Below are 72,089 nucleotides of genomic sequence, written 5' to 3'. Positions count from 1 at the left end.
GTCTGGAACCAGTGGCTCAGTGTGTTAGAACATTGGCCACATGATCGGGAGTTGGTGAGTTCAAGCCCCACTAATTTCTTTACTTTCAAGACCGATTTACAGAAGAACAAAACAAACAAAAAAGCAGTGTGAATCATCAGGAACCAGTGGCTCAGTGTATTAGAACGCTGCCACATCATTGGGAGATGATGAGTTCAAACCCCACTCAAGTCTTTACTTTCACGACCAATTTCAGAAGAATAAAACAAACAAAAAAGCAGTGTGAATTGTCTGGAGCAGTGGCTCAGTGTGTTAGAACGCTGCCACATGATCGGGAGAAGGTGAGTTCAAACCCCACTCAAGTGTTTACTTTCACAATCAAATTTCAGAAGAATGAAACAAACAAAAAAGCAGTGTGTATTGTCTGGAAAAAAATGAAAAAATGGAAAAAAAACGATGGGTTATAGCCCATCGTTTTTTGAATTTTTGAAAAAAAAGATCATCCTTGTTTTTCATCATTTTGGACCATGGGCTATAGCCCATATCGTACGGCATACTATAGCACACCGTTTTTCATCATTTTTGAGGATTTGATTTTTGATTTTGATTTTCAAACGATTTTTGAATTTTTTTATCATTTTTTAAATCCTCGTTTTTCATCATTTTGGACCATGGGCTATAGTCCATATCGTACGGCATTGCCATTGAGCCCCATGTTAAATGTCTCAAATTTGAAAGCACTATATTTCTAAAACTATGAAACATTTCAAAGATTCCTTTTCAGGCAAACATGTCCACCGTAAGATGAACCTAAGTAGGCTAGAATGGGGTTGCTAGGTGTAAGTATGTAGGACTATTAGCATGCCAAATGTTGTGCTATTGCCATAGAATGCATTGGGCGTTTAAGTTAAATAACTCATAAACTACAAAACATAAAAATAAAAAAAAGTTCCAGCATGTGTCTCCACAGTAAGCTGAATAATAAAAAGTGTGAATGGAGTTTCTAGGTGAAAGTGACTTTTGACGTGCCTATAGAGCTGCCATTGAGCCCCATGTTAAATGTCTCAAATTTGAAAGCACTATATTTCTAAAACTATGAAACATTTCAAAGATTCCTTTTCAGGCAAACATGTCCACCGTAAGATGAACCTAAGTAGGCTAGAATGGGGTTGCTAGGTGTAAGTATGTAGGACTAGTAGCATGCCAAAGTTTGTGCTATTGCCATAGAGAATGCATTGGGCGTTTAAGTTAAATAACTCATAAACTACAAAACATAAAAATAAAAAAAAGTTCCAGCATGTGTCTCCACAGTAAGCTGAATAATAAAAAGTGTGAATGGAGTTTCTAGGTGAAAGTGACTTTTGACGTGCCTATAGAGCTGCCATTGAGCCCCATGTTAAATGTCTCAAATTTGAAAGCACTATATTTCTAAAACTATGAAACATTTCAAAGATTCCTTTTCAGGCAAACATGTCCACCGTAAGATGAACCTAAGTAGGCTAGAATGGGGTTGCTAGGTGTAAGTATGTAAGACTATTAGCATGCCAAATTTTGTGCTATTGCCATAGAGAATGCATTGGGCGTTTAAGTTAAATAACTCATAAACTACAAAACATGAAAATAAAAAAAAGTTCCAGCATGTGTCTCCACAGTAAGCTGAATAATAAAAAGTGTGAATGGAGTTTCTAGGTGAAAGTGACTTTTGACGTGCCTATAGAGCTGCCATTGAGCCCCATGTTAAATGTCTCAAATTTGAAAGCACTATATTTCTAAAACTATGAAACATTTCAAAGATTCCTTTTCAGGCAAACATGTCCACCGTAAGATGAACCTAAGTAGGCTAGAATGGGGTTGCTAGGTGTAAGTATGTAGGACTATTAGCATGCCAAATTTTGTGCTATTGCCATAGACATAGAGAATGCATTGGGCGTTTAAGTTAAATAACTCATAAACTACAAAACATAAAAATAAAAAAAAGTTTCAGCATGTGTCTCCACAGTAAGCTGAATAATAAAAAGTGTGAATGGAGTTTCTAGGTGAAAGTGACTTTTGACGTGCCTATAGAGCTGCCATTGAGCCCCATGTTAAATGTCTCAAATTTGAAAGCACTATATTTCTAAAACTATTAAACATTTCAAAGATTCCTTTTCAGGCAAACATGTCCACCGTAAGATGAACCTAAGTAGGCTAGAATGGGGTTGCTAGGTGTAAGTATGTAGGACTAGTAGCATGCCAAAGTTTGTGCTATTGCCATAGAGAATGCATTGGGCGTTTAAGTTAAATAACTCATAAACTACAAAACATAAAAATAAAAAAAAGTTCCAGCATGTGTCTCCACAGTAAGCTGAATAATAAAAAGTGTGAATGGAGTTTCTAGGTGAAAGTGACTTTTGACGTGCCTATAGAGCTGCCATTGAGCCCCATGTTAAATGTCTCAAATTTGAAAGCACTATATTTCTAAAACTATGAAACATTTCAAAGATTCCTTTTCAGGCAAACATGTCCACCGTAAGATGAACCTAAGTAGGCTAGAATGGGGTTGCTAGGTGTAAGTATGTAGGACTAGTAGCATGCCAAAGTTTGTGCTATTGCCATAGAGAATGCATTGTGTTGCGGAGGATGAGAGGAATGTTCTCATCCTCCGCAACACCCATTCTCATACACCGCTATACACCGCAAGGATATGGGCTATAGCCCATATCGTACGGCATACTATACTGTAGCACGCCGTTTTTCATAATTTTTGAGGATTTGAACAAAAAGCCCATTGTTTTTTTTTATTTTTGAAAAAAATAATATCCTCGTTTTTCATCATTTTGGACCATATTTTTAGACGTGTTTTAGACGTCTATTTTTAGACGTTTTCATCCCATTTTTAGACGCTCGTCTATTAGCCCATACTGTACGGCATACTATAGCACGCCGTTTTTCATCATTTTTGAGGATTTGAACAAAAAGAAAAAAAGAAAACGATGGGTTATAGCCCATCGTTTTTAGATTTTTTAGATTTTTTCAAATCCTCAAAAATGATGAAAAACTGCTTGCTATAGTATGCCGTACGGTATGGGCTTTAGCCCATGGTCAAAAATGGGATAAAAAAACGTCTAAAAATAGACGTCTCAAACACGTCTATTTTTAGACGTGTTTTAGACGACTATTTTTAGACGTTTTTATCACATTTTTAGACGCTCGTCTAATAGCCCATACTGTACGGCATACTATAACACGCCGTTTTTCATCATTTTTGAGGATTTGAAAAAAAAATACGATGGGTTATAGCCCATCGTTTTTTGAATTTTTTAACTTTTTTTCAAATCCTAAAAAATGATGAAAAACGGCGTGCTATAGTATGCCGTACGGTATGGGCTATAGCCCATGGTCAAAAATGGGATAAAAAACGTCTAAAAATAGTCGTCTAAAACACGTCTAAAAATAGACGTGTTTGAGACGTCTATTTTTAGACGTTTTATCCCATTTTTAGACGCTCGTCTAATAGCCCATACTGTTCGGCATACTATAGCACGCCGTTTTTCATCATTTTTTATTAGACGCTCGTCTAATAGCCCATACTGTACGGCATACTATAGCACGCCGTTTTTCATCATTTTTTAGGATTTTTAACCTCGTTTTTCATCATTTTGGACCATATCGTACGGCATACTATAGCACGCCGTTTTTCATAATTTTTGCCATTGAGCCCCATTGTAAATTTGAAAGCACTATATTTCTAAAACTATGAAACATTTCAAAGATTCCTTTTCAGGCAAACATGTCCACCGTAAGATGAACCTAAGTAGGCTAGAATGGGGTTGCTAGGTGTAAGTATGTAGGACTAGTAGCATGCCACATGTTGTGCTATTGCCATAGAGAATGCATTGGGCGTTTAAGTTAAATAACTCATAAACTACAAAACATAAAAATAAAAAGAAGTTCCAGCATGTGTCTCCACAGTAAGCTGAATAATAAAAAGTGTGAATGGAGTTTCTAGGTGAAAGTGACTTTTGACGTGCCTATAGAGCTGCCATTGAGCCCCATGTTAAATGTCTCAAATTTGAAAGCACTATATTTCTAAAACTATGAAACATTTCAAAGATTCCTTTTCAGGCAAACATGTCCACCGTAAGATGAACCTAAGTTGGCTAGAATGGGGTTGCTAGGTGTAAGTATGTAGGACTATTAGCATGCCAAATTTTGTGCTATTGCCATAGAGAATGCATTGGGCGTTTAAGTTAAATAACTCATAAACTACAAAACATAAAAATAAAAAAAAGTTCCAGCATGTGTCTCCACAGTAAGCTGAATAATAAAAAGTGTGAATGGAGTTTCTAGGTGAAAGTGACTTTTGACGTGCCTATAGAGCTGCCATTGAGCCCCATGTTAAATGTCTCAAATTTGAAAGCACTATATTTCTAAAACTATGAAACATTTCAAAGATTCCTTTTCAGGCAAACATGTCCACCGTAAGATGAACCTAAGTAGGCTAGAATGGGGTTGCTAGGTGTAAGTATGTAGGACTAGTAGCATGCCAAAGTTTGTGCTATTGCCATAGAGAATGCATTGGGCGTTTAAGTTAAATAACTCATAAACTACAAAACATAAAAATAAAAACAAGTTCCAGCATGTGTCTCCACAGTAAGCTGAATAATAAAAAGTGTGAATGGAGTTTCTAGGTGAAAGTGACTTTTGACGTGCCTATAGAGCTGCCATTGAGCCCCATGTTAAATGTCTCAAATTTGAAAGCACTATATTTCTAAAACTATGAAACATTTCAAAGATTCCTTTTCAGGCAAACATGTCCACCGTAAGATGAACCTAAGTAGGCTAGAATGGGGTTGCTAGGTGTAAGTATGTAGGACTCTCCATCAAACAGGGACAGGTCCCCCAAGATTTTAAACTGGCCAAAGTAACCCCCTTGTACAAAAAAGGGAGTAAATTAGAACCCGGCAACTACCGCCCTATTTCTATTCTAAGCTCCATCTCGAAAGTGATGGAAAAAATAGTCTATGAACAGGTTGAAAAGTATCTTGCCACTAATAAATTGCTGTACGAGTTCCAATCTGGTTTCAGAACATCCCACTCCACTGACACATGCCTCCTCTATTTGAGCGACCACATCAAACACGAGGTGGACGCTGGAAAATACTGCGGCATGGTCATGCTGGACCTCCAAAAGGTTTTTGACACCGTGAACCACTCCATACTGGTTAACAAGCTTAAAGCTATTGGTTTTGATAGCACATCAGTGAGCTGGATGCAATCCTACCTGGAGGGGAGAGAACAGATGGTGGAGGTGAACGGAACACTGTCCCCTCCCCTCCCAGTGAGCTGTGGCGTCCCACAAGGAAGCATACTAGGGCCTTTACTGTTCCTAATATATGTTAACGACATGACTTCAGCTTGTGACTGCAGCTTGTTCCTGTTCGCAGATGACTCAGCACTGCTGGTCTCGGACAGGAACAAACTGCAGGTTGAAAAGACCCTCAGCTCTGAACTCGGTAGAATCTGCACCTGGCTCGCTGATAACAAACTATCCTTACACCTGGGAAAAACTGAATCCATCCTCTTCGGATCAAATAGTAATCTCAGCAAGGCAGATGGCTTCTTGGTTAGAGTGGGTGACAATATTATCACACGAAAAGATCAAATTACCTACCTAGGTTCCATCCTGGAGGCCAATCTTTCCGGTGATAAGATGGCCACCAACGTAATCAAAAAAGTCAATCAAAGAACAAGATTCCTTTACAGGATCTCCTCACTGGTCAGCAAAAACACCTTGAAGACCTTAACAGGAGCCCTCGTACAAGGTTTCTTTGACTATGCATCCACCTCTTGGTACCACAGCACCTCAAAGGCCCTTAAAACAAGGCTCCAGACCTCCCAAAACAAACTGGTCAGGCTCCTACTTGGCCTCACCCCCCGAACCCACCTCACCCCTGCCCACTTTGACTGGCTGGGATGGCTTAGGGTCGACGACAGAGTACAGCATCTTGCAATGGGTCTGGTCCACAAGATTCGATACACCACCAAGATACCCATGTACCTGTCTAAATACTTCCTTAATGTAAACGAAGTCCACACCCACAACACCAGAGGGAGTGCAACAAACCATGTACAACCCAGATTCGGCACAAACAAGGGACTAAATTCTTTTCGCTCCTATGCCACCAAAATGTGGAACGCCCTACCAACAGTCATTAAGACATGTGAATCCCTTGACTCCTTCAAAACCGCTCTCAAAGGGCACCTACGGATGGCTGCAATTCGAAACTGGCCTCTGTAAAATCTGAATCCCCCCCACCCCCCCACCCCATTTTCCCTCACTGTATATTGTATCTTTTCCCTTTTTTGCTTCCCATATGATGAATTTAGCTACATAGAAATGTCTATTTGTATGTCTCTAAATGTTTGTATGTCTTTAAATGTTTTGATGAATTGAACAATGTGGACCCTGTTGTAAACAAGTGTAATGCTTAATTGGGTCGTCCACTCACAGTTGACAGTCTTTGTATTGAGTTTGTGCTTAAAATGTACTGTAAATTCTACAAACTGTTAATAAATATTTCAATCAATCAATCAAAGACTATTAGCATGCCAAATTTTGTGCTATTGCCATAGAGAATGCATTGGGCGTTTAAGTTAAATAACTCATAAACTACAAAACATAAAAATAAAAAAAAGTTCCAGCATGTGTCTCCACAGTAAGCTGAATAATAAAAAGTGTGAATGGAGTTTCTAGGTGAAAGTGACTTTTGACGTGCCTATAGAGCTGCCATTGAGCCCCATGTTAAATGTCTCAAATTTGAAAGCACTATATTTCTAAAACTATGAAACATTTCAAAGATTCCTTTTCAGGCAAACATGTCCACCGTAAGATGAACCTAAGTAGGCTAGAATGGGGTTGCTAGGTGTAAGTATGTAGGACTATTAGCATGCCAAATGTTGTGCTATTGCCATAGAGAATGCATTGGGAGGCCCAGGCCGTAGCGTAACGGTCTGGGCACCGGACTGGTGATCCAGTCGCGGTGTGCCGCGGGTTCGACTCCCGGACCCGACACGGCCTTTACCGCATGTCATCCCCCCATCTCTCTCCCGTTTCCTGTCAGCCTACTTTCTATCCCTTAAAAAACCAATAAAGGCGTAGGCCGCAAAAAATATCTTAAAAAAAAAAAAAAAGAGAATGCATTGGGCGTTTAAGTTAAATAACTCATAAACTACAAAACATAAAAATAATAAAAAGTTCCAGCATGTGTCTCCACAGTAAGCTGAATAATAAAAAGTGTGAATGGAGTTTCTAGGTGAAAGTGACTTTTGACGTGCCTATAGAGCTGCCATTGAGCCCCATGTTAAATGTCTCAAATTTGAAAGCACTATATTTCTAAAACTATGAAACATTTCAAAGATTCCTTTTCAGGCAAACATGTCCACCGTAAGATGAACCTAAGTAGGCTAGAATGGGGTTGCTAGGTGTAAGTATGTAGGACTAGTAGCATGCCAAAGTTTGTGCTATTGCCATAGAGAATGCATTGTGTTGCGGAGGATGAGAGGAATGCTCTCATCCTCCGCAACACCCATTCTCATACACCGCTATACACCGCAAGGATATGGGCTATAGCCCATATCGTACGGCATACTATACTGTAGCACGCCGTTTTTCATCATTTTTGAGGATTTGGAAAAAATTTAAAAATTAAAAAACGATGGGTTATAGCCCATTGTTTTTTTTAATTTTTGAAAAAAATAATATCCTCGTTTTTCATCATTTTGGACCATATTTTTAGACGTGTTTTAGACGTCTATTTTTAGACGTTTTCATCCCATTTTTAGACGCTCGTCTATTAGCCCATACTGTACGGCATACTATAGCACGCCGTTTTTCATCATTTTTGAGGATTTGAACAAAAAGAAAAAAAGAAAACGATGGGTTATAGCCCATCGTTTTTAGATTTTTTTCAAATCCTCAAAAATGATGAAAAACGGCTTGCTATAGTATGCCGTACGGTATGGGCTTTAGCCCTGCATGGTCAAAAATGGGATAAAAAACGTCTAAAAATAGTCGTCTAAAACACGTCTAAAAATAGACGTGTTTGAGACGTCTATTTTTAGACGTTTTATCCCATTTTTAGACGCTCGTCTAATAGCCCATACTGTTCGGCATACTATAGCACGCCGTTTTTCATCATTTTTGATTAGACGCTCGTCTAATAGCCCATACTGTACGGCATACTATAGCATGCCGTTTTTCATCATTTTTGAGGATTTGAAAAAAATGAAGAAAAAAAATACGATGGGTTATAGCCCATCGTTTTTTGAATTTTTTAACTTTTTTTCAAATCCTAAAAAATGATGAAAAACGGCGTGCTATAGTATGCCGTACGGTATGGGCTATAGCCCATGGTCAAAAATGGGATAAAAAACGTCTACAAATAGACGTCTAAAACACGTCTAAAAATAGACGTGTTTTAGACGTCTATTTTTAGACGTTTTATCCCATTTTTAGACGCTCGTCTAATAGCCCATACTGTTCGGCATACTATAGCATGCCGTTTTTCATCATTTTTGAGGATTTGAAAAAAATGAAGAAAAAAAAACCGATGGGTTTTTTGATTTTTTTAGATTTTTTTCAAATCCTCAAAAATGATGAAAAACGGCTTGCTATAGTATGCCGTACAGTATGGGCTATAGCCCATGGTCAAAAATGGGATAAAAAACGTCTAAAAATAGACGTCTAAAACACGTCTATTTTTAGACGTGTTTTAGACGTCTATTTTTAGACGTTTTTATCCCATTTTTAGACGCTCGTCTATTAGCCCATACTGTACGGCATACTATAGCACGTCGTTTTTCATCATTTTTGAGGATTTGAAAAAAATGAAGAAAAGAAATATGATGGGTTATAGCCCATCGTCTAAAAATAGACGTCTAAAACACGTCTAAAAATAGACGTGTTTTAGACGTCTATTTTTAGACGTTTTATCCCATTTTTAGACGCTCGTCTAATAGCCCATACTGTTCGGCATACTATAGCACGCCGTTTTTCATCATTTTTTATTAGACGCTCGTCTAATAGCCCATACTGTACGGCATACTATAGCACGCCGTTTTTCATAATTTTTTTGGATTTTTAACCTCGTTTTTCATCATTTTGGACCATATCGTACGGCATACTATAGCACGCCGTTTTTCATCATTTTTGCCATTGAGCCCCATTGTAAATTTTAAAGCACTATATTTCTAAAACTATGAAACATTTCAAAGATTCCTTTTCAGGCAAACATGTCCACCGTAAGATGAACCTAAGTAGGCTAGAATGGGGTTGCTAGGTGTAAGTATGTAGGACTAGTAGCATGTCAAATGTTGTGCTATTGCCATAGAGAATGCATTGGGCGTTTAAGTTAAATAACTCATAAACTACAAAACATAAAAATAAAAAAAAGTTCCAGCATGTGTCTCCACAGTAAGCTGAATAATAAAAAGTGTGAATGGAGTTTCTAGGTGAAAGTGACTTTTGACGTGCCTATAGAGCTGCCATTGAGCCCCATGTTAAATGTCTCAAATTTGAAAGCACTATATTTCTAAAACTATGAAACATTTCAAAGATTCCTTTTCAGGCAAACATGTCCACCGTAAGATGAACCTAAGGAGGCTAGAATGGGGTTGCTAGGTGTAAGTATGTAGGACTATTAGCATGCCAAATGTTGTGCTATTGCCATAGAGAATGCATTGGGAGGCCCAGGCCGTAGCGTAACGGTCTGGGCACCGGACTGGTGATCCAGTCGCGGTGTGCCGCGGGTTCGACTCCCGGACCCGACACGGCCTTTACCGCATGTCATCCCCCCATCTCTCTCCCGTTTCCTGTCAGCCTACTTTCTATCCCTTAAAAAACCAATAAAGGCGTAGGCCGCAAAAAAATATCTTAAAAAAAAAAAAAAGAGAATGCATTGGGCGTTTAAGTTAAATAACTCATAAACTACAAAACATAAAAATAATAAAAAGTTCCAGCATGTGTCTCCACAGTAAGCTGAATAATAAAAAGTGTGAATGGAGTTTCTAGGTGAAAGTGACTTTTGACGTGCCTATAGAGCTGCCATTGAGCCCCATGTTAAATGTCTCAAATTTGAAAGCACTATATTTCTAAAACTATGAAACATTTCAAAGATTCCTTTTCAGGCAAACATGTCCACCGTAAGATGAACCTAAGTAGGCTAGAATGGGGTTGCTAGGTGTAAGTATGTAGGACTAGTAGCATGCCAAAGTTTGTGCTATTGCCATAGAGAATGCATTGGGCGTTTAAGTTAAATAACTCATAAACTACAAAACATAAAAATAAAAACAAGTTCCAGCATGTGTCTCCACAGTAAGCTGAATAATAAAAAGTGTGAATGGAGTTTCTAGGTGAAAGTGACTTTTGACGTGCCTATAGAGCTGCCATTGAGCCCCATGTTAAATGTCTCAAATTTGAAAGCACTATATTTCTAAAACTATGAAACATTTCAAAGATTCCTTTTCAGGCAAACATGTCCACCGTAAGATGAACCTAAGTAGGCTAGAATGGGGTTGCTAGGTGTAAGTATGTAGGACTATTAGCATGCCAAATTTTGTGCTATTGCCATAGAGAATGCATTGGGCGTTTAAGTTAAATAACTCATAAACTACAAAACATAAAAATAAAAAAAAGTTCCAGCATGTGTCTCCACAGTAAGCTGAATAATAAAAAGTGTGAATGGAGTTTCTAGGTGAAAGTGACTTTTGACGTGCCTATAGAGCTGCCATTGAGCCCCATGTTAAATGTCTCAAATTTGAAAGCACTATATTTCTAAAACTATGAAACATTTCAAAGATTCCTTTTCAGGCAAACATGTCCACCGTAAGATGAACCTAAGTAGGCTAGAATGGGGTTGCTAGGTGTAAGTATGTAGGACTATTAGCATGCCAAATGTTGTGCTATTGCCATAGAGAATGCATTGGGCGTTTAAGTTAAATAACTCATAAACTACAAAACATAAAAATAAAAAAAAGTTCCAGCATGTGTCTCCACAGTAAGCTGAATAATAAAAAGTGTGAATGGAGTTTCTAGGTGAAAGTGACTTTTGACGTGCCTATAGAGCTGCCATTGAGCCCCATGTTAAATGTCTCAAATTTGAAAGCACTATATTTCTAAAACTATGAAACATTTCAAAGATTCCTTTTCAGGCAAACATGTCCACCGTAAGATGAACCTAAGTAGGCTAGAATGGGGTTGCTAGGTGTAAGTATGTAGGACTATTAGCATGCCAAGTTTTGTGCTATTGCCATAGAGAATGCATTGGGCGTTTAAGTTAAATAACTCATAAACTACAAAACATAAAAATAAAAAAAAGTTCCAGCATGTGTCTCCACAGTAAGCTGAATAATAAAAAGTGTGAATGGAGTTTCTAGGTGAAAGTGACTTTTGACGTGCCTATAGAGCTGCCATTGAGCCCCATGTTAAATGTCTCAAATTTGAAAGCACTATATTTCTAAAACTATGAAACATTTCAAAGATTCCTTTTCAGGCAAACATGTCCACCGTAAGATGAACCTAAGTAGGCTAGAATGGGGTTGCTAGGTGTAAGTATGTAGGACTATTAGCATGCCAAATGTTGTGCTATTGCCATAGAGAATGCATTGGGCGTTTAAGTTAAATAACTCATAAACTACAAAACATAAAAATAAAAAAAAGTTTCAGCATGTGTCTCCACAGTAAGCTGAATAATAAAAAGTGTGAATGGAGTTTCTAGGTGAAAGTGACTTTTGACGTGCCTATAGAGCTGCCATTGAGCCCCATGTTAAATGTCTCAAATTTGAAAGCACTATATTTCTAAAACTATGAAACATTTCAAAGATTCCTTTTCAGGCAAACATGTCCACCGTAAGATGAACCTAAGTAGGCTAGAATGGGGTTGCTAGGTGTAAGTATGTAGGACTATTAGCATGCCAAATGTTGTGCTATTGCCATAGAGAATGCATTGGGCGTTTAAGTTAAATAACTCATAAACTACAAAACATAAAAATAAAAAAAAGTTCCAGCATGTGTCTCCACAGTAAGCTGAATAATAAAAAGTGTGAATGGAGTTTCTAGGTGAAAGTGACTTTTGACGTGCCTATAGAGCTGCCATTGAGCCCCATGTTAAATGTCTCAAATTTGAAAGCACTATATTTCTAAAACTATGAAACATTTCAAAGATTCCTTTTCAGGCAAACATGTCCACCGTAAGATGAACCTAAGTAGGCTAGAATGGGGTTGCTAGGTGTAAGTATGTAGGACTATTAGCATGCCAAATGTTGTGCTATTGCCATAGAGAATGCATTGGGCGTTTAAGTTAAATAACTCATAAACTACAAAACATAAAAATAAAAAAAAGTTCCAGCATGTGTCTCCACAGTAAGCTGAATAATAAAAAGTGTGAATGGAGTTTCTAGGTGAAAGTGACTTTTGACGTGCCTATAGAGCTGCCATTGAGCCCCATGTTAAATTTCTCAAATTTGAAAGCACTATATTTCTAAAACTATGAAACATTTCAAAGATTCCTTTTCAGGCAAACATGTCCACCGTAAGATGAACCTAAGTAGGCTAGAATGGGGTTGCTAGGTGTAAGTATGTAGGACTATTAGCATGCCAAATGTTGTGCTATTGCCATAGAGAATGCATTGGGCGTTTAAGTTAAATAACTCATAAACTACAAAACATAAAAATAATAAAAAGTTCCAGCATGTGTCTCCACAGTAAGCTGAATAATAAAAAGTGTGAATGGAGTTTCTAGGTGAAAGTGACTTTTGACGTGCCTATAGAGCTGCCATTGAGCCCCATGTTAAATGTCTCAAATTTGAAAGCACTATATTTCTAAAACTATGAAACATTTCAAAGATTCCTTTTCAGGCAAACATGTCCACCGTAAGATGAACCTAAGTAGGCTAGAATGGGGTTGCTAGGTGTAAGTATGTAGGACTAGTAGCATGCCAAAGTTTGTGCTATTGCCATAGAGAATGCATTGGGCGTTTAAGTTAAATAACTCATAAACTACAAAACATAAAAATAAAAACAAGTTCCAGCATGTGTCTCCACAGTAAGCTGAATAATAAAAAGTGTGAATGGAGTTTCTAGGTGAAAGTGACTTTTGACGTGCCTATAGAGCTGCCATTGAGCCCCATGTTAAATTTCTCAAATTTGAAAGCACTATATTTCTAAAACTATGAAACATTTCAAAGATTCCTTTTTAGGCAAACATGTCCACCGTAAGATGAACCTAAGTAGGCTAGAATGGGGTTGCTAGGTGTAAGTATGTAGGACTATTAGCATGCCAAATGTTGTGCTATTGCCATAGAGAATGCATTGGGCGTTTAAGTTAAATAACTCATAAACTACAAAACATAAAAATAATAAAAAGTTCCAGCATGTGTCTCCACAGTAAGCTGAATAATAAAAAGTGTGAATGGAGTTTCTAGGTGAAAGTGACTTTTGACGTGCCTATAGAGCTGCCATTGAGCCCCATGTTAAATGTCTCAAATTTGAAAGCACTATATTTCTAAAACTATGAAACATTTCAAAGATTCCTTTTCAGGCAAACATGTCCACCGTAAGATGAACCTAAGTAGGCTAGAATGGGGTTGCTAGGTGTAAGTATGTAGGACTAGTAGCATGCCAAAGTTTGTGCTATTGCCATAGAGAATGCATTGGGCGTTTAAGTTAAATAACTCATAAACTACAAAACATAAAAATAAAAAAAAGTTCCAGCATGTGTCTCCACAGTAAGCTGAATAATAAAAAGTGTGAATGGAGTTTCTAGGTGAAAGTGACTTTTGACGTGCCTATAGAGCTGCCATTGAGCCCCATGTTAAATGTCTCAAATTTGAAAGCACTATATTTCTAAAACTATGAAACATTTCAAAGATTCCTTTTCAGGCAAACATGTCCACCGTAAGATGAACCTAAGTAGGCTAGAATGGGGTTGCTAGGTGTAAGTATGTAGGACTATTAGCATGCCAAATTTTGTGCTATTGCCATAGAGAATGCATTGGGCGTTTAAGTTAAATAACTCATAAACTACAAAACATAAAAATAAAAAAAAGTTCCAGCATGTGTCTCCACAGTAAGCTGAATAATAAAAAGTGTGAATGGAGTTTCTAGGTGAAAGTGACTTTTGACGTGCCTATAGAGCTGCCATTGAGCCCCATGTTAAATGTCTCAAATTTGAAAGCACTATATTTCTAAAACTATGAAACATTTCAAAGATTCCTTTTCAGGCAAACATGTCCACCGTAAGATGAACCTAAGTAGGCTAGAATGGGGTTGCTAGGTGTAAGTATGTAGGACTATTAGCATGCCAAATGTTGTGCTATTGCCATAGAGAATGCATTGGGCGTTTAAGTTAAATAACTCATAAACTACAAAACATAAAAATAATAAAAAGTTCCAGCATGTGTCTCCACAGTAAGCTGAATAATAAAAAGTGTGAATGGAGTTTCTAGGTGAAAGTGACTTTTGACGTGCCTATAGAGCTGCCATTGAGCCCCATGTTAAATGTCTCAAATTTGAAAGCACTATATTTCTAAAACTATGAAACATTTCAAAGATTCCTTTTCAGGCAAACATGTCCACCGTAAGATGAACCTAAGTAGGCTAGAATGGGGTTGCTAGGTGTAAGTATGTAGGACTAGTAGCATGCCAAAGTTTGTGCTATTGCCATAGAGAATGCATTGTGTTGCGGAGGATGAGAGGAATGCTCTCATCCTCCGCAACACCCATTCTCATACACCGCTATACACCGCAAGGATATGGGCTATAGCCCATATCGTACGGCATACTATACTGTAGCACGCCGTTTTTCATCATTTTTGAGGATTTGGAAAAAATTAAAAAATTACAAAAACGATGGGTTATAGCCCATTGTTCTTTTTAATTTTTGAAAAAAATAATATCCTCGTTTTTCATCATTTTGGACCATATTTTTAGACGTGTTTTAGACGTCTATTTTTAGACGTTTTTATCCCATTTTTAGACGCTCGTCTATTAGCCCATACTGTACGGCATACTATAGCACGCCGTTTTTCATCATTTTTGAGGATTTGAACAAAAAGAAAAAAAGAAAACGATGGGTTATAGCCCATCGTTTTTAGATTTTTTAGATTTTTTCAAATCCTCAAAAATGATGAAAAACGGCTTGCTATAGTATGCCGTACGGTATGGGCTTTAGCCCATGGTCAAAAATGGGATAAAAAACGTCTAAAAATAGACGTGTTTTAGACGTCTATTTTTAGACGTTTTATCCCATTTTTAGACGCTCGTCTAATAGCCCATACTGTTCGGCATACTATAGCACGCCGTTTTTCATCATTTTTGATTAGACGCTCGTCTAATAGCCCATACTGTACGGCATACTATAGCACGCCGTTTTTCATCATTTTTGAGGATTTTTAACCTCGTTTTTCATCATTTTGGACCATATCGTACGGCATACTATAGCACGCCGTTTTTCATCATTTTTGCCATTGAGCCCCATTGTAAATTTGAAAGCACTATATTTCTAAAACTATGAAACATTTCAAAGATTCCTTTTCAGGCAAACATGTCCACCGTAAGATGAACCTAAGAAGGCTAGAATGGGGTTGCTAGGTGTAAGTATGTAGGACTAGTAGCATGCCAAATGTTGTGCTATTGCCATAGAGAATGCATTGGGCGTTTAAGTTAAATAACTCATAAACTACAAAACATAAAAATAAAAAAAAGTTCCAGCATGTGTCTCCACAGTAAGCTGAATAATAAAAAGTGTGAATGGAGTTTCTAGGTGAAAGTGACTTTTGACGTGCCTATAGAGCTGCCATTGAGCCCCATGTTAAATGTCTCAAATTTGAAAGCACTATATTTCTAAAACTATGAAACATTTCAAAGATTCCTTTTCAGGCAAACATGTCCACCATAAGATGAACCTAAGTAGGCTAGAATGGGGTTGCTAGGTGTAAGTATGTAGGACTAGTAGCATGCCAAAGTTTGTGCTATTGCCATAGAGAATGCATTGGGCGTTTAAGTTAAATAACTCATAAACTACAAAACATAAAAATAAAAAAAAGTTCCAGCATGTGTCTCCACAGTAAGCTGAATAATAAAAAGTGTGAATGGAGTTTCTAGGTGAAAGTGACTTTTGACGTGCCTATAGAGCTGCCATTGAGCCCCATGTTAAATGTCTCAAATTTGAAAGCACTATATTTCTAAAACTATGAAACATTTCAAAGATTCCTTTTCAGGCAAACATGTCCACTGTAAGATGAACCTAAGTAGGCTAGAATGGGGTTGCTAGGTGTAAGTATGTAGGACTAGTAGCATGCCAAAGTTTGTGCTATTGCCATAGAGAATGCATTGTGTTGCGGAGGATGAGAGGAATGCTCTCATCCTCCGCAACACCCATTCTCATACACCGCTATACACCGCGAGGATATGGGCTATAGCCCATATCGTACGGCATACTATACTGTAGCACGCCGTTTTTCATCATTTTTGAGGATAAAAATTAAAAATTAAAAAAACGATGGGTTATATCCCATTGTTTTTTTTAATTTTTGAAAAAGAAATATCCTCGTTTTTCATCATTTTGGACCATGGGCTATAGCCCATATCGTACGGCATACTATAGCACGCCGTTTTTCATAATCTTTGAGGATTTGAAAAAAAAGAAAAAAAAATGATGGGTTATAGCCCATAATTTTTTGAAAAAACAAAAAAAAGAAATCCTTGTTTTTCATCATTTTTGACCATGGGCTATAGCCCATATCGTACGGCATACTATAGCACGCCGTTTTTCATAATTTTTGAGGATTTGAAAAAAATGAAAAAATAAAAAAAACGATGGGTTATAGCCCATCGTCTTTTGATTTTTTGAAAAAAAGGATTATCCTCGTTTTGGGCTATAGCTCGTTATGGGCTATAGCCCATATCGTACGGCATACTATAGCACGCCGTTTTTCATAATTTTTGAGGATTTGAAAAAAATGAAAAAAAACGATGGGTTATAGCCCATCGTTGTTTGAATTTTTGAAGAAAAAAAATCCTCGTTTTTCATCATTTTGGACCATGGGCTATAGCCCATATCGTACGGCATACTATAGCACGCCGTTTTTCATCATTTTTGAGGATTTGAAAAAAATGAAAAAATGAAAAAAACGATGCGTTGTAGCCCATCGTTTTTGAAATTTTGAAAAAAATAATTATCCTCGTTTTGGGCTATAGCTCGTTATGGGCTATAGCCCATATCGTACGGCATACTATAGCACGCTGTTTTTCATCATTTTTGAGGATTTGAAAGAAATGAAAAAAAAATGATGGGTTATAGCCCATCCTCCTGCCTGGTGCCCCCTCGCCTACTCTCCTCCTGCCTGGGGTCCCCTCACCTATACTCTCCTCCTGCCTGACCCCCCCTCGCCTACTCTCCTCCTGTAATCCCACTAAGTATTATCTGATTTATCCACCGGGCCACTTAACTTAACTTAACCTACTCTAGGTAATGGTGATTTGAACCAGCACCATCCTATGTTGGGTTTGAACCGGCAGACTTCTACTAGGTATTCTATGTATATTATCTGATTTATCCACCAGGGCTCTTAACTGCACACACTCCTACCTACTCAGCATCCTACTAGGAGTATGTAGCTGGCATACTTCTACTAGGATATGGATATGGACAGTGTCAGTGATCTATGGATATCAATTATCCACTGTCTGTGATTTGAACCGGGTTTGAACCGGCACACTTCTACTAGGTATACTACGGATAACATTTGACTGACCCGTTGGGCCACTGAGGCACACAATCATGGGGAATTTCTGTGCTGCTTTAAAGTTGTCCTACTGAACTCACCATCTCCCGATCATGTGGCAGCATTCTAACACACTGAGCCACTGGCTCCAGACAATACACACTGCTTTTTTGTTTATTTTATTCTTCTGAAATTGGTCTTGTTCATCTAGTTTTTCACCCAGTGAGATCAGCCTATAAGAACTGAGATGTACCTCATTTCAACTGCCGAAAGCCTGGATTGAACCAGGGACCTTTAGATATTCAGTCTAATGCTCTACCAACAAGTGTCACATCCAGAATATATTTTTCAATGAATTGTTAGTTCTTAAACAAATAAACTCATACAGTTTTCCCCCAGTGAGATCTGCAGCCTGGGAGTCATACGGTTTTCTGTACCTCATTTGACCTGCTGAAAACCGGTTCCATTTGTACACTGTTAAAGTCATTAACTCAACATCTATCTATTCTATAGACCCTCTACAACAGTGGTTCCCAAACCTTTTATTGCCCATATGGGCTAACACGGGTGGGCCCTTTGTGAAAACTGGGTGCACGGCCCACTTGGAACCCATGCCCATAGCCCATGTCAAAACCCAATTGGGCCCAGATGGACATGTTAGCTGGGTAATGTTAGAGACCACAGAAGTGAACCTTTCAAGCCTGTTTTCTCAACTTGCTGTTTCTCCAAGACATTACTCTGTAAGCCATATCTCCAAAACTGGTGGGTCAAACTGAACAACCAATATTTGAAGCTATGATTCCCTGCTTTCATATGACATGAAAAAACGAAAATTCAAAGAAATTCAATGGCATTCCCTCAGTCAAATTTAGTCACTACTGTTGAATTTTAAATAACAATGAAAATATCTTTTTAGGTTCTACACACTAAATGCTGCAAAGGAAGACAGTCCAACAACAGCAACTGAGCAGCCCATAAAACAGTCAGTTGGAGTCAGAATAGTTCTAGACTGTGATGCTTGATTTTTATAAGCATATACATGTATTGTTTTTCCTTTATTATTATTATTTAAAATCCTTTTTTTTTTTTACATTATTTTTGAATGCCTTGCAAGAGGAATCTGCATAGCCTATTTGCAAAACTTTGGTTTTAGTCCACCTAGCACTCATCCAAACAAACTATTTTACATTCTCATTCTTTCTTTCTTATAAATAAAACAAAATGTAGACATCACATTTTTGCAGACGCTTTTATCCAGAGCAAAGTCACAATCCAGTAACTTTTTTTCTTCCGGGAGTGAGTGACACACAGCAAAGGAAAGCAGAGCCGGTTAAATAGCATACTACAGTATGTAAATAATATGGCTTACTGTACAAACTACAAACCTAAGCCAATCATAATCAAATGTATACATAGTAATGTAAGAGTTGCAGTATATATAATATATAAGTGTAAGCAAGTAAACATCCTTATTCTAATGATCAAGGAATATCTATTCATGGTAACAACATAACACTTGGAATACATCTATAGAGTGATAATATAGTCAACTGAAAACAACTGAAGTATATTTTCTAGCAACTTAAAGAGAGAAGAGTCTGACGACGGACAGTCAGGTGAAAGTTTTCCAAGTCCATTTTATTGCAGAGTGTGGAGTACAAAAACAGCATCGCACAGCCATGAGGCTGGAGCCCCAGCCCCATGGACAAGCTCCTTCAGCCTGCCGGCTTCCAGAGGACTAACACACTCTAGATACATTTCAATAGATCTTTATACAGGTCAGAACAAAGAGATCAAAGGGAAAATGGCAAAAGGAAAGGTGGTTCCCAAACCCCCACTGTCCCAAATTGTTCCCTTAATGGTAGTGGTCAAGTCACCAGGAAGAACAGTACTTGCTATCAATAGGTCAGATCTTTAGGGTCCCTGTAAATTTCTCCTGCAGCTGTCCCAACTATAAGGCGTTGGTCAGAGCAGAAGTTAAGTCTCTCATTTGAACAGAGACAACTTAAAACTGTTATCTAAGCTATATTAATTATGAATTGTGATTTCCATATACATCACAACCCCAAACCACAAATGCTAATAGGCCAAGTTCAATAAAACAAGTAACAACAGGCAAGAGTCTTAAGGTAATAAAATATTTTATTTGTGACATGTTCACTAGTTTAAGCTCACATTTCCTCAACTCATAATTGTTTACATTCCAACTGTTCATTGTCAAAGCTTTAGCTTGGATGCAGCAAGTGAATGTTGGCCCCAAAAGATTGCCAAAACATTATTGCAAATGTATGTATGATTAAGTTTACATTCTGGATAATGCATGTCAGTTGAATAAACAGTATAGTTTTATAGAAAATACTATATCTATAATGATTCTGTAAAATAAAACATTTTCTTTGATAGGATAGATCTTTATGTAAACTCGACTCTACGACTATGAAAACGGTCCAACATGTACATGCGTTTCCACCCAAATGAAATAGCATCTTTTTGGTCTGCACTCTGCAGGAATTAACCCATTCTGGACGGGAACCCCTTTTGGTGTTTTAAACTATTATGTTATAGTTTAGCTATTGAAAAATAGCAGATCTACAAGCTCATAGCGCGCCACTCGAGCTTGTAGGTCTGCTATTTTTGGAGAAAAAAAATCGTGAAAATATTTCAGAAAACTGGAGGATTTAGAAGATCTTTAAAATTTCGAGGTCCCTGCACACTGCTGCGTTTCTTTCAGATTTTTAGCAGCGTTTCTCCGCCGGTACTCCGAAAAACGTGTCCAGTCTGCAAGGACCTTTACATTCACAGTTTTGAATCAACGTTAGCGGTTCCACACAAGAAAATTACTGCAATTCAGTCACAGCAACAAACAAAAAAAAGTTTTTAAATATACAGTAAATTGGTAGCAAACCTATAAAAACCAAGATGCACAAATACAGTATGGTAAATATAAACTATAGAAAATGATTCAATACAAATCCTCTACAGTTAAAAAAAAAAAAAAAAGACACATACTGTATGTGTTTGGCACACAATGAAATCTAGTTCCAGATGACAATAAGGAATAGGGCTGGAATGATTGGGAGAAATATATAATTGCAATTTCTCAGACTAATAGGGTAAAGAATATGTCAATATGCATTTAATAGTGAAACTGATATTGCACTGCACTGGATTAAGGGGCCAAAACCTAAAAGACTAGAATACTCTTAATTGTCTACCTTTTACATTAATTGCTGCCTCTGCGATTTGGAAAATGCAGTAGTTGATGTTGCAATTTTGATTATCTTTCAATTAATTGTTCAGCTCTACTAAAAACTTTGAACAGTATGCTTTAAAACCCATTTTGGGCGGGTGTTAGCATTACGTTATGCTTTGGCTATTGGAAAATAGCAGATCTACAAGCTCATAGCCCTGTGGTTGCATCTGCTTTCTTTTACCCTGCTCCGTAAAGCACTGTGTGACGATGACTAGAAATGTGCTATATAAATAAATTTGTTATTACATTACCGAATGCCAATGTAACAGTTCAGAGTTCAGTGGGTTCCACTTGCTCCATCAGTAATGACAATTCTTATTGGTTAATGGGCGGCACCTCATTGAATAACACGGGTGTCCACGTTTAGAGTGGTGTCAGTCTAACATGAGACATGCCCATGGTAAGATGTGTTCCTCAGCACACTATGTTTTCAACAAGAGTCTGTATGTTTACTGTGATACTGCGATGAATACTAGTTGTTCTAAACGAATACTGGACTACTCGCCCCGGTGCTTGCCCGTTTTTCCTCCCGGAATTTTCCCCAGTGAGGGGGATAACTTTGTAATATGCTATTGGCTGTTTGTATTCTTTTTGGAAAAATATAAAAAGATACTCCTGTGGAAAGGCTATATTATTTGACTTATATTGAACCTATAAACAATTTAGTATTATTTAGTATATGTAAGGTTTTGCCCCCTCAAATGGTACCTCGTCAGATAATCCCCACATAATCCTACAACAACTTCTGTGAACAGACTTCACTGTAGTAGCTTTTCATAAATTATATTTGTACTCGGGCTGTTCTGCTGTCATGAAAGTTTATAGTTAGAGAAATTCAAAGTCCAGCCGTCTGCTGTCCAGCCTCTCCCACCCCTCACATTGGGGAAAGTTCTGGGAGGAAAACAGAAACGGGGCGAGTAGTCTTGTTTACCTTCTAAACATGCTCTTGGTCACACTGTTAATTCTGTTATAGACGTGCTGAGGACTGGGCGTGTTACACAGACAGAAACTGACCAGACACGTCTGCGTATTCACCAGGTGGTACATTGTGTTGTTATTTCCTTGAAATCTGTATTGTATATGTTTATTGAGTGGTGTCAGTCTAATGTGAGACATGCCCATGACGTGCTGAGGATTGGGTGCGTTACACACAGACAGAAACTGACCAGATATGCGTCTGTGTATTTTACCAGATTAAACTGTCAACAAAGAGAGAGAAGTCGTCCGGAAACTTCATTATTCCACAACACGACGCAGATCACACGTTACACCACGTCATGTGTGAACGGCAACAGCCGAGACTTAACCAGGACCCGTTTTTCCGCAGAAAACTGTCATCATTTAGAAGATCTTTTTTTTTGCAGAATCCGGTCTCAGGTCTTTTAACCCATTTTGGGGCGGGAACCCCTTTTGGTGTTAGCATTACGTCATGCTTTAGCTATTGAAAAAAATAGCAGATCTACAAGCTCATAGCGCGCCACCGAGTGGCGCGCTACGAGCTTGTAGGTCTGCTATTTTTTTAAATAGGATTTAGGATTTTTTTTTTTTAGAATCTGATCTCAGGTCAAAATGCGTTAAAGAACCGCCATTCTTCTGTGCGGTATAATCTGATCTCAGGTCAGACGTTTTTCAAAAGAGAAGAGGATTGTCCAGCACGGCCACTCCGGTTAGAATCTGATCTCAGGTCAGACGTTTTTTTCAAAAGAGAAGAGGATTGTCCAGCACGGCCACTCCGGTTAGAATCTGATCTCAGGTCAGACGTTTTTTTCAAAAGAGAAGAGGATTGTCCAGCACGGCCATGCACTCCGGTTAGAATCTGATCTCAGGTCAGACGTTTTTCAAAAGAGAAGAGGATTGTCCAGCACGGCCACTCCGGCGGCCACGCCCCCATCAGCGTGTTCAGTGCTCTTTGTCCTCAGTAGATGTCCCACGCATTGGTTCATTACCATGTCTTTACCCTGCCTGCAAGCACACACACACACACACACACACACACACACACACACACAGCCACACACACACACACACACACACACACACACACACGGGACCCAAGAGCAATGCCAAAATGCATTTTAGCGTACATTTTCGAGTGGACACATACTGCAGTATTAGCCTGACTTGGCCAGCCCTCATAGTGTGCATTCACTAGAAGCTTCAGTGAATCCATGCTATGATGAGGCTGGCACTACAGTAAGAGGGGGGGGGGGGGGGGGGGGAGTCAGATATTTCGTGAAGCCACTGAGGAAATCGGGACTTCCTGAAAGTTCATATAATGGCCTGTTGTGGCGCTGTCATTGGGCCCAAAAAAACCCCATAGCCCCATGTATTTGGGCCCAACTTCACCTAGACTGTATTTCCTTAATAAACATGGTCATGAATACTTTCTGCTTCCAGTCACTAGTTTAAAGTCTCGTTTCTCATGTCATAATATTCTTTTTGGAAAATTATGGTCCCATTTATTTAAAAAAAATGACCATAAAGTCGTGTATGTTCTGAGGGACGTGGCTACCGTTACAGTCTATGATCGGGGAGCCACCCCCCGTTCGAGTCAAAATAAAAACCAACAAAGAAGAAGGGGGGGGAAGTCCCGCCTCGTTGTCTGGGCCAGCCAATGGGCCAGCTGGGCCAAAACGGATCTAGAAAGATGGAGATTTACAATTCAAGGACTGACTGGCTTCATCTTACGTCCATATCAGACCCGGAGAACGCTTTGTCCATATTTTTTCTATGATACCACACCATAGACAATCAATATTAGGCAACATTTTCCAAATTGCATCATGCTTTAAGTAGCATGTGACAATTGTCAAACTAGGGGGTTTTCATGATTCTGAATCCATTCCAAGCATTCGTTTTGCACGAAAAACACTCCTTGGCCTAAATTCTGCCATGTCCACTTGCCAAAATGTGCCCAAATGTGCTGACCTTGTCACATTTGTGATGACGGCTAGGGCTGTTTTTAGGCCAAGGAGTGTTTTTCGTGCAAAACTAATGCTTGGAATGGATCCAGAATCATGAAAAACCCCTAGTTTGACATGTCACAATTGTCACATGCTACTTAAAGCATGATGACATTTGGGAAATGTTGCCTTATATTGGTTGTCTATAGAGCGTTGCAGTCCCTCCCCAAACGAGTGGCCCAGGAAATGAATCCCAATGCATTTTCCCCATAGGCTTTTTTTATTATTTTTATTTAAAGACCTTTTAAGCGTCGTACGAAGCCAACTCTTGTCGTGACAAATCATGACAACAGACACAATATTTCGGGCCAAACAAAGAATTAGAAAGTAGAAAAAAAACGGCAGGTTACAACACTTCTTTTGTTGTTTTTCTTCTTTGTAATTATTTGTTTGTTCCAAAATATTGTGTGTGTTGTCATGATTTGTCACGACAAAGAGTTGGCTTCGCACGACGCTTAAAAAGGTCTTTAAATAAATAATTTAAGAAATGCCTATGGGGGAAAATGCATTGGGATTCATTTCCTGGGCCACTCGTTCTGAAAGGGGGAGGGACTGCGACGCTCTATGCCGGTGTGGTATACAAAAAAGGCCATAACTTATTTTTTTGATGTTTCAACTCTGTGGGCTAGTGCAAATCTCACGTATTTACATGTACATGAAGACATGAAGCAACTAAAGGAGACAAAAGTAATTCATTATTATTATACGACTACGTGTGTTTAACAGTAGAAACCGGAGAGAAAAACAAAACAAAAACGAGAGTAAGCAAATGTTTTGTCAATTCTGATAATGCACAAACCAGGGTTGGATGTCAATATAATTTTATATTGACCTTAAAGAGATTACATTAGATCAGCATGGAGATAAGATTACACTAAGACACAGAGATTGACAGTGAGATATAGTGGCAGACAAAGCAAAAGTGTGCAAAGATTGCATGTTGATGTTTTGAGATACCTAACATAAGCTCCGAACACTCCCAGCTCACTGACACAGCTGCTGAGCTCCAGGGGCGCGTCTCGCCTCAGGAGGTAGTTCTGCAAAGGCTTGGGTTGGATCTTATCCATCAGAATGTACGCCGTCCTCTCCGTGCTCTCCTTGACCACCTCCAGTACCTGGCACATCTCTGACCCATAGATGTTGTTACCTGAAAGAAAAGAGAAACCTTATTTGGCCTCGAACGAGAAAACTACACTACAGCGCTCGGGTGGCGCGCGCCCATAGGCTGGATTTACCCAAGATCAGATAAAAAAAAACCTGACAGTTTTCTGAAAAAGCTATATTTCCGTGTCAGTCGTTCTTCAATTTTTCAAAAATAGCAGACCTACAAGCTCGTAGCGCGCCACTCGGTGGCGCGCTACGAGCTTGTAGGTCTTCATTTTTCAATAGAGCACCGAAGTCCTGACGTAACTCGCTCATCCCTTCGATTCCCCCGGTTCGCGGAAGTAATTTCTCTATGGAGAATAACATGGGGTGATCTTAATATCGTCTACTATAAGCGTTGTGGTCCAAAAATAAACAAGCTTTCTCAGCGTTATTGTCAGGGAGGTGTCTCTGTATCGTTTGCAACAGTCAGTCACTCATATAATGATACAGTCTGCTTCTAGCGAAAATGTAACTAATTCAGCAGCAGTAGCATTAGCGTTTTCTCTCAGTCAGTTGATTCTTCATATCCATATGAGTGAAGCGGCCGGGATGACATGTTTATTTTTCAAACACAGTTGTTATATGAGGCGATCTAAAAATCGCCTCAATGGGGATTTCAATGCAACTAAACAAATACATGAACCTGGGGACTGACGCCCTCTACTGAAAGTGACGTCAGACTTCGGTGCTCTATAGCTAAAGCATAACATGATGCTAACATCAAAAGGGGTTCCCGCCCTGAAAATGTGTCTAGGCCGGGGGCCCTTGGGAGGGTAAATCCGGCCCTGCGACACACACACACACACACACACACACACACACACACAATGTACCTCCTCCTTCTCTCTGGGGTTTCAGGACAAACTGCTCTGGTTTAGATAAAGCCAATGCCACCGTTTGGTCCCCCTCTGGGCCCTGGGGGACAGAAACACATGATGGCGTCATGTGGGAACAGAAGAGAGACAGCGGAGCACATTGACGTAGAAGAAGCCTTTGAAGAAGAAGCAGCACAAACTTTGACTATACTGTTCAACATCTTTCCTCAGAATTGTCAACGGGGAATTAATAATACATGCAGTTATTCACGGTATTCACCAGAAGAATATTGAATGGTAAAAGGTGAATACAATGATATACAGTATCGTGTTTTAACCCATTCTGAACGGGCATCCATTTTGGTGTCGGCATCATGTTATGCTTTAGCTATTTAAAAATAGCAGATCTACAAGCTCGTATCGCGCCACCGAGTGGCGCGATATGAGCTTGTAGGTCTGCTATTTTTGAAAAATCGAAGAACGACTTGACATTTTTTAGAATCTGATCTCAGGTCAGAATGGGTTCATCAGACCAGTGTGTGTCCAGTGGAAACCTCGTATGAATCTGATCTCAGGTCAGAATGGGTTAAGGGGCCGTTTACAGACATCTGGATATCATGTGGTTGAAAAAAAACATTTTAACACATTTTGGACGGGAACCCCTTTTGGTGTTAGCATTACGTTATGCTTTAGCCATCGAAAAACAGCAGATCTACAAGCTCATAGCGCGCCACCGAGTGGCGCGCTACGAGCTTGTAGGTCTGCTATTTTTTGAAAAGTTGTGAAAATGTGGATGCAAATCTTTGAATATATATTTCAGAGTGAACATTTTAACTAAAATATTGGCTTCTGGGGGGGGGGGGGGTCTCTGGAACTCCATATTTTGAGATGGGGGGGTCCGTGGCCCAATAGAGATAATTCTGGGGGTCCTTGACATGAGAAAGGTTGAGCACCACTGACATTAGAAACATGGGTTTTTCAGAATTATTTTTTATGATTTAGAAGCCTTTTTTTTTCTGAACGGGCACCCATTTTGGTGTTAGCATCATGTCGTGCTTTAGCTATTTAAAAATAGCAGATCTACAAGCTCATATCGCGCCACCGAGTGGCGCGATACGGGCTTGTAGGTCTGCTATTTTTTGAAAAATCGAAGAACGACTGACATTTTTAAAATCTGATCTCAGGTCAGAATGGGTTCATCAGACCAGTGTGTGTCCAGTGGAAACCTCGTATGAATCTGATCTCAGGTCAGAATGGGTTAAGGGGCCGTTTACAGACATCTGGATATCATGTGGTTGAAAAAAAACATTTTAACACATTTTGGACGGGAACCCCTTTTGGTGTTAGCATTACGTTATGCTTTAGCTATCGAAAAACAGCAGATCTACAAGCTCATACGAGCTTGTAGGTCTGCTATTTTTTGAAAAGTTGTGAAAATGTGGACGCAAATCTTTGAATATATATTTCAGGGTCTCTGGAACTCCATATTTTGAGATGGGGGGGTCCGTGGCCCAATAGAGATAATTCTGGGGGTCCTTGACATGAGAAAGGTTGAGCACCACTGACATTAGAAACATGGGTTTTTCAGAATTATTTTTAGGATTTAGAAGCCTTTTTTTTTTGTAATCGACCAAAATGGGTTAAGAATGGATTCGAGCGTACTACCGACTCTGCCATTGGAGTCCCCCTCACCATGTCGAGTGTGTAAAGGCCGGTGAAGGTGTCTCTGATCTGTTCCACCACCTCGGGCTGCTCGGGGAAGAACCTCTCCAGGACTCCAGGTCTGGCGAGCTCCTGCTGGACCTTCTTGGTTCCGGCGAGGTGGGTACCGATGTCTGGACACTTCACAGCCAGAGAGCGCTCCATCAGCAGGCGAGCTTCCCAACTCTGCAAAAATAAAACGACGGCAAATACGATGATTCCTTTTGGTATAAACCTCGGGGTGTTTCTCATTGCATCTCGGGACAGGGGCTCAAAATCACTCTATTGGCACATAAAAAAAACATGAACAAGCAGATTATACCAATATGACATACACACACATATCTATATTTATTAAAAAAAAATCCATTTTTTTTTTATAAATTATGAAGATTTTATCTTAATTAGCTGGTTTAATTACAATTTATTTCATATGTATTTTGAATGCATCAAAAAGAAACATTTAAGAACTATTAACTACCATATATATATATATATATATATATATACACACACACACACACACACACATGTTTTTTGTGGGGTTTTTTTTTCATCTCGGTTCCTCAAGCCACTAAAGGTGACTCCACACCAAGCAAACTTGTTCAGACTAGTCAAAGACTGCTTAAAACTGTCAGATTGCAACAGACTAGCAGTTTTAATCAGCACAAAACCAGTCGCCCGGCGAAACATTATTTTTCCCCATGCAAAATTGCAAAAAGCAGCCTGCAGTGTTGCCAGTTCTGCTTATTATAAGCGACTTTGGGCTAGTTTTCCTGTAACATAGCTTAATATTCATAGTTGCCCGTTGCTTTAGTTTGGGCTCATTTCTGAAGTCTATAGTCTGAAGTCTTATTTGGGCTTTACTTGCTCTCATGATTCTTTTTGAAAATAGCGGATGTAATCGCCTAGGCTCAAGTGGTGAAACTGGTTGCTCATTTTGGGCTTGTTTTCATAGACCTGGTCGCTTGTTTCACTCACGGAATCTGGCAAGCTAGCTTTTCACGAAAACTGGAGCCTCTACCAATGCATCCCGCAAAACAAAACAAACATGTTTTTCACTAGCTTTGCTTTGGAGTTGATCAATTGGTATGACTATAAATTGAGAGTTGAGACATTGAGAATAATTATGTTATCTAGTTCACACTGCACGAGTAGTCAGCACTGAAACATGACGAGTCAGACAGTACCACTCTACAGTGGAGCATTTAGCCCCTTATCACTACAACACGGATAGAGTCGGCAACCGAGGGTCGCCAGCTGACCGAACATGTTCGGTTCTTTATCAAACGGGCTCCAGTTTGACGGCGGTCTCCTGCCGAACAAGCTGCGACGCAAAACATCGTGAACGAATCTGTGCAAAATGTGGAGTTGGCTTTAACAATCACTACTGTGCTCTCAGAATTCAATACTCAACAAACTTGTAATGAAAGACAAGACAGAAACTAGACCTGTTCAGATGTGTAGTTCTGAGGCATGTAACCATCCCTAAAATACACCACTGCAACCTCCTGGCCATCTCTGAAAAGAATGTAGAAATCTATGAGTGCAAATAGGAAAACGAAACCCCAAACTGTTAACCACATGAACGCCATTATACTTTGTTGACCGGGACTCCCCAGGGTTCGATACTTATTACTTACTCCCCTCCTTTTTTCCCCCCTCTACTCAAACATCTTTGCTGTACATCTACAAACTCACAGTGTTGCGGTGTGTTGAGGGCTTGAAGATCTGCTATTTTCATACATATTTATACACATTTTCAACATATAACATGCCCAGAATAGTGTTGCTAGGGGGGTTCAAGAGGTTAAGCAGTGTTTAAGACAACTTTAAACCCATTTTGGGGCGGGAACCCCTTTTGGTGTTAGCATTATGTTATGCTTTAGCTATTGAAAAATAGCAGATCTACAAGCTCATAGCGCGCCACCGAGTGGCGCGCTACGAGCTTGTAGGTCTGCTATTTTTGAAAAATCGAAGAACGACTGACATGGAAACATAGCTTTTTCAGAAAACTGTCAGGATGTAGAAGACATTTCTAGAATCTGATCTCAGGTCAGAATGGGTTAACAGAATGTTATTTTATAAAACTCTTGGCTTCTTGTCACCACGTAGCCCGTTTGACTAATTGACATTTTCATCGACACTAAAGGCATGAACAAAAAAATATCTAAAGCTCAAGAGCTTGTTTCCATTGTGGCACTTTGAGTGTTAAGTGTGTTGAAAAAGTTAAAGAACAGTTGAGAACAACTTTTCTGAATTGTGACGTTTTGGGTGCATGCACGAGACCATCCCTAGGCTTACCCACCTCTCACTTCTCCAGCCATCAGTGCTCAGTGCCAAGCACGAAGGCATCGAGTATAGCATTTTTATATTCTTTGGTATGACTTGGGATTGAAATTTAATCTGAACCTCGCAAATCTCAGGGGCGGACACGTTATAACCACAATGCCACTGGCCACTATCCCCTCAAAGCCTGCAGCAATTTCCGACTGACTCACTATCACTCCTGTAAGCTCGCTAAGAGCCACACGCCTTGTGCATGTAGCATATAGTGTTTCATATACCATCACACACACTTGTCCACCATCCTATCTCCACCCAAAAGCTTGCCGCTTTGAAAATTGTGGAAAAGGCAGATGCGTTTCGTCCAACTTTAATTGTGTCTTATCGCTTTGCCCCATATTTATTAACCCATTCTGACCGGGCACCCATTTTGGTGTCGGCGTCATGTCATGCTTTAGCTATTGAAAAATAGCAGATCTACAAGCTCGTAGCGCGCCACTCGGTGGCGCGCTAAGAGCTTGTAGGTCTGCTATTTTAGAAAAATCGAAGAACGACTGACATTTTTAGAATCTGATCTCAGGTCAGAATGGGTTAATCAGACCAGTGTGTGTCCAGTGGAAACCTCGTATGAATCGGATCTCAGGTCAGAATGGGTTAAGATCATTTTTAACCCATTCTGGACGGGAACCCCTTTTGGTGTTTTAACTAAGCATTATGTTATACTTTAGCTATTGAAAAATAGGTCGGCTATTTTTGAAAAATCGTGAAAATGTGACACAAATCTTTGAATATATATATATTCTTTCAGAAGATTTTTTTTTATTTATTTCGACGTCAGGCCTAAATGGGTCAAGAAAGAATCATTTTGTTTGACAAACCCTACTTACACGAATAGTCTCTTTTCCTGGTCGAGGGACGTCGTCATAGAGACATTTTCAAAACGTCTTCGAATTGTAGTAATATTTCTGAAACGGGAATAAAAAATACGATTTGTAATATAGTTCCTTTTGTACAACGTAAGGGCAGTTCGTAAACGGGACGTACCTTTTCCACAGCTCATCCTCAACGTATCGATGGTCAAAGATATTTCTTTGGACCTCCTCAACCAAGAACATGACAACTGCTCTGGAAGAAGAACGGTTTGTTCAAGTCAAAAATGGCGTAAAAGGCACTCTGTTTTTCAACACAAACATTTAAATTAGGTCTGTGCCGACACACAGCATACTGTATGTCTTCCTGAAATATTGTTTGTCCAACAGGTGGTGCTGAAGGCATAAAAGATGACTGAACTAATCCAACTTTGGCGCAACAAGAAAAATGCAACAAAATAACAGTTCCATAGTACTACAATACAATTGTATAAATGTAAGGTGTCCTTATGAGACACTGTGACCATGGATCATTGTGGGTGCTAATCTGATAATGTTGAATTCCAAGGACAAGGGATGGCCAATATCACCATTATTTTAAACCTTTTGCCTCTGTTACGATTCATTTATTTTTTGCTGTGTGAAAATAGACCTCGCAAGCTTGCAATGCGATGCGTGATGCATTGTGAGCTTGTAGATCGGTTAACTATTATTTTCACATCAGACTAATCAACTTAGTTAAGTAGACTATAAAAGCATATCCTGATGCATTATTTGAATAACCTACATGAGCAAGCGCATGTTGGTTGGTTAGTTATAGGTTTTAACCCGTTTTGGTGTTAGCATCATGTTACACTTTAGCCATTGAAAAATAGCAGATCTACAAGCTCGTAGCGCGCCACCGAGTGGCGCGCTACGAGCTTGTAGGTCTGCTATTTTTGAAAAATCGAAGAACGACCGACACAGAAACATAGGTTTTTCAGGAAACTGTCAGGATTCAGAAGACATCTTTAGAATCTGATCTCAGGTCAGAATGGTGTTAAATATCAAGTTTCTGCAGGTTTTCACTTCAGCCTATACCTCTCTGATCCATAGAGCTCCCAGGCCTTGGCCAGACCCATGGCCAGACCTGCTGCTGGATTGTTGTCTAAAACGCGCCGGCTCTCCTCATGTCGACCGGCCACTCTAAGGACGTGCCTGAGAGCATATACGAGCAGCACATGGAAGAGATAAAGAAGGAACCGTTACCTAGCCTCATCAATTGAATATAGATATTCTGCTGACGCAAACCTCCTCGACGTGCCCAAAACCAAACTCCGTACGTGGGGTGACAGAGCTTTCAGCCTTTGCTGCCCCATAACCCTGTGGAATGCCCTCCCTAAGAGGCACTCAGAGATGCCCCCCACCACCCTCCAAACTTTCAAAACCACCCTCAAAACCCACCTCTTCAAAATATTGCCTTCCCTAGCTAAGCCTTTTCACTGTCTTTTAATTAATGTTCTTTAGCTTTTAGTGTTTTTTTCCCCTTTTTTCTAATAAAGTTGTTTTTATTTGTCGTTACCTCTGTAAAGCCCCCCCCCCCCCGTGTAAAGCGTCTTTGGGCACTCAGAAAAGCGCTATATAAGTTTGAGATATTATTCATATTATTATTGTTATTGTTAGAATATGTACGTAACTTCAGGATACCACTGATATGGTTTACTGTACTGTTCAGATGTTTTCCATTTTTCAATTTTTATTTTATAGTATGCGGTGTCACTGGGCAGTATGCGTGGGAGGGTTGAGGGGTTTCTTTCTCTTTTTGTCCTTGTATTGTATTGTATTTTTTTTCTTTCTATAAAAGATTTTTTTTATTCATATCATAATGTATGTGTAACAATTTATAATCTGTTCTCAATAAAAACCTATTAAAAAAAAAAATATGTATGTAACGTGAACAATTCGATAACCCTTATAGTAAGGGCATTTTATCAGGTATTTGACCAATCTGGGAACTAAATCGTTACCAAGAAATTTCTTCACCAATGTGTTTCTAAAGGTGTCTAATAACATGTACTAAAAGTTTGAAATTCAACTCCCGGGGGAAATTGAGTTATTAGCATAACATGTGACCATACCCATGACATCCTATATAAAGAAAAAAAGTCAAAATGTCATCATTCTTTCAGTAGCATGTGACATATGAAACTAGGGGGGTTTTCATGATTCTGAATCCATTCCAAGCATTAGTTTTGCACAAAAAACACTCCTTGGGAGGAAAACGGCCATAGCCGTCATCACAAACGTGATGAGGTCAGCACATTTGGTCAAGTGGATATGGCCTAATTTAGCCCAAGGAGTGTTTTTTTGTGCAAAACCAATGCTTGGAATGGATTCAGAATCATGAAAAACCCCTAGTTTCATATGTCGCGCTGTAATTGGCTAGTTGAAAGTCTAGGGATATTATCTAGACGGAACAGGAAGGGATGGCTGGGGTTTAACTGGCTGTTGCAAACAGCAACGTGAGGATAGTTACCATACAATTTAATATTTCACCCTTAGGTTCTTAGCTTACATAATGATTCATGATGACTTATTTATTTTTATGTATATGACGACGTATTACCATGTTTTTGTTCTTGCTTACTGTTCTTGCTTAAGTCGCGCTGGATTAGGTGTGTCTGCCAAAAGCCTAAATTGTAAATTGTAATTCTAAAACTTGTAAAAGAAGGGAAATGGGTTGGGGGGAAAAAAATCTAATACAATTGGTTGACATTCTGGGCGGGAACCCCTTTTGGTGTTTTAACTAAGCATTATGTCATACTTTAGCTATTGGAAAATAGCAGATCTACAAGCTCGTAGCGCGCCACCGAGTGGCGCGCTACGAGCTTGTAGGTCTGCTATTTATTTATTTTTAAATCCTGAAAATGCGGCACGAATCTTTGAAAATATATTCTTTCAGAGCGAACGTTTTGATTTATTTATTATACATCTAGCTTTAAATAGGTCTTATTGACTATTTACATTGACTCGAGTGATAAAGCCAAAGTGCCAAAAACTTGCCAGTCAGGCATACTGACGGACGTCTTACCGATGGACCTCTGGAGTCCTCGAGGAGAGACCGCCGAAACTCGCAGCGATCGTGTTGATCTCAATTTGCTTCAGAGATGAAGTCCCGTCTTCGTCCTGATCCAGCATGTAGTCCGAGCGATTCAGACCCAAGACGATGGACTGGGTGAGGAACACAAGCGCCCAAATAGAGGAATGAGCCAATGTTAAGAATGACAGCTATAGGCCTGAGCAAAGATTTGAGTTGAAAACGTTCGCTCTGAAAGAATATACATATTCAAAACATTTGGGCCACATTTTCAACGATTTTTCAAAAATAGCAGATCTACAAGCTCGTAGCGCGCCACTCGCTAAACAGAATCCAGGTCTGGTGAGTCGCGGGGGGGGGGGGGGGGGCGTGTGCACGAAACAAGCACGCGCACAACAGATTCACGGGGACCGCGCTCAACGAAAATACGCTCGTGTCGTCGCGCCGCGACTTCTCCGCGCAAAAACCCCCCCGCAGGTCTCATTGAAAATTAACTATAGGCGCGTTCATTATCGCTTCACGTTTGAAAGGCTCCTTTATGCCAACGGGTATATGAGGAGAGACACCTCCTAATTCTCTGGATCCCGCGAGTCCCTAGACACATCTGAGCAGGTCCCTGAACTTGTGGCAATTTCTTATGGGGTTTTTTATGGGTTTTTTTTTTGCTGCTTTCGCGTTTATTTTATAGAGGGACAGACAGTAGGCTGACAGGAAATGGGGGAGAGAGATGGGGGAGTGACATGCAATAAAGGCCGTCGGGAACGGGAGTCGAACCCGAAGTCGAATGAAGTTGAAAAGGGGCAGAATTTCGCAGAAAGGGCTTCTGACTTCTTACATTCTCGCGAATGACGGACCCGGTCAACAAAAAAAGAAAAGTTGGACGGTCGTGACCACAAGCAGCCAGCCAGGTAACGATAAATAAAACGACCCCACTGCAAGACGGTGCCTGGCGCTGGAAGGGGGGTGCGGAGGGAATCCTTTGACATGTCTATCAGAGCGTTGCAGATTGCACAGCGAGTGAGTTGACAGATAGAAACATGACGAGACAGCGAAACGTATTGTAGTTTTACTTTCACCAAGAAGGGACTCCCACACTCTGTCTTCAAATGCAGTGAAATAGTTTATTCGGGAACCAGCAACGTTTTGGCCTAAACGGCCTTCACAAGGCCATCTTTATGATGAAGATATCTACGATAAAGATAGTCTGATGAAAGAGGTATGAGCCGTAACGTTGCTGGTTCCCTAATAAAAGTATTTCACTGCATTTGACGGAAGTGTGCGGGAATCCCTTCTTTTTCAGTACGTCGGGTACTTGGCTGCCCTTCTCCTAAGCACCCTGTACTGTAGGTGTGCAAAAGCCTTGCTTTTTCTTACTGGGAGATTATTTATTTTTACATACCTGAGACCTTCCTTCTTTCTGGATTTGTTTGTGGATATTGAATAATCTTCTGGTAAATTCATCGACTGCAATGGTGCTATGAAAACACAAAGTGGCATGCATGTATCTAAACAATATTCTTATTAACCCATTTTGACCTGAGATCAGATTCAAAAAATGTCTTCTACATCCTGACAGTTTTCTGAAAAAGCTATGTTTCTACGTCAGTCGTTCTTCGATTTTTCAAAGATAGCAGACCTACAAGCTAGTGGCACGCTATGAGCTTGTAGATCTGCTATTTTTCAATAGCTAAAGTGTGACATGATGCCAACACCAAAATGGGTTAAACCATTTAGACCTGAGCCTGATTCTACAAATGTCTTCTAAATCTATATCTATATCAGCGGTGCTCATACTTTTTCATGACATGGATATTTTTGTTAAAAGATGTTTGCTTAAAGATGTATATATAGCCTATATATTCAAAGATTTGCACACGTTTTCACTATTTTTCAAAAACAAAAACAGTTGTAAGCTAAACAGTTGAATAGCCAAAAAATGGTTAAAATCATTGTGACACTATATTAACTCATCTAAAATGTTGTGTTAAGCTGCTCATTCTAAAAGTAGCTAGAAAGTTGAGAGACACATTGACTTTTCACTCAAAGCGTAAATTGACCTTTACATTGCAGCCGGTTAGTAAATCACTCACAGAATAACACTTAGGCACGCGAGTCTTTTCTGCACGATCCGGTTCAGCCCGGAACTGTTTTAAACGTTTATTTTCTCGTTCTCTAACCGTAGAAGAGGAAAATATAGAACTTGAAGAGATAAGACTAAACTGCATTATGAGCTGTGCTGTGGACTTCATGGACGGACTTTTGATGCCGTTTCACTGTTACGTGGCGTATCATTTTTGGATTCTGGATTCACAGACACCGTTAACCCATTCTGACCTGAGATCAGATTCATACGAGGTTTCCACTGGACACACACTGGTCTGATTAAACCCATTCTGAGCTGAGATCAGATTAAAAAAATCGTTCTTCGATCTTTAAAAAAAATAGCAGACCTACAAGCTCGTAGCGCGCCACTCGGTGGCGCGCTATGAGCTTGTAGATCTGCTATTTTTCAATAGCTAAAGCATAACATGATGGATTAAGAATGGATTAAGGAATGTTTCATAAACTAAATCCCCGTGAGAGTCAAAGACAACACAAAACAAAATAAAGTTTAGGTTGTCGTTAGAGAAAGTAAAAGATGAGCGTTAATTATTTTCTCACAGGATCTACTGAATATGAAGGGGGTGACAAACTGACATGTTGAGCCATAGAACACATCATGGCAGCCCTATAGTACCCCCCCCCCCCCCCCCCCCCCCCCTTCACATGTATTCAGTAGATCCTGTGATCTTTTGTGGTCAGATGTAATTTCCTGGGGTCTAGTAGGACTATAATAAATAATAAATCGCTATAAAAGTGTAAAAAAAGAAATACATATTTAGCCCCATGTTCGAATGCCCCCACCCCCCTGTCAAATATAGCTAAAAATCGCTAAAACGAAAGAAAGCAGCAAATAAATAAAATAATAATAACACTCATCTTTTTACTTTCTCTAGTAACAACCTAAAACATGAACCTTGGTTGAAAAAAAAACTAAAGTTGTCCTTTAAGTTTTTGTTTTTTTTTGTTACGTAGCGAATCTTTTTCTCTTTTCCAACCAATAATGACACACTCAAAAATGTGGGGATTCCCACGGGTCGGTTTACCCATTCTGACCGGGCACCCATTTTGGTGTCAGCATCATGTTATGCTTTAGCTATTTAAAAATATCAGATCTACAAGCTCGTAGCGCGCCACCGAGTGGCGCGCTACGAGCTTGTAGGTCTGCTATTTTTGAAAAAAATCGAAGAACGACTGACATTTTTTTTAATCTGATCTCAGGTCAGAATGGGTTATAATCAGACCAGTGTGTGTCCGGCGGAAACCTCGTGTGAATCTGATCTCAGGTCAGAATGGGTTCAAGGGGCTAAAACATGTACCTGGCGAGAGCCTCTTCCAGAAAGCCTGAGTCCTGACTGATTTTGTCCACCAGTACGTTGAAGTGAGTCTGCACTGCCAGAGCCTGCAGGAACACAGCTTTGGGTACCGGGGAAGGGAAGAGCGTGAACGGAGCGTAAGTCACCACCTGCAAAAGATTCAAGATTCAACAACTCGAAATGGAACTGAACAGGAGTATGCAAAAACAAAGTTATTCCTCTGAACTTTTTAGTAAACACAGCCACCAGGACACATGTGCCCCGTGCCAGATACTCTTTACAAAAGCCCGTCTCTCAAAAGAGACAAATTCCTAGCATTACTTTGCATTAAAACACGCCTGTTTGAGCAGGAACCGGCTGAACAGCTCAATTGGTCTCTTCTATTGATCCTATTCCACTGCATGGTTGGTTAGTTGGTTACTCACTGGCTCTGTGGCACTACAATTACAAATGTAAGCATTAATCCATTCTGACCTGAGATCAGATTCATAACGAGGTTTCCACTGGACACACACTGGTCTGATGAACCCATTCTGACCTGAGATCAGATTCTACAAATGTCAGTCGTTCTTCGATTTAAAAAAAAATAGCAGACCTACAAGCTCGTATCGCGCCACTCGGTGGCGCGATATGAGCTTGTAGATCTGCTATTTTTAAATAGCTAAAGCATAACATGATGCTGACACCAAAATGGGTGCCCGGTCAGAATGGGTTAAAAGGAGAATTCCATGCTAGAAGGCTTTCTCACCTTTATTTGTAGTTGTTACGTCCCCACCAAAGAGGTCCAGGTGTTATCTTGTGCAAAAGTGCATTATTGGCCATTTCCCCTACCATAAGCCCTTATGTTGGGTTGGGTTTCTGTGCTAATTCGCATATTTCCATCGAAATAAGTAGTAAAGTGTGCCGCTTGGGATAATATTTACATTATGAAGAGAGGATATATACAATTATAAATAAATAAAAATGAGTGATGGAAATAAGCGAATTATCACAACACCCCATAGCCCCATTCAATTAAATTTATGGTAGGGGAAATAGCCAATAATGCGCTTTTGCACAAAATAACACATGGACCTCTTTGGTGGGGACGTAACGACTACAAATAAAAAAGGTAAGAAAGCCTTCTAGTATGGAATTCTCCTTTAACCCATTCTGACCTGAGATCAGATTCATACGAGGTTTCCACTGGACACACACTGGTCTGATTAACCCATTCTGACCTGAGATCAGATTCTAAAAATGTCAGTCGCTCTTCGATTTTTCAAAAATAGCAGACCTACAAGCTCGTAGCGCGCCACTCGGTGGCGCGCTATGAGCTTGTAGGTCTGCTATTTTTCAATAGCTAAAGCATAACATGATGCCAACACCAAAATGGGTGCCCGGTCAGAATGGGTTAAGAGATGTTCTCATCCACAAAGTACAGTTACATTATCTGGTAAATACACTTACAGCCATTTTGTTTCTGCGGAATGTAAAACCAATCTAACCAGCAGCAAACCTGGTCTTTTTGAGCCACTATGTCAGTAAACAACCACAGCCAATTGCCATGTAGTCCTGCACATTGTCAACGGGGTTGCACCAACATTTAGCCACGTTTGTATTATACCGACTAAATGTCAGTATGAGCCGAGAAAATGTTTGGCCAGTGTGAGCAATGAGCATAGCATAGGGCAACCACATGCTGTGTGTCACCCATTCTGACCTGAGATCAGATTCTAAAAATGTCTTCTACATCCTGACAGTTTTCTGAAAAAGCTATGTTTCCATGTCAGTCGTTCTTCGATTTTTCAAAAATAGCAGAGTAAGCAGACCTACAAGCTCGTAGCACGCCACCGTAGATCTGCTATTTTTCAATAGCTAAAACATAACATAATGCTAACCCCAAAATGGGTTAATAAATAATGCTATTACTAATAGTTATAATGCTACTGGGCTTGCAGCATGGTGGTGATCATAGAGGTGAGATGTGTGCAATGGTAACTGCTACAACTGGTTCAATTTGTAAAATCTCATAGTTAATTGAACATACTAAACAGAACATGGGCCCGTTGCTGAAAGATGCCAGTGTGTCTGTTGCGTGAGAGAGAGAGAGTGCCTCCATTTCTCACCTCCGATGAGTTGGGGTGCTCTTTGGTGCGCATTAAGACTCCGTGGAGAAGGGCCGCATCTTTTGCAACCGTCTCTAAATCTTTGATCAGTTCGGTGTCCACCAACACCTCCTCTGGTATCCCGTTGGCAGACATTGTTGTTATTCACCTGTCGGGAAGATATGAGGGACTAAATCAATATGTTGTTCCCTGAATAACTGATATTCCGTGTATTAGTGGTTATCAAAGCTTTTTGGTTTCCAACCATCAATCGTTTTTGCTGGATTCCACCGGGAACCCAAAGAGCCCCAGAACCACTGCCATACATTGTATCATCAATTGGTATGTATTCTACAACCACCCCACGTTTTAACCAGGGGGGGGGCAGTCAGACAGATATTCTGTGAAGCCACTGAGGAAATCGGGATTTCCTGAAAGTTCATATAATGGCCTGTTGTGGCGCTGTCATTGGGCCCAGAAAAACCCATAGCCCCATAGAAGTCCATGTATTTGGGCCCAACTTCACCTAGACTGTATTACCTTAATAAACATGGTCATGAATACTTTCTGCTTCCAGTCACTAGTTTAAAGTCTCATTTCTCATGTCATAATATTCTTTTTGGAAAATTATGGTCCCATTAATTAAAACAATGACCATAAAGTCGCGTATGTTCTGAGGGGCGTGGCTACCGTTACAGTCGGAGAAGAAGGGGGGAAGTCCCGCCTCGTTGTCTGGGCCAGCCAATGGCCAGCTGGGCCAAAACGGATCTAGAAAGATGGCGACTTACAATACAAGGACTGACAGGCTTCATTTTACGTTCATGTTAGACCCGGAGAACGCTTTGTCCATATTTTTTACAGTCTATGGTTTTAACTCCGGTGTGTGCTACAACAAGCAACTTGTTGTTATTACGCCATCTGCCTCTAAGTTGCAAAACCCTTACTTTTGAGCTGAGGTCAGATTCTATAAATGTCTTCCACATCCTGGGTTTTCTGAAAAAGCTATGTTTCCGTGTCAGTCGTTCTTCGATCTTTCAAAAAATAGCAGACCTACAAGCTCGTAGCGCGTCACTCGGTGGCGCGCTATGAGCTTGTAGATCTGCTATTTTTCAATAGCTAAAGCGTAACATAATTGCCAACACCAAAAGGGGTTCCGGGCTCATTACATTTTGATTGATTGAACACTTTATTAACGGTTTGCAAATACAGTGGTAAGATTTTACAAAAATGCTATTAAAAAGGATAAACCCCCTATCTCATTGTGGTCCTGTATAACTATAAGTGTAAACATCAAAGTCTTATGATCTGATGGTATCATGAATATGGGGTAAACTCACCAATATTGCACCTCTCTATGGCAGGGATTCTATGGCAGTTCAGGGGTGTCTTGAGGAATACTTTGATAATATTTGGAATTCATCAATGTCACTTCAGTTTAACCACCCTCTACACTAGACCCGAGTTAAACTGTACGTTATTATTAACGGTGCGTTATTTTGCAGCCTACAGTGCACCAAGTCTCTTCACCCAACATAGCAGATCTACAAGCTCACAACGTGACACGTTCTGATTCTCTGAACTCGTCGTCATGTAGATTGGCTACTTTTGGTGAATGCCCGCCTACAAGTTATTTTCAGTCTGTCCTAATGGAAACAAATACTCTCTACAGTTTTCCTCATGACATAGCCTACTGTATCTTCGGGGGAAAGATTTACATATTTGCGTACAGCGTAAGGTCAATGTGACAAATGAAATGGTGCTCTAAAGTAACAATGTAATTCAGGGGTGACTTGAGCCAAAAAGGTTTGAGAACTTGAAGTGAACCGCCGCTCTATGGACACAGAGGAGGATAATCCTCTGTGTCCATAGACATAGTCATAGTCATAGTCTCTTTCAAGACTTGTTTCAAAACATGTTATGAGCAAATTCCTTGTCAATAAACTCAGTTCAGCCAATGCTCTAGATTAGAACGCATGCTGGACTAATTGCCTCCTGTCAGTGGAGAGTGTTGCAACTAACAGGTGCAGATATTTGCTTGAAGGTCAGCTATTGACGTCATAGGCCTATACTACAGTACTAGTATATGACAACTATTTGAAAGTTCTGGCAGAAAACGTAGGCCCTAATATTTGCCACTTTTCCACGAGATCGGGTGAGCACTGAGCACTGCAGCACAGGAACTACAAATTCGAATTAAAATGCATGCATGTGTTCTACTCATAGACTGTAGGTTCTACTATAGCCATGATGGACCCATGGTTCTACTTCTTCACACACTTATGACAGTCATGTTTCAGGGTTAGTGTATATGGCCGTAATATAATAACACCGGTATGTAATAATATGCCACCCACATTATTATGCTAGGTTGCAGCAGTGCAGTACATTAAATAAGAGAGGGCGTGTTCACATCCCACTACTAATGTCAGTAGTAAATAATTAAACTTACGTCCGTGTCCCTCTCACACACACCACGCACAAAGCCACACACACACACACACACACACACACACACGGACGGACTGGTAACAGGATTCATAAGTAAAGGCAAAGCCCCGGTGTGTGTGCATTGCAACTGTGCACACTCTTTTCTCCGTCGCTAGCTAGTAAATGAGTTTGTTCAAACGGTCGGGTTTCCTTCTGATCGCCACGAATCACGATATTCCTGTGTGGACACAATGTGTCAAAAAATGATCAAAAGAGTAAAATCTTCCTTACCTGGATGGATTTTAAACCCCACACGACACACGAACGAGTTTTACAGTTGACCTGTGCTGAAGCCGACCACATGACCAACTACTGTAGAATACAGTCCTCCTATTGGCCAACTGCTAGCCACCACCTCGCCATGGTCGTGTCGAATCTCCACTGTACCAGTAGATGGCAACGAATAGCACGAAACCAGTGTTAATTTTGTTGACTTACTAAGACCAGTTTTATATTTAGTCGACTAAAGACTAGACTAAGAAGACTAAACCATTTCAGAATACTATTAAATAAGACTAGACTTGTCATTACACACTGGCGAATTAGCCTAAACAATTTCAGAAGATAGATTAAATAAGACTAAATGGTGTGTTATTCAAAAGACTGAAGACTAAATCAGAATCTGCTGAAAAAATTAACAATGCACGAAACAAATGAAGAAATTCAGAATTCAAAAACATTTTCCACAAAATTTGCCCACTAAATAAATCAGTAGGCCTATATCATTCATCGTAGTAGATAATACGAAATAATTTCATTTTGTGTACTGTATTTGGTATCTAGGCCTACATTAATAATAATAATCATAAATACATGCTCAAAAAATCTGAATCCCCCCCACCGCCCACCCTTTTCCCCTCACTGTATATGTTTATTTTCCCTTTTTACCTCCTTTATGACGAATTCCTGTTCTGTTCTTTGAGTGTCTATTTGTACGTCTCTAAATGTTTTGATGAACATGGTGGACCCTCTTGTAAACAAGTGTAATGCTTAATTGGGTCGTTCACTCACAGTTAACAGTCTGCAAACTGTAATATTTGTAAAAATATTTCAATCAATCAACATGCGGCAATACCATTTGAAAGAAACATCTCAGTGAAAGTCACAGAGCAGCTGTCCGAATCAGATTGAAATCAACAGGATGTGAAGGCCGTAGGCCACCAGTAGTCATCAGAGCTCTAGGACTTATATTGACGGTTTTGCTCATGTGTATCGAAGGCCATTTAACCACTTAAACCCTCAATACTTGGTAAAAAAGGAAAGGAAAGTTACTATGTTTACCCAGGGTAACTGGACTAAGCTCAAGAACTTGTTCACAGCCAGGCCCTGCTCATAGAACATTTCATGGTAGGGGTCCAATGCCTTGCTCAAGGGCACTTCAGCGGTGGTCATTTTAACGTGCCGGTCCAGGGATACGAACTATAGCGACCTTCCGATATCAAGACCGCTCCGCAAACCGTTCGGCCACCGCTGCCTGTGATCTTTTTTTTCCCCTCTACACTGAATCTCTTGGACATATGGCCATCTACTACAAGCTCATACAAGCCTGTTGTGAGCTTTTGGTGAATGCTGGCTAGTTCAAGTTGGTTAATAAAAGCAAGGAAAAGAAAAACATTTGGCTACATTCGGTTAGTATCTCTGAGGACCCATACATGGGCAACTGGCGGCCCGGGGGCCACATTTTACTGTGTTTTGAAATGCATTATGTTTTTGTATGCTGTCCTCTCGTCTAATGTCAGTTTTGTTTAGTGTTCAATGTCCGGGGACTACGGATGGAAAATAGCATCCCTGCTAAATCCGGTGTATTTACGCTACATTTTTAATGTACTGTTCAATGTGTTAATTAATATGCTCTGTCGCGTCTAAATAAACAAGTAAAGTACATGCGGCCACCACCTTCACTTAGTGTGGCCCTCAGGTTAATATCGCAACACTGATATTATTGATTTCAGCTGTTTTCCAAACATGACCCACTTTAATTACACTGCGTTTTGAGCTTGTAGATTGGCTATTTTTGCTCCGACCTGTATGCAATGTGGCCCTCTGGAGTGAGTGTGGAAATGTAGTGGCCCTCTCCATCGTCAAAGTTGACCCAACCCTGCGCACCCTAAGCAAAAAGAGGGACATTTTTGACCACCTCTCCTGTTCTATCTTTCTTTTAAAAGTCACATGAATGCGTCGCTGTCGAACCCAACGTTGTAATCTATTGCACCCTCTGTTGGATTCTCTTGGTAAATGCAGATGTCCAGGAGTTGCAGAGTAATAAATAAGTGGCTCTTCATCCCTTCGGCATTTAGCTTTTTCATGTTTTGTTCCAGAAAACTATTACTTTGCAGATTATTCACCTGTATTAACCGCTTTCCAGGACAGAAATTACACAGCAATTCAACAGACAATTCATTTTCTCAGAGAACCACTGAATACTAGGGTAAAAAAAAAAGAAGCTAGACCAATTGATGTGTGCATTTGGCTTCTCCCTGAAGCCAAATGCACACAAGACAATTTGTTCACATGTTCTCCATATTTATTTTTGTTTAAACTTTACAGTGATAATTGTTCTCCACAATTATGTTGTTAACAGTGACAACAAGCAACAATGCAGACTATTGGAGGCCCAACACAGACACTTTCAAATACCTATACCTAGTAAGGATATACGTTGAATTATAGCCAGTTAACCTTCACTTAGATCCAAGTGCCATTGGAAATATATCTTCAGTTATAAATCTAAAGCTTGTTCAACAGATGCAGGCATTATTACTGGGTCTCATTTTCACCTGACATTCATTCACAAAATGTCAAGTAGAAACTTTCGTAACTACTGTTGAGCAACATGGTGACAAAGTATAAATGAAGACATATGCCTGATTCATACTTTGGGTTGTGAACCGAAAATAGCTGATCTACAAACTCACAGCACGTTACACATCTACCATGTGTGGTACACAACCACGTTTAAATCAGGCATATAGAAAAAGGTTTATGTAGGCATCTTTGAGAACAGTTGTGATCCCTTTTCACTTGTGGTTCAATCAGGATAATAAGGAACAGCTGAGATGAATGAGGCCAGACAGTCAACACTCTGGGGTGGAGATGACCCCTTGAGTGCAGACTTGGGATCAGTTTAGTTTACCCATCTCTAATCTGTGAGGTTCAGTGAAATAGCACAGCGTGGCAGAGTTTAAGAGTCATTGACGGACATGTTCTCCACTCCGTCCTGCAGGCCGTCTCCTCCCTTCTTCTTCTTTCCTCCTCCGTCCTGTTTCTTCGCCTTCTTGGACATCTCCTGGTCAATGGGGGCGGCCTTCACGAACTTAATCGTCTCCGTCATACCTGGAGAGGAGTGGATGAGAAGAACAAACTGTCCCTTCAGGCAAAGTACCACACAAGTCTGTTTCCAATTGTGGTCGGCCCCCCCCCACCCCCAAAACAGCCAATGTGTGTGACTAACTGACTATAGAGCGTCCTATGTAGTCCCAGTAGAAAAACAACAAAAAAAGGGTTGTAACCTGCCGTTTTCTTTCTACTTTCTAATTCTTTGTTTGGCCCGAAATATTGTGTGCGTTGTCATGATTTGTCACGACAAGAGTTGGCTTCGTACGACGCTTAAAAGGTCTTTAAATAAATAAAGCACGAAATGCCTATGGGGGAAAATGCATTGCGATTCATTTCCTGGGCCACTCGTTGTTCTGAAAGGGGGAGGGACTGCGACGCTCTATTGGACAGTCAGTCCAGAAGCACAAATGTTTGACGTCATTGAAAGCATTCGCCCTCTGACGTCTTTTAGCTTTTAACCATTCTGACCCGAGATCAGATTCTAAAAATGTCTTCTACATCCTGACAGTTTTCTGTAGTTTTCTGTCGTTCTTCGATAAAATAAAATCACACCTGTGTGAACCGAGTCTCTCTCTCTCTCTCTCTCTCTCTCTCTCTCTCTCTCTCTCTCTCTCTCTCTCTCTCTCTCTCTCTCTCTCTCTCTCTCTCTCTCTCTCTCTCTCTCTCTCTCTCTCTCTCTCTCTCTCTCTCTCTCTCTCTCTCTCTCTCTCTCTCTCTCTCTCTCTCTCTCTCTCTCTCCCTCTCTCTCTCCCTCTCCCTCTCCCTCTCCCCTCCCTCTCTCTCTCTCTCTCTCTCTCCTCGGTGGCGCGCTATGAGCTTGTAGATCTGCTATTTTTCAATAGCTAAAGCATAACATGATGCTAACACCAAAAGGGGTTCCCGTTCAGAATGGGTTAATGCGTGGCCCCCTGTGCCCCCCGCAAAATGACCGGGAATTACTTAAAATTTCACCAAAACCAGAAAAGAACTCCCACTACGGGACTCGGTTAAACATTCAGAACTATCCCCTTTCAATTAGTGGCATGGTTGCACAACAACTACATTGCACAATCAACCCTTTTACAAAAGTGGAGACTTGCAAACAAACTACAAAGGAATGCCACCAGTGACATAAACAGCCTAAACACCATGGGAATGCACAAGGCCTGATAGAAACTTAGAAGAGGCCGAAAAATCCCCCCACACAAAGAGCATAATTCTATTTGGCATAGAAATGAATTGTAATTAAAAGGGATTGTGACATAAAAAAAAAAAGTTGTCATTTTTCATGAGTGGATTGGGGAAAGGATCAAAGAGTTAAAAGTACAATAGTGTTAAAGGAGAATTCCATGCTAGAATGCTTTCTTAAATTCTTACCTTTCTTTGTAGTCGTTACGTCCCCACCAAAGAGGTCCAGGTGTTATTTTGTGCAAAAGCTCCTTATTGGCTATTTCCCCTACCATAAGCGCTCAATGAATTTCATTGAATTGGGCTTATGGGGTGTTGTGCTAATTTGCTTATTTCCATCGAAATAAGTAGTAAAGCGTGCCGCTTGGGTTATTATTTACATTATGAAGAGAGGATATATACAAAGAAAATATAATTTTGAGCGATGGAAATAAGCGAATTAGCACAACACCCCATACATCCCATTCAATTCAATGCAATTCATTTAGGGCTTATGGTAGGGGAAATAGCCAATAATGCTCTTTTGCACAAAATAACACCTGGACCTCTTTGATGGGATGTAACAACTACAAAGAAAGGTAAGAAAGCCTTTTAGTGTGGAATTCTCCTTTAACTTATTTCCCATCCATGGGAAGGCGAATGGGAGTATCATTTGGAGCAGCGACATGCATCGTTGCGTCTTTGCATCGTCTTTGTCGCTGACTTCCATTAACAATGAATGGTAGACGGTATCTTTGCCTCTGCCCGTGTTTAATCCATTCAGGCCTGACGTCAAAAAAAAAAAAAAAAAGTCTTCTAAATAATGACAATTTTCGGAAAGATTTGAGGCACATTTTAACGATTTTTCAAAATAGCAGACCTACAAGCTCATAGCGCGCCACTCGGTGGCGCGCTATGAGCTTATAGATCTGCTATCTTTCAATAGGGTTCCCGCAAAAAATGGGTTAATGGTCAGGGGTTCCACTGTTCTGAAATGTGCTTGCAGGCAGCCCCAACCCTGTCGAATGCGCTTCCCAAAACATGCCGCCACTCTTCCAAATCTTCAATGTTGCTTTCCCCCAGCCGTCTCGTTCCACTGTTTAAATTGAGTTTATTCCTTTATAGTCTTAAGTGTTTTTCCCCTAAAAGTTTTTTTTCCTTCTCATGTTGCCCTTGTAAAGCATCTTTAGGTACTCAGAAAAGCGCTATAAAAGTTGAGATATTATTATTAGTAGTAGTAGTAGTACTAAACTATGTTTTATCACTTAAACTTATGTAGTCACAATTCATTGATTCACTCGTATACCAAAATCCATTTGAAAGAAATTGTTTCTCACGGTTCCCAGGTCGAATTGATATGCGATTAATCGAGATGAATTCATTGCAAAGGCTCTAATTAATTAGAGTAACATGTGTAATCGAGTCCCAGCCCTAATATATATATATATATATATATATATATATATATATATAATACAAATCAGTTAAGTGTAGCTTACCAGGAGGCATGAAGTCCCTGAGCTTCTCTGGAATGGTGATGCCTTCTTCGGTCTGGTAGTTCTCCAGGATGGCACACATCACGCGTGTGGTGGCACACATGGTCGCGTTCAGCATGTGCACAAACTCCGCCTATGTGTACGACATGCATAAAGGAAGGGAAATTGTTATTGCCCGCTAGGCGTGCCATTCTGCTCAAATGGAAGGATGTACTGCCCCGCCCCGTGCTCCGTCAGTGGCTTCGTGATATAATAATGTCCTGTCTAGAGTTGGAGATGTTAAGGTTTTCAATTGCCGGCGCTGAGAAAAAAGTATTTCGTGTATATAGATATATGTATTTAATTTTGACTGTCTTTCCGACTATCCTTGGGATTGTGGGTGGGGGGTGGGTGGGATAGGGGATTGAGTTAAATTTTTAATTTCCATATTTTGATATGTCCGTTTAATACTTGCCCCTGGGTTTGTCACAAAAACTTGAATAAAAATATTTTGAAAAGAAAAGAAAGAAAGAGGGAATTTTCAAAATGCATAATGGAAACTAACAAAAAAAACATTTTGTTCTACTGTGACAACCATACTGTAGTCTCTGATTTTATTGTTTGTGACAAACATTTTAGCACACACAGTGCCTTCCAGAGACAAAAGGTTTTTTATAATCGTCATGGGGGGCGCCCCTTCTCCCCCCGCTAAGTCGCCCCACCCGGTACAAACGGGACGAACCGACTAGGCGAATATACTGTAGGCCTACTGTACATATTCAGGTATAATTCATCATGGGGGGCTCGAGCCCCGCCACGCCCCGCCCCCACGGAGTCGCCGTCCCTGGTGCCTTCGTCAGCGTTCACATTTACACATCCCGTTCCAAAACGCGACATATACATGGAATCAAGAGTGTGTAGAGCGTGCAAACTTTCTTGCCTTTTGGTTAACTCCGTTAACCCTGAAGCCGAGTCAGGCCGATACTACAAATGCCTGTTAACCCATTCTGAACGGGCACCCATTTTGGTGTTAGCATCATGTTATGCTTTAGCTATTGAAAAATAGCAGATCTACAAGCTCATATCGCGCCACCAAGTGGCGCGATACGAGCTTGTAGGTCTGCTATTTTTGAAAAATCTAAAAAAACTACCGACATTTTTAGAATCTGATCTCAGGTCAGAATGGGTTAATCAGACCAGTGTGTGTCCAGCGGAAACCTCGTATGAATCTGATCTCAGGTCAGAATGGGTAAACAACCTTCTAAACCGGTAGTTCACACTGAACTACCGGTGTGAACTACCGTGAAAGTGTGTGTGAACTTCACACGCACACTTTCACCATTCTTCACGAAATAACAGATGTACAAGCTCTGTGCGGCACAAAGAGACATGCTGTGAGCTTGTACATCTTCTATTTTTTTGAATAGCCAATGCGCTAAAATCTGAAATGACAGATGCTATCCCGATTTTAATAGGGTTATCCCATGTACCTCTGCGCACCAAGGAACGCAGATAAGTGGAGGACAAAAATCTTGCATCTACTACAGCCATCGCTGAAGGATCTGGCAACAACAACAACAAATTCTCCGTAATACAATGTTAACCCCATTCTGACCCTGAGATCAGATTCTAAAAATGTCTATTACATCCTGACAGTTTCATTATTAACCCATTCTGACCTGAGATCAGATTCTAAAAGTGTCTTCGATTTTTCAAAAATAGCAGACCTACAAGCTCGTATCGCGCCACTCGGTGGCGCGATATGAGCTTGTAGATCTGCTATTTTTCAATAGGTAAAGCATAACATGATGCCAACACCAAAATGGGTGCCCGGTCAGAATGGGTTAATTGCTGGAAGACAATTGTGAGGCTAAATGTGCATTTCACTGTTCAACAACACTAAACAAGAACAATTCGTTTCTTTTCAACAGTAGAGGTCTTCTTGAAGTAAAGGCCCTGGAGAAATGGGGAGGGGTCTCACCTTGTCCATCATCTTCTTGGTCTGTCCGTAGCGAATGCGGAGGCGTCTGGCCTGATAGTCGAGGCAGTTGGAACAGGACACTAGCTCCCTGAAAGCACCGGAGGCAGGAAACCAGGCCTCGAGGTCCAGCTTCTTACTGGCCGCGTGATTTAGGGCCCCTAAAAAGGAAATGCGTGAGGATGGTCTTAGCCTTAATCCATTTTAACCTGAGATCAGATTCTGCAAAATGTCTGTTTGAAAATGACAGTTTTCTGAAAAAGCCAATGTCAGTCGTTCTTCGATTTTTTCAAAAACAGCAGACCTACAAGCTTGAAGCGTGCCACTCGGTGGCGCGCTATGAGCTTGTAGATCTGCTATTTTTCAATAGCTAAAGCATAACATGATGTAACATAAACACCAAAAAAAAAAATGGGTTAATCCCCATTTACATACTACAATTTAGGCATTTAGCAGACTTTTTTTTTTTCTTCTTCTTTTTTAAGCTATTTCTTTGCGGCTTACGCCTTTTTTTTTTTTTTTTTTTTTGGAAGGGACAGACAGTAGGCTGACAGGAAACGGGAGAGAGATGGGGGGATGACATGCAGTTAAAGGCCGTGTCGGGCTCGGGAGTCGAACCCGCGGCACACTGCCAGACTGGATTACCAGTCGGGTGCCCAGACGATTACGCCACCGCCGGCCCTAGCAGACACTCTTAATCCAGAGCGATTTACAGTAATCACTCATGTGGTTGTGTGTGTGTGTGTGTGTGTGTGTGTGTGTGTGTGTGTGTGTGTGTGTGTACGACGTGCGTGCGCGTGTAACACCTACCAGAAACAATGTTGACGATACGATACGGGATTCCTAATGACTGGTAGAACTCCTCTGCCGTCCCGATCATCTCGTCGAACATCTCCCATGACTTGTTGTCATGCGGAGAGGCATACACAAATTGCTCAATCTGAAAATGAGCCACAATAATTATTGGAATTATTCATGTCATGTTCTACTCGAGACTTTCAACGGACAGTGTGGATGTGAAGACACCGACTGCTGGAATTTAAACACTTAAAAGCATAATTCGACACTTAACCCATTCTGACCGGGCACCCATTTTGGTGTTGGCATCATGTTATGCTTTAGCTATTGAAAAATAGCAGATCTACAAGCTCATAGCGCGCCACCGAGTGGCGCGCTACGAGCTTGTAGGTCTGCTATTTTTGAAAAATCGAAGACACTTTTAGAATCTGATCTCAGGTCAGAATGGGTTAATAATTAAACTGTCAGGATGTAATAGACATTTTTAGAATCTGATCTCAGGTCAGAATGGGTTAAACAGTAAATATGTCTCACGTAAAAGAATATATAATTAAACACTCATTTCAAAGAGTGAATATCTCTCCCTTGTGGAACACCATGCCGCGTTTGTTCGGACATTGCGCTAAGAAATGTCACACGCTATTCCATGGAACAGCACGTACGAAACTTACCAGTAAGACGCCTTAAGGGCGAGAAGCGACCGCAGGAACTAAAGCATGAAAACATACAAGCAAAGGCTCTTCAACGCACACGTGAGGAGCTTTTGTTTCCAAAGGTACAGTAACATTATACCAGTTTTACCCAGGTCAAGGTGCATGCAACAGAACTGTGCCACAAAATTATTTCAGAAATGTGTGTAGTATACTACACCAGTGGTTCCCTAAGGGTACCTGAGGGAGTTCCAGGGGGTCCCCAGCTAAATGATAGTTTGGAACCAAATGGACCCTTATAGGTCTGTAACTCAGAGAGTGTACGAATGGAACCAAATGGACCATTATAGGTCTGTAACTCATGTACAAATGGAACCAAATGGACCCTTATGGGTCTGTAACTCAGAGTGTACAAATGGAACCAAATGGACCATTATAGGTCTGTAACTCAGAGAGTGTACAAATGGAACCAAATGGACCATTATAGGTCTGTAACTCAGAGAGTGTACGAATGGAACCAAATGGACCCTTATAGGTCTGTAACTCAGAGTGTACAAATGGAACCAAATGGACCATTATAGGTCTGTAACTCAGAGAGTGTACAAATGGAACCAAATGGACCATTATAGGTCTGTAACTCAGAGAGTGTACAAATGGAACCAAATGGACCATTATAGGTCTGTAACTCAGAGAGTGTACAAATGGAACCAAATGGACCCTTATAGGTCTGTAACTCAGAGAGTGTACGAATGGAACCAAATGGACCCTTATGGGTCTGTAACTCAGAGAGTGTACAAATGGAACCAAATGGACCATTATAGGTCTGTAACTCAGAGAGTGTACAAATGGAACCAAATGGACCATTATAGGTCTGTAACTCTGAGTGTACAAATGGAACCAAATGGACCATTATAGGTCTGTAACTCAGAGAGTGTACAAATGGAACCAAATGGACCATTATAGGTCTGTAACTCAGAGAGTGTACAAATGGAACCAAATGGACCATTATAGGTCTGTAACTCAGAGAGTGTACGAATGGAACCAAATGGACCATTATAGGTCTGTAACTCAGAGTTAAAAAAAAACATTGATTTTACAATATAAATTGGTGTCTCAGAGATAGAAATGCCATTAAATGGGGGGTCCGTAGACTAACACATGTCAAAATGGGGGGTCCTTGATATTAAACGTGTTGAGAATCACTGCTAGAGCCGTAAAAACTTGTCTTACGAGGGGGTCCCTGGCATGTCTTTTCAAATGGGGGGGGGGGGGCTAATTAGTGTCAATTTGGGGGGGTCCCTTGACCTGAAAAAGGTTGGGAAACAGTAACACTGGTACAGTGGGTACGGTACGGTAGGTCTCAAACGTTTTGGCAAAAAGGAGCTCTGGCCGACGATAATGGGCTGACCTTTTCGAACTGGTGCACCCTGAAGATGCCGCGGGTGTCCCTGCCGTGGGAGCCCACCTCCTGCCTGAAGCAGGTGGAGAAGCCGGCGTAGCGGATGGGCAGGTCCTCCGGCTTGAGCCACTCCTCCCTCAGGAAGGCGGCGATGGGCTGCTCGGAGGTGGCGATGAGGTACTTCTCGTCGGTGGCGCCGTCCTCGGACTTCTCGCTGCTCTTCCCGATCACCTGTGGGGTGTGTGGAACGTGGAGTACTTATAGCGGTTTAACCCATTCTGACCTGAGATCAGATTCATACGAGTTTTCCACTGGACACACACTGGTCTGATCAACCCATTCTGACCTGAGATCAGATTAAAAAAAATGTCAGTCGTTCTTCGATTTTTCAAAAAATAGCAGACCTACAAGCTCGTATCGCGCCACTCGGTGGCGCGATACGAGCTTGTAGATCTGCTATTTTTCAATAGCTAAAGCATAGCATGATGCCGACACCAAAATGGGTGCCCGTTCAGAATGGGTTCATCATTTTCCTACTTTTTTTTTTTTTTTTTAAGATATATATTTTTTCTGCTCTTATTGATAGGATGAAAGTATAGTCCGACAGGAAATGGGGAGTGAGAGATGGGGGGGGGGGGGGGGGGGGGGGGAGACACACGGAAAATGCCGTCGGGATCGGGAGTCGAACCCGCGGCACGCCAAAAAAAAAGGTACATTTATATAGCGCCTTTATCCAAGGCGCTTTACATAGATTGTGCATTGCATTCACCCATTCACACACACATTCATACAGCGATGGCAGGGGAAACCATGCAAGGCACCAACTAGCACATCGGGAGCAATTAGGGGTTCAGTGTCTTGCTCAAGGACACTTTGACACCAACTCTGGGGGAGCCCGGGTTCGAACTGGCAACCTTGCGGTTACCATCCGGCCACACTACCCCTGAGCAACCATCAACCTTTGATGATGATAAACTATGGTGAGCGGCCGCTAAGGTTGGGCGATATGCCAATTTTTTTCAACCGCCAATCGTCTGACCAATATTCGCCGATTGACGATGTATTCGTGTCATAAAAGTAAAGTGAGAACAGCTCACTGCAGGTCGCAAAAAAGCCAGATCTACAAGCTCTCAAGGCGCCGCGTCCTGCCTGTTTTCGCAGCTCCGTTCGCTAGGCGTTGAGAGCTTGTAGATCAGTCTGTTTCTGCAGACTGCAGCGCAGCCAGGCAGGGTAACTAGCTCCCTTCCCTCCCCGCACGTCGGAGGCTCGGAGCGGAGCCCACAAGCTGCTGCGGCCGCCCCGGGCTGATCCACACAGGCTCTCAAGGCATCGCGTCCTGCCTCTTTTTGCAGTGCCGTTCGCTACGCGTTGAGAGCTTGTAGATCTGTCTATTTTTGCAGCGCTGGTGTCGGGGTTCGTTCACGTTGTCAATAAAAATAACTTGGATTACAGGCGGAGATGAAGTTCAATCAGTGGGTTGCACCAGTATTGGCTACACGCTAAGCTAATGCTAAGCTAAGCGCTATTATGATCCCCGAGCCTATACACTAACACTAGTAGAAAGTTTTTTTTATTTCCCCCCCCGCCACTCACGGGTGGCGCATTGGGATTGTGATGAGACACGAGACAGCAGTGTGCATTCTGTTGTGACTGTATATTATTAAACTGCATGGGTCTGGACTCCGGAGCTTAAACAACATGTAGGCTACATCCTCCCAGCTCCCAGCCTTTACTTTGGCTGGCGGCTGCCGTAAGTGCCGTGCCCCGGTGCCCGATGCTGGCTGCTGACAGTGCTGAGTGCGGGGACAGTGGGAGGCTGGGAGCATACCATTATAACGGGGGATTTTCACCCGGCCGCTGTTACTACATGTTGCTCACACTTTACATGTTAATTGGGCTAAATCGTCCCGAGAAATCGCCTAATAAAAATATTCGGCGATTGGATTCGTATATTCGCGATTGACGATGTATTCGTATCGTCACCCAACCCTAGCGGCCGCATGCATCACCAGCTTGCTGTGAAAAGTTGGGTAGGGATGGGAGGGGGATGATCTCGTCTCCTGCACTCAGCAGAACTCAGTGGAGTCAGGTTCTGACTTAGGCACCGGCCTAACTTGATAAGCCAGGGTTCTGACTTAGTCACCGGCCTAACTTGATAAGTCAGGGTTCTGACTTAGTCACCGGCCTAACTTGATAAGCCAGGGTTCTGACTTAGGCACCGGCCTAACTTGATAAGTCAGGGTTCTGACTTAGTCACCGGCCTAACTTGATAAGCCAGGGTTCTGACTTAGGCACCGGCCTAACTTGATAAGCCAGGGTTCTGACTTAGGCACCGGCCTAACTTGATAAGCCAGGGTTCTGACATAGGCACCGGCCTAACTTGATAAATGCTAGATAAAAGATACCGATGCATGTTGGTTACTAGTTTGTTATTTAGATATATACGTACTGTATCCTTAGATAATAGGCTAAATTGTCAGCACACATACTCTGAATATAGTACCAACAGCATTAACCCATTCTGAAAGGGAACCCATTTTGGTGTTATAGCATCATGTTATGCTTTAGGCTATTGAAAAATAGCAGATCTACAAGCTCATAGCGCGCCACCGAGTGGCACGCTACGAGCTTGTAGGTCATTTTTGAAAAATTGAAGAACGATTGACATTTTTAGAATCTGATCTCAGGTCAGAATGGGATAATCAGACCAGTGTGTGTCCAGTGGAAACCATAGACTGTAAAAAATATGGACAAAGCGTTCCCCGGGTCTAACATGAACGTAAAATGAAGCCTGAAATCCCTTGCATTCTAATGCACTGTAAGTCGCCATCTTTCTAGATCCGTTTTGGACCAGCTGGCCATTGGCTGGCTCCGTTTGGGTCCAGCTGGCCATTGGCTGCCCAGACAACGAGGCGGGACTTCCCCCCTTCTTCTCCGTTGGTTTTTATTTTGACTCGAGTGGGAGGAGAAGACTCTTGAGTGGGAGGGGAATCCCGATCATAGACGGTAACGGTAGCCACGCCCCTCAGAACATACGCGACTTTATGGTCATTATTTTAATTAATGGGACCATAATTTTCCAAAAAGAATATTATGACATTAGAAATTAGACTTTAAACTAGTGACTGGAAGAAGAAAGTATTCATGACCATGTTTATTAAGGTAATACAGTCTAGGTGAAGTTGGGCCAAAATACATGGGCCTCTATGGAGCTATGGGGCTTTTTGGGTCCAGTCCAGCGCCACAACAGGCCATTATATGAACTACCGATTTCAAATGAGGCTTCACGAAATATCTGGCTGACTGCCCCCCTGGTGGAAACCTCGTATGAATCTGATCTCAGGTCAGAATGGGTTAACTCCAGGTGGAACAGCGTAAAGTTGATCGGACATCCCAGTACCTTGTAAAGTTCATCATCAAACTGGCTCAGCTGGGCCACCTCCTGCATCACCTCCTTCCTCATGAAGAAGGGCGTGTAGAGAGGGGTGTAGTCCTTAGCGTGAAGGACCCTGAGGGCGTAGTTGATCAGAGCCTGCTCCAAGAAAACCAGAGGGCCCTGTAGTGCGCACACACACACACACAAGGGGAGAGTTGAAGCAATTCCTGCAGGTCCAAGTAACGCACGTAATATGCATGCATGTGTCTGTGTGTGTGCTCGCAAGAATGCGTGCCGTTGTCCCTCGGGCGTCCGCGGCAATCGAGGAGTTAACGCATCTCCCGCGTAGCACACAAACACATTCCAGACATCACACATCACATGCCCCTCACTTCACACACAGGTGTGATCTTTTTTCTTTTTTTTAAGATATTTTTTTGCGGCTTACGCCTTTTATTGTTTTTTGAAGGGACAGACAGTAGGCTGACAGGAAACGGGAGAGAGATGGGGGGATGACATGCAGTAAAGGCCGTGTCGGGTCCGGGAGTCGAACCCGCGGCACACTGCGACTGGATTACCAGTCCGGTGCCCAGACCGTTACGCCACGGCCTGGGCCACACAGGTGTGATCTTTACGTATTCATCATGTTATATACATAATCTCTTTTTCTTAAAAACAGGCCTATTAAACATATGTTGTTTAGTGGAGTCCCTTGGGTGTCTCTATATGCTAGTGTGTTCCGTTATCGCTCTACATTATATAACTTTGCTGAAAATTAAATAGCCTGTCTACAAGCTTATAACGCACAGTGTTGAACACATACACAGATCTGCTGTTTTCGGGCTAATGTTTTCCCCCGAATACGGATTATGGGGTTTAAGTGGTTAACATATCGCCACCAACAGGTGAGTTGTGGTCCAACGTGATTTTTTATTATTTTTTACTTTTCTTATCGCCAAGACCAAGTCACATGAACTTTGTCACCAGTATCTTGCCAGTCAATTGTGGCTCGGTTTAGACAAACTACAATAGAGGTTAAGTGCGCGCATGAAGTGAGTGGCAAAGTGAGTTTAACATAATTTAATTCAATCAGACTTTTCCGTTTGGATGTATGGGCTGTCAACGCCAGAAAGTCAGGGTTTTTTTGCAACTCATAACGCATAACTTCCGGGATTGACGTTGATGTCACGTGCATACCCTCTATTTGTTTTTGTTGTGGCTTTCGTCTTTTTATTTTATATTTTTTATGGAGGGACAGACAGTAGGCTGACAGGAAATGGAGAGAGAGAGATGGGGGGGTGGGAAGACATGCAGTAAAGGACGTCGGGGTCGGGAGTCGAACCCGTGGCCACACTGCCAGACTGGATTACCAGCCAAGGTGCCTGGACCGCTGAGCCACGGCCCAGGCCCATACCCGCCATTTGACATGAATGCCTGCTTTGTCACAGCCAGTGGGAGCGCACGTCACGCGGTAAAGCCTCACCTTCAGGAAGTAGCCTCTGCTGCCAGCCACGACGGCTCCCTTCTCTCCGTCGAAACCGTCGATCATGACCACCAGGTCAACATGGGAGTACTTCTTCTGCACGCTGCAGTCTCCCCAGGTACGCTCCACGATGTTGTCTGCATCCTGACGTCGCAAAACAACAGGCCATAGGGGAGGTTAAAACCCATTTTTGACCTGAGATCAGATTCTAGAAATGTCTTCCACATCCTGACAGTTTTCTGAAAAAGCTATGTTTCTATGTCAGTCGTTCTTCGATTTTTCAAAAATAGCAGACCTACATGCTCGTAGATCTGCTATTTTTCAATAGCTAAAGCATAACATAATGCTAACGCCAAAAGGGGTTCCCGCCCCAAAATGGGTTATGGAAAAGAAGCGATGGAGAGAGCAACTACAGACAGGGAGTTTTATATAGATGAAAAATCCTAATGTTTTGATAACAATAATATGAAATTTATAGCCAAAGCCTTTAGTGTTTTTCAGCTTGTTTCAAATGTTTTCTGGTCCCAACTTGTAATGCTATACATACAATTATCTCGATCATCGACCAGCTTTGGGATTTCATTTGATTTATTTAATTGGTGATGGCAGAGGAGAGCAATCTAACATTGCTGTGCTTGGCTTTCACTTCGAATCAAATTAGCTTTGCAGGACAATAAAGTTTGACACTGAACTTCCAACATTGGGGGAGGGGGGGGGTAACTGTCCTAACACTGGAACTAAAAATGGAACTGTTTTTGACTGAAATGCTTGTCTGTAATAACCTCTAAAAAGGAATAAAAACAAAGTAAACTGTCCTAACACTGGACCACAACAACAGGCAATGCAAACAAAATGCAAGCCAAGCCTTTACAACTTAACATATCTATTATGCAACTGCCAGGATTCGAACACAGGTCTCCCACAGATTCCCACGTGAAAAGCAAACATCTTAAACCACTAAGCCAAAGGGATATCTCCATAATCTGATAATATTATGTAATAACTAATAATATGTAATAATATTACACTTTTTTTTTTAGGTCATCAGGCTGAGGTTGTGAGCCACTCTGCGCCTACATATACTTTGGTGCAACAGTGAATTCAACTAATCAATGTAATTCATTACATATATTCTTTTGAACCCATTCTGACCGGGCACCCATTTTGGTGTTAGCATCATGTTATGCTTTAGCTATTTAAAAATAGCAGATCTACAAGCTCATATCACGCCACCGAGTGGCGCGATACGAGCTTGTAGGTCTGCTATTTTTGAAAAATCGAAGAGCGACTGACATTTTTAGAATCTGATCTCAGGTCAGAATGGGTTCATCAGACCAGTGTGTGTGTCCGGCGGAAACCTCGTATGAATCTGATCTCAGGTCAGAATGGGTTAAATAAAACAATCTATGAGTATATATGCAGGCCAACTGACCTCATCGTTGCTGATGGGTACAGTGGGATGCAGGAGGTTACCGATCTCTCGCTGGTACTCAAAGCGCTCCGCCTCCAGCTTTATCCTTTCACTGTCGGTTTTCTGCACCGCCTCGTCCACCAGCGCACGCACCTGCTTGATCTGAGTGACGGTCAGCTCCTGTGGCACATGAGAGAGAAACAAAAGTTTACAACATTGGGAGTGGACAAAGACAACAAAGAATCTCTTTAGTTGAGCCTGAAAGGTTTATGGCAGCAACGTTTCTTTGGAATGTGGATCAATAGCTATCTGGCATGCAGACCTGACTGCAGTCTCTAAGTTCGGCACAAACAAGGGACTAAATTATTTTCGCTCCTATGCCACCAAAATGTGGAACGCCCTACCAACAGTCATTAAGACATGTGAATCCCTTGACTCGTTCAAAACCGCTCTCAAAGGGCACCTACGGACGGGCTGCAATTCGAAACTGGCCCCAGAAAAATCTGAATCCCCCCCCCCCCCCCCCCCTTTCCCCCTCACTGTATATGTTTCTTTTCCCTTTTTGCTTCCTTTATGATGAATTCCTGTTCTGTTCTTTGACTATATGGAAGTGTCTATCTGTACGTCTCTAAATGTTTTGATGAATTGAACATGGTGGACCCTCTTGTAAACAAGTGTAATGCTTAATTGGGTCGTCCACTCACAGTTAACAGTCTTTGTATTGAGTTTGTGCTTGAAATGTACTGTCATTCTGCAGACTGTTAATAAATAAACCAATAAATCAATCAGCTAGAGTTTCCTACAGTACACACACACACACACACACACACATACCGATAATGTCTCGCCTGTAAGAGCCTCCAGATTCTGCGCTTCTTCGGGTATTGTCTCGTCATCTCCAACAGGCTCCTTCTTCTGCATTCCCCCCAAAACAAAATGTATAATTTAGTTCTCAGGTCAGTCTGGCGTGTAGAGCTACTGTATACACATAATGACAGCTGGCTACTGTCCTAAATATGGCTTCACTGTTCACCTTCATCTTCTCTCCAATCTTCTTGCTGCAGAGATTCTTGGCCTTGTTCAGGTTGTCTGCAGTGAAGCGACCTATTAAACACAATTATGTAAATATAATCATTGGCTGACTGGAGCATCTTTGGCTTTCATTTGGTCCTAATGTGCTGCTGATGCTGCTTGAAACAGCAAAGACCACAAAACTTGATGACAGACTAGAGAAAATGTGACACAAACTGAAACAAAGAACGTTAGTTTAATGTGACTAAAGCACTCAACATTGCATTCGACAACTCCACTCTTATATAGCAGTAAAGTAAAGCCGCAGGGGCGAGGTTGACTAGACATGCTCCCATCTAGACTAGGAGGATTGCATCAGATTGGATCAGATGACGCGACGCACCGCACCGGCATAGCTTCATTCAACAGAAACATCAGCCGGCTAACGTAGCTATATGCCTATGGCAATTGTGACTTAACTTAGTTGTTTACAAGATGGACAAAAGTAAACAAATGAGTGGCAGTTTAGCGAAACGAAAGGCCAATACTAGCTGAAGAGTTACCATATGGTAAATGTTTTGATTCAATGAATGGCACTACATTTAGCTGTGCTAACGTCACCATTAGCCACGTTAGCCAGCGTGCTGCTATATAGCATCCAAGAGAAATGACACTTAAAAACACATACATTTTCGCCATTCGCTGTCTGTGTTGACAAGTTTGTCCACCAGAGTGACATCTTTAAATCTCTTTCTCTGGATCTCACGAACAGCTTCTGGGTCGCCGCCCTTGTCGGCTCGAAACATGTCCAGATCCAGCACCATCTTTCCACGCTGGCTGTCAGAGAGTCAAAGCCTCAGACAGTGCAGCTCCGCGTTAGGGTTGCCAGATTCTGCTCTGCTGACTGACACACAAACCTCGCGTCACCAGACCTCAACAAAAGACGTGTTGTCTTGCCTTCAATAATAATACTAGTAATAATGAGAGAAATGACTGAGGTAGGCATACATAAATATATATTATTAATTTATTATCCAATATCAGTCAATTCGATAACTCTAGGTCTCAGAAGGACCACTGGACAACTAAACGCCAGAATGTATATAGAGAAAACAAAGGGCTGAGATAGGCAGTTATGTAGCCCTCCAAGCAGAACCCAATGCTACTGAAGTTTCTGACATTTGTTAGACTCAGTGCATTGGGTCCTGTTGCATCAGTACCATGCCACCTGGTACACGGACATACATAAAACATAAACAACATGCATAACGCCTGTCTGCGCTCTTTGACGACATTTTTTCGTGTGAGGGTTTCTGAATATGTTAAGTATAAGTACCCATACATGCCGCTGCGAATATCTCCTGTGGCGCGGAAGCCGTTAAGTATTTTTAATCTTTGTTTGACCGATTTGGTCGCTTTGATTCTTCTCTTCCTTCCTTGTTTATTGACACCTCATTGTACCGCCTATCTGGCTAGTGGCGCTATAGCTATGACAGAGCAGATCAGAGGCAGGGACGTAGCCGGCACAAACCAACCGCACACCGGGAGGCGGTACAATAAACAGTAAACAAACAAGAAGAAATAAAGCGACCAAATACTTAACGGCTTCCGCGCCACAGGAGATATTCGCAGCGGTTTGTATAGGTACTTAAAGTTCCCGAATTCAGAATAACGCAAACTAAAAAAGGCCGTCAAACGCCGCAGATTCGATCTTAGAGAGCATGTTTATCATCCGCGTTCCAGAATTCCCATACGGAAATATAGTCATGAACAGTGACCCTACATAAAACTCATCAAAATATCAGAAAAGCTTTATGTAGGGTTCCGAGAGGGGCTAGCAGTTATGGTAATAGTCCACTTGCCAGAATTTGAACCCAAGCATGTTGAGTACAGCAAGGTTTTATGTTAGACATGTTTAGTATGGGTCCCCAGCATTTAGAAACTGCCGGATGCTAACTTGCATTATGTTGAGCAATTTTCATAATTGGCATAATATGCGACCATACCATTAACAACCTATTGAAGGCAAACAATTCAATGTAGCATGTGACATGTCAAACTAGGGGGTTTTCATGATGCAGAATCGATTCCAAGCATTAGTTTTGCACAAAAAACACTCCTTGGGAGGAAAACGGCCCATACTAAACATTTATAACATCAGTTTCTACATGCTGGGGACCCATACTAAACATTTATAACATCAGTTTCTACATGCTGGGGACCCATACTCAACATTTATAACATCAGTTTCTACATGCTGGGGACCCATACTCAACATTTATAACATCAGTTTCTACATGCTGGGGACCCATACTCAACATTTATAACATCAGTTTCTACATGCTGGGGACCCATACTCAACATTTATAACATCAGTTTCTACATGCTGGGGACCCATACTCAACATTTCTAACATAAAACATTGGTGTACTCAACATGTCCGGGTTAACAATGGGGCTTATGCGCTGGCAAGTAGACTATAACGATACTATACCCTTTGACCAGAAGAACGTTCTAAGATTCCTTTGCGTATTTTACATTTACTGAGTAATATTTAAAAGTATGCATCCCAAATTTAGTCTTTCCAAATCTTCTTTCATTGTAGGCCTATATTTGAGATTGAGGCCAGCAATTTATAACTATAAAATTCACTCTTTTGTTACTTTTTGTTACTCTGTTAGTAAATCCGCCTTGCTCTGATGTTCTTCATTTTGTATTGTAGGCCTATGTCATGATTAAAATAAAGATTTGTGAAGAAAAAAAAAAAGCCAAAAAAAAGAAAGAAAAAAAGAAAAGTGTATGGACGGGGAACAGGGAGATCCGATTCACTCTATGCCAGCCTCACATCCCATTATTAAACTGTATATTAAAACTATATTTCCAAGCGAAGAAGCAGAGACTCTACTCCGAGTCTCTCTCGTGTGACTGAACTTCTCACCCTATCTCTAAAGGAGATGCCAGCCACCAGGCCCGTCTGAGAAAACTCATTTCGGCCGCTTGTATCCGCAACCGTTTTCTTTCGGTCATGACCCACACAGTACACTTCATGACCATAGGAGGAAGATTGCTCGGTAGACAGAAAGCTTTGCCTTCTGGCTCAGCTCTCTTTTCGTCACAACAGTGTGCGGTACAGCGACTGCAATACCGCCCCCTGCCACTCCGATTCTCCGGCTGACCTCCTTCTCCGTCCTCCCCTCACTCGTGAACAAGACCCTGAGATACTTAAAAACTCCTTCACCTGGGGCAATGTCTCATTCCCTACTTGGACTGCCAATCCATCGTTTCCCTGCTGAGAACCATGGCCTCAGATTTAGAGGAGCTGATCCTCATCCCAGCCGCCGTAGTACACTCGACTGCGAATGCGAACTGGTCCAGTGAGAGCTGAAGGTCTTGGACCGATGGTGCCAACAGGACCACATAATCACCAAAAAGTGAAGCAACCCTTAGCTCACCGAGCCGTATACCCTCTCCGCCACGAGGTGAGGCGATAAGCACATCAATATTCATGTTATCGATCCTGAACCAGGATCGAACACAGTACAATACATTACATGAATTCAAACTGAACATTGCACACACACATATATACAAAAATGCATACATATGAGAAGATACATATGCTATATATAGCTACACATTCTACCAGTGGTGAATGTCCCCCCCCCCCTTGCCCATTGGTGCCCTAGGGAAGCTGCACATACTGGCCTATTGATAATCCGGCCCTGTGGGTTATATGCCTAAACCTATCCTACCTTAACCCTGACCTCACAAACAGCTAGTGATCCACCTAACCCTAGCCTCACAGAATAATCATCTAAAACGCCCCTTACCCCTTATCCTTAAACGTATGTGCCATTTTTGTACTACAGTACAAATAGCCGATCTACAAGCTAACAACGTATCGATGTAGATTGGCTATAGTTGAACTATTTTTAAATGTTTTAAAATAGTAAAAAATGGCAAATACGTTTAAGGTTAAGAGGTAAGGGGTGGCGCACGATGGAGCCACACGTCTGTAATATCACAGTCATGCTAGGGCTATAGTTCTTACAAGCCTGGCAGCCTCAGTCTGCATCTTGTGTCACTGTCACTCTACTGCACTTTACTGTATTTGTTAAGCCAGAGGAAAATAAATAGTCAAAATACCAAAGGAATCTTTTTTCCTTTATGTGACAGAAAAACATAGAAAAGGGGGTTTATGGTTTTAATAGACAAGGCCATACTGAACAAAACCATCCTCAAATAGCATTTAACTTAATAGGTATAAGTTGAATATGTGCAAGTGAGTAAAATAAGCTCTTCGAATATTGCATTAATATATCACAAGTGAGATAATGAAGGTGGCAATTATATCTGAGGCGGAGATTAATAGATATAGCCTAATAATATATAGGCTATCCTCATAACGTCCATATTATGGATATTTGAATTAAACATATACTTCACCAAGGCTGACAATGACTAATGACAATAATATTTTACATATTGGCCAACTACTAACTATACGTTAGTGTATATGTGCTTACCTGTAAACGACTGTAATGGACATTAACGCAAAGAATTCACACACGCAAATGAACCAATCACATAATTGACTCAGTCCTGGTTCATGTTACATACTGTAGAGCAGCACCATTCAACAGGCAATCTAATATACTGTGCTATATTGTATAAGCTGTCACAAGTTACAAATCAACTCAAGAGCAGGGAGGGACGACATCACGACATGCACACAAAAATTCCAGCAAAACATAATTTATGTCATATAGTCTGAAAGAAGGCAATGGGGCGAGTGCCTGTGTGGACAAGAGAGAAAAGACACACCTTGACACAGAAGAGCAGAGTACATGAAAATAAATCACTGTTGGAGCAATGAGTCGTTTAGTGATTTACTCAAGGGCAGTCATAGCTGTTAATCACACAATTTATGTGTACGTAATATGTGTTTTTTAGATATTTTAGATTTTAGCAGTGTCCATGATGTCATGGACACTGGGCTCCCTTGCTTCCTATAGACTAGTTAGTTAGTTACTTTATTGACACAAATGTATAAAACGAATGAATCAAAAACTTTTAAAGACACAATACATTAAAATATACAATACACAATACAAAAAATCCCTTTGCAACAGGAGCTTTCTATTGCTCCACAAGTGACAGGCAGGCATGTGGCATACGCAAAGTCTCTCTGTTAGTGCCCACAAAGAGTGAGCTCAAATCAATACCCTCGTACGTGTCCATATTTCACTCTGATATCTTGTGTGCGAGCCTGCGAGGGGACAAACTAGTATGTGCTGTTGGTTTTGTATACCAGTCTCACGTTGACAAAACCGCTGTTCAGGTGGCATGCCTCTTCAGGCTCCATCTTCCCATTTCCACACGCACTTCGCATTTCCACACACTACATGTTGTCTCAGTAAGACGGCCCTCAATGACATATGATATTGTGATATAGTACTTTATTGTCAGTTCACACTGAAAATTGTCTTGCGACACAGCAGCCAAGTATAATGCAGAACACATGCAGCAGCCAAGTATGCATATATTACACACTGATATTTGCACTGTGCCCTTCTTTCCTCTGTTGTTTAATAACAGCTGATGTTGGGGTGGGTGGGTGGAAGAGGGAAGCTATCTGTGTATGCATGTATCTGTATATTATCTGTATCTGTGTACTGTATGTTTCTATGTATCTTAAAGGACCTATAACATAAAATTAAACTTTTTCAATTTCTTTTGTGTTTTTGGGGCTCCTATATGTGTTTTCTATCCCCACAAATAACCAATTTTGAACAATCAGGCCTTCATGTCATATGGGTGTTTTAATGGAAATTGCTCTCAGAAACAGCTCGACTGATTTTGGCCTCATCGTGATGTCATCAATGTCACCCCACTTTGTATAATTCCTCCATTTCTTCAGTCTTCAGTTGCAAATTTGCATTTCCACTTTGTTTACAATGTCCACCATTGTTGATTTTCCAAGCTGGCATGGAATGGAAACAAGCCTGGTTTTATCTAGCATGAGTATTATAATGACTCAAATATTAAATAATCTGCATATCAGCACCCTCTCCACCTCAGGACAGTGTGGTACTGCAGCTAAAACTGCTTTCAAAGTCCAGAAAGAAATGCCAAGGCCTGGTTATATCAGAGTGGTGATTGAGGCTCAAACCATTAGAAATAACTTTGAGGGACATGGACAATATGATTATTAAATATTAAAAGCAGTTTTAAAATGCATGTTATTTGCGCTTTAAGTTCTTGTGTTATGGGTCCCCCTTAATGAGATGCTGCATCTCAAGAGGCCATCCCTTCAAAAAGAAAATCTGAAATATAACTCATTTGGGTTCACCACTAATTACTAAAATCTCTGAACGCATCTGCGCGCATCCCCTGACCTATACATTGTATTAATTCATTTATGATCATTAGCCTTATTATCGCCTTCATTGCAAGGATTTACTCGTTTATCTTGTGCAGCTTGTGCCTACAGACAGTACACCCTACACAGGCATCATCACGCACCAAAAGCAGCAGAAACTTATAAGTCAGGCATTATACACTGCTCTATCTCACTCAGCGGCACCGCCGCAGCCTCTCGAATAGCTCGCTGCAGCGCCGCTCCGGCTGGCAGCTCGGCGAAGCCCTCCTCCGAGATGTGCTCTATCTTCAGGTATCCTCCGGGCCGGTGCAAAGCCACTCCGTGGAGGTGAGAGAAAAGCAGGGGCAGGTCTCTGGTCAGCGTGTAGCGAGTCACTAGTCCCAGCTCGGCGGGGATGTCCGTCTCCGCGGAGTATTCGAAGATGGCGGCCATGTATCTGGACAGGTCTTCACCCTGTGCTTTCCTCCGGCCCGTCTCCGCTCCTATGAGGGCGACGGCCGCGGCGGAACTGGAGGCGTTGGACCACCGGCCAACCGTCTCCTCTTCCTCGTCGCCACCACCCTCGGGTTGTGAGGGTGGTTTCACAGGCCAGTGTTTGAGGCTCCGAGAGCAGATGACCAAGATAAAGTCACTCTCCTGGATCTGTCTGTGGTACCAGCCCATGGCTCCCTCCTCAGCCAGACTTAGAGAGTCCCATAGATCCAGGCACACCTGATGGGGGGGAAAAAACAAAGTTTCATCTAATAATACTTTTATAAGCACATCTGGGATCCCAGTTAAATTTAAAGAGCCATACCGATGGTTTGGCATGTTTAGCCATAGGGCTGTATTTTGCGTGTCTTAAGTACCAGGTCTTATTACTTAACTTAAGACCTGGAGGCGTGGTCAATGCTCTTTGGCCACTCAGAATAGCCAAATGACATTGATCACGCCTCCAGGTCTTAAGTTAAGTAATAAGACCTGGAACTTAAGACACGCAAAATACAGCCCATAGTGTTTAGCACAGTGACTACACTACAATTCATACTCATACTGTGGTTTGTTTGCTTTTCGTGGAAGGATTCCGTTAATGCATCTGTTCATTTTACTGTGTGTATTGATTTGATATGTCTGGACGATAATGGTTCCTAGAGAAAATATTGATTTACAAACTAAATTCAAACGTGACAAATGTTTATTAACCACACAATTGTTTGACATTGACTCAATCAGTTAGAAAGTAAAAAAAAAGTAAGTAGCCTTGCCGAGCCATGAGGCCCATAGGGGCAGGAGCCTATCTCCTGTTTCTGTAGCGTGAGGCAGCTTGATATACAAGTACACCCCCTGGACATGACGCTAGTATGTCGCAGGGACTTATACCCCCAATCCAACCCTTATGATGCTGAGTGTCAAGCAGGGAGGCATTGGCTCCCATTTTTACAGTCTTTGGTATGACCCGGCCGGGGATCGAACCCCGACCTCCCAGTCTCAGGGCGGACACTCTAGGTGAGGACCTTACCTTACCTTACCCGTTGTGAGATATTGTGAGATAATTTGTTAAATTGTAAAAAGGGCTTCGTTAAGACCTCCATATTATTATGGTGCCTGTGCGAAAAGTGGGAGCGATTGGTGCAGGCGGTGAGGAGATACGGCGGTGTTTCTGACAGACAGACACACATTCAGACCGACAGACAGACAGACATTGACTGAATTATAGTACGATGATGATGATGATGATGTTTTAACTTAGTAAACTTTCACAACAATGGCATTAGACAAAACAAACAGACAACTATAACAGTGTTTCTTATGATACAGTGCACATATAAGTGTGTCGAGTAGAGGGAGGAGTGTATGAGAATACAGAGAGAGAGAGAGAGAGATAGGCACAATTGGCTTTTGGTGAATGTGTACCTTTGTGGCCATATGTTGTTGCAAGAAAGCCCCCAGATGCATCACAGCTCTAACGTGGGCCGGGCCGTCACGGCTGCTGTAGCAAATCAGAAGACGAGGGGGGGTCGGCCTGCTGCTGGGTAGTGATGTCACCTCTTCAGGGGTGGCGCTTCTGTCTCGACGCTGCTCAATAATGTCTAGAAGGATAACATGAACGACAGAGGTTGAATGTCACACCTTTTACCAATATGTATTGCTGAACGTAATGGGAAGACGAATATTAGAACGTTTGTCATCGCTGCATACAGTTCAGATGAATAATTATTAAAGGACCATTTCGCCACTTTTCAACCTATCTTCATATTAATAGGTCCTCACTAATAATCATGATAAAATGGCACGATTTATTTCTACTCAGTCTGTGTCTCATAGGAGGGCTGTGGGCAGTTTAGAAACCGTCTTCCAGTGACATCATCATTAGGCAGATTATTTTTTAAACACTATTTCTTTCACAAAAATGTTTTGATTTTCATTATCGTGAGAACGATGGCGTGCATGTTCGCATTGCAACTTTTCAGGACTAGAAAGCCTGCAGTTTTTATTAGCTTGTATTCCCCATCGATGATGTCACTGGGAAGACGGTTTCTAAAATTGCGCCATTTTTTCATGATTATCAGTGAGGACCTAAGTATAATGAAGATAGGTTGAAAAGTGGTGAAGTGGTCCTTTAATAATAATAATGAATAATGTAAATACCCGGCTGTATGTCGGCTGTCTTCATCCAGTGCTTTGTCCTCCTCCTCCTCCTTCTGCCGAGGACGCCAAGTAGGACCGCTAACATGAATACCGAGGCCAGGCCCAGTAAGGCCATCAGAACCCAGGAGCGATGGGCAGAGAGTGGCGAGGTTGTGTCTGAAGGGAAAAAAGGTTAGAATTCAATTCAGTAACGCTATGTCATGAGTTGGTCACGATGACTCCATTTTGTCAGTGTCTAATTTAACCCATTCTGACCTGAGATCAGATTCACACGAGGTTTCCACTGGACACACACTGGTCTGATTAAACCCATTCTGACCTGAGATCAGATTCTAAAAAATGTCAGTCGTTCTTCGATTTTCTTTCAAAAAAAATAGCAGACCTACAAGCTCGTAGCGCGCCACTCGGTGGCGCGCTATGAGCTTGTAGATCTGCTATTTTTCAATAGCTAAAGCATAACATCATGCTAACACCAAAATGGGTTCCCGTTCAGAATGGGGTAATTATTTTATGATGTGTGGAGTTTTTCAATTACTAGAATAATAACCCATACCTGGTTTTCTGTGCTTGACCTGAACGCTGAATCTTTTCCTCACAGCATCCACCTCGTGTGCTGCAATCTGCGATGAACAGTTTTAACATACAGAACTTATTATTAAAGCTATGTGGAGGGCAAATCAAATTGAACATTTGACAATAAATTCAATATTCCAATAAACGTGATCTCTTCTCGATATGGGCACACGTGGGTAGGCTACTCAGTTATCTTTCCCAAGTATGCCAGTGTTAACCCATTCTGACCTGAGATCAGATTCTAAAAATGACTTCTACATCGTGACAGCTTTTATTCTGACCTGAGATCTGATTCTAAAAATGTCTTCTACATCCTGACAGTTTTCATTCTGACCTGAGATCAGATTCTAAAAATGTCTTCTATGTCAGTCGCTCTTCGATTTTTCAAAAATAGCAGACCTACAAGCTCGTAGCGCTACGAGCTTGTAGGTCTGCTATTTTTCAATAGCTAAAGCATAACATAATGCTAACACCAAAATGGGTTCCCGCCCCAAAATTGGTTAATATAAAGAACATTAATCAATGAGCTCTTATACTCTTGATAGGCATATAGAGACATGATGATCTGTTATTTATTTAACCAATAAACAATACGTTTTGTCCCCCTAAAGTGCGTATTTTATATTTGACTTCTGTTGATTTACCTCACAAGTGTAATTATTTCCTTCCTGGAGGCCAAGCAGGCAATAGCTGTAGTGAGTTGTGTTTCTGTTAGAATTCTAAAAGGAGAGATTAAGGTTGATGAGCTAGTTTGACATTCAGCATAAAAAAAACTACTAATAAAGTAGCACACCAAAAATAACAGACCAAAGATTTTACCAAAATAAACGCATACAAAAACACAGTGAAATCCCCCAGTGTTCAAATAGCCAATTTACAAGCTCACAACGTGTCAAAGTTGATCGGTTGGTTGAACTATTTAAAATATTTTCCAAAATAGTAAAATATGGCTAGTAAGTTTAGGCAAGTTAAGGCGGCATGCAAAATAGCGGGCCCTTTGTGTGTGTACAACTCACTGGTATGACGTCCATGTACTTCTTCAAGTCCTTCCCATAACACCATGAGAAGTAGCTTCTGATGCCGAGGTTTGGTGGGGCCAGGTTAAAAGTCACAATGACATCCGTTCCGTTCTGCTGGACGTCAACATATTGGGGGTACCACTCTACAAACAGAACCACTCTACAATCAGAACCACTCTACCCGTCAGAGCTATTCTACAATCAGGCTAGCAGAGAAATACGTATATAGAAACCCATATAGTGCTGCAGATCCCAATTTCCAAAAATATTGATATTTGGAGATACACTTTGATTTCTTCATTTATTAATAAGAAAAACAAATCCTGCGTGAGACTTCTTGTTCACCTGTAACCATGTCAGAAAATAGGGTCCTAACTATTCCTAAATAACTCTTTACATTCTTTTCATTTCAGGGATCTCTTACTGTTGTTTAAGAAATGTTTTCACTCACCTTTTTTGCACTGCTTAAGGCCATTCTTCTCGGCGCATGCTGAAAATGAATACACATGCACATAGACTCATCATTTTGACTATTGATGTTTGCAGATGTATGAAAACAGTGTTCAATACTGAACTAAAGCAGGTTTTATATACTGCCAAAAGGTTTGATCACATAAGGGTCACTTATCATGCAATATTACACGAGAGGGAATCCTTAAAGTTACCCTTAAAACTAAGAAAATCGCTGAAAAAACTTTTTTTTTTTTTGTCATCTACGACTTGCTTTTCTTTTCCTTTTCTTTCTCCATTGCTCTGTAAAGCACTTTGAGCTGCATTTCATGTCATGAAAGGTGCTGTTGTATTATTGTAAGTTGTTGTAAGTTGTATTATTATTATTATTATTAAATGTCCCAAGAAACTAGCTAAACCTAGCTCTGGGAAAACAGAGCAGCTGAATTCTTTGTTTTGATTAGGTGTGGAGTGGCGCTCGTTTGAACCATGGCCATAGAAGGCTGTTTCAACCAATCAGATTGCTTCCTCGAAACGACCATGTTGTATAATTGCCCTTACTGTGCCTCAGGCACAAAACAAAAAAGAAATAAGTGGATGTATGCATGTGTGTGTGTGTGTGTGTGTGTGTGTGTGTGTGTGTGTGTGTGTGTGTGTGTGTGTGTGTGTCTATATACGTGTCACTGTTCTGGCTCTCATGAATGATCTATGTTCTACACGTGACTCATGTGGCCTAGAGCGCCTGTCGGGGGCCTCACAGCGGGTGGAGAAGATCTTGCTGTGGTAGAACCTGTCCCACCTCTCAGGCACGGGCAGAGCCATGACAGTAGCTGCGTACTGAGCCCCCAGGGTCAGGCCGGGGAAAGGGTCCGACATGTACACCTGCAAAGCAAAACAAAAAAAAAACGGCCATGCTATTCAGTATTTAAGTCTGACGTCATTTTGTAGTGTTATGTTACGTCCGGGTCCAAGTGGCACCAGCTCCCGTCCGCATCTCATTGTAAATAGAATATCTAAACGCATGAATCTTTTTACAATGACGTTATTTTTCAGAAAGGAAGCCATTGAGGGTTAAAATGCGTCTAATGCTTCCAACTCGAGTAGAATTATTAATGTTTTGTTCCAGTGTCCAT

The 72,089-nt window shown here is 41.2% G+C and overlaps 3 protein-coding genes across 5 annotated transcripts in view; all 3 read right to left on the bottom strand.

The window, feature by feature from the left end:
* Positions 1–22,559: 22,559 nt before the first annotated feature.
* On the bottom strand, positions 22,560–39,520 carry LOC310862214 (glutathione synthetase-like). Of its 3 annotated transcripts, none has more exons than XM_083769985.1 (13): positions 39,376–39,520; positions 37,271–37,416; positions 35,251–35,326; positions 33,846–33,985; positions 31,856–31,972; positions 30,951–31,031; positions 30,794–30,871; positions 29,072–29,141; positions 27,612–27,806; positions 25,938–26,019; positions 24,916–25,105; positions 22,879–22,957; positions 22,594–22,669 (listed from the first exon to the last, which is right to left on the bottom strand). In XM_083769985.1, exons 1-13 carry the CDS (start codon positions 39,508–39,510, stop codon positions 22,625–22,627), a joined length of 1,434 nt encoding a protein of 477 aa, XP_083626111.1. In that variant the 5' UTR covers positions 39,511–39,520; the 3' UTR covers positions 22,594–22,624. The 3 variants fall into 3 exon arrangements, with proteins under 3 accessions (XP_083626109.1, XP_083626111.1, XP_083626110.1); XM_083769984.1 differs by lacking the exon at positions 22,594–22,669 and adding an exon at positions 22,713–22,725 and having other exon boundaries at positions 22,800–22,957; XM_083769983.1 differs by having other exon boundaries at positions 22,560–22,957.
* Positions 39,521–44,270: 4,750 nt separating this feature from the next.
* On the bottom strand, positions 44,271–60,768 carry sars1 (seryl-tRNA synthetase 1). The gene is made up of 11 exons (XM_083769982.1): positions 60,593–60,768; positions 59,927–59,997; positions 59,728–59,808; positions 58,915–59,073; positions 57,483–57,626; positions 56,024–56,179; positions 52,633–52,854; positions 50,587–50,716; positions 49,780–49,937; positions 47,823–47,952; positions 44,271–45,174 (listed from the first exon to the last, which is right to left on the bottom strand). Exons 1-11 carry the CDS (start codon positions 60,726–60,728, stop codon positions 45,023–45,025), a joined length of 1,539 nt encoding a protein of 512 aa, XP_083626108.1. The 5' UTR covers positions 60,729–60,768; the 3' UTR covers positions 44,271–45,022.
* A 3,897-nt stretch (positions 60,769–64,665) lies between these two features.
* Positions 64,666–72,089, bottom strand: part of LOC310861388 (interleukin-17 receptor D) — a gene marked incomplete at its 3' end in the record, with an annotated part of 15,720 nt that continues 8,296 nt past the window's right edge. The window contains exons 5-13 of the mRNA XM_083768809.1: positions 71,715–71,838; positions 70,958–70,996; positions 70,504–70,649; positions 70,132–70,206; positions 69,468–69,534; positions 68,915–69,070; positions 68,180–68,355; positions 66,481–66,997; positions 64,666–64,700 (exon numbers count right to left, since the gene is read on the bottom strand). Coding sequence (XP_083624935.1) covers positions 64,666–64,700; positions 66,481–66,997; positions 68,180–68,355; positions 68,915–69,070; positions 69,468–69,534; positions 70,132–70,206; positions 70,504–70,649; positions 70,958–70,996; positions 71,715–71,838 — 1,335 coding nt within the window. The remainder of the gene's footprint in view (positions 64,701–66,480; positions 66,998–68,179; positions 68,356–68,914; positions 69,071–69,467; positions 69,535–70,131; positions 70,207–70,503; positions 70,650–70,957; positions 70,997–71,714; positions 71,839–72,089) is intronic.

The sequence above is a fragment of the Protomyctophum parallelum genome (assembly GCF_964188405.1).
Source record: "Protomyctophum parallelum genome assembly, chromosome: 7".
Taxonomy (NCBI): domain Eukaryota; kingdom Metazoa; phylum Chordata; class Actinopteri; order Myctophiformes; family Myctophidae; genus Protomyctophum; species Protomyctophum parallelum.
Note: the sequence above shows the minus strand (reverse complement) of the source record. Positions and strands in the feature narration are given on the sequence as shown.

Bases quoted from the DNA above. Each gene is read 5' to 3' on its own strand.
- LOC310862214 (XM_083769983.1), bottom strand. From the start codon at position 39,510: ATGTCTGCCAACGGGATACCAGAGGAGGTGTTGGTGGACACCGAACTG. The intron at 30,872-30,950 runs GTACGTCCCGTT...TTCCCGTTTCAG, and splicing joins GAGGATGAGCTGTGGAAAAG to AAATATTACTACAATTCGAA. The intron at 29,142-30,793 runs GTAAGTAGGGTT...CATTCTTTTCAG, and splicing joins CAGGAAAAGAGACTATTCGT to AGATGGCCAGGAGGTTGCAG.
- sars1 (XM_083769982.1), bottom strand. From the start codon at position 60,728: ATGGTGCTGGATCTGGACATGTTTCGAGCCGACAAGGGCGGCGACCCA. The intron at 56,180-57,482 runs GTGAGGCTTTAC...TGCGCACTACAG, and splicing joins GCAGAGGCTACTTCCTGAAG to GGCCCTCTGGTTTTCTTGGA. The intron at 49,938-50,586 runs GTAGGTGTTACA...TTTCCTTTTTAG, and splicing joins TATCGTCAACATTGTTTCTG to GGGCCCTAAATCACGCGGCC.